The sequence below is a fragment of the Anopheles cruzii genome, chromosome 2 (genome assembly GCF_943734635.1).
Source record: "Anopheles cruzii chromosome 2, idAnoCruzAS_RS32_06, whole genome shotgun sequence".
Lineage (NCBI taxonomy): Eukaryota > Metazoa > Arthropoda > Insecta > Diptera > Culicidae > Anopheles > Anopheles cruzii.
This window is the reverse complement of record NC_069144.1, coordinates 61501209-61573297: the sequence shown is the minus strand read 5'-3', so window position 1 is coordinate 61573297 and position 72089 is coordinate 61501209. Positions and strand designations below refer to the sequence as shown.

The following is a 72089-nucleotide window of genomic DNA, read 5'->3' as shown; positions in this document are numbered from 1 at the left end:
ATTTTTCATCGTTCCGTAATCGTCCTATTAGGACGGCGTAATCCACCGTCACTGTCACTGCGCCATTTTTGGCGCCACTGGCCTGCCACTTTCCACGCGATCGATCAAACTTGCCGAAAGATTGAGCAATTAATCAGTTATTGCATTTACATTGGTTTGCGGCAGAAGTTATTGAGAAAGACTAATTCAGAGCATGCCTGTGCCACAAACGATGTTTATTCTCGTTAAAGCTCACCCGTCTCAATGATTTAAAACAAACTATATGCACCACTTTCCACACGACTTGTCCAGAGTCACTGTTTGCATTGTTGCTTGGGCGATCCAATTTCAGCGAGCGCCGTCGGCAAACAAAAATGATTGCATTGTTGGCGCCGATGTAGGCGTAAAATATGAGTAGTACGATGCATCTGGCCGACGGTTTTTTATGTTTTCAAATTTTCTACTCCAACAGCGATGACGATCCTGGTGTGGACTTGTGCATCGGATCGCTTTCGCTTACCCAACTCGTGCTTTTAGAGTTACATAGTTGCCGTGTGCCATTCGCCACTAGGAGCGAGGACAAAATACAATCTGGCACGTGATGAGCATTGAATGATGTTCACGTGATCCCCTTTTTTGTTTTGCGTTGACGAAACAAGTTTTCCAATCATTCACGCGCACTGTCCCGTTCGTCCAAAGGTCGTTTTGTGCTGGCAGCAGAATTTATGACGTGAAATATAGCAAAACACAGTGACAGCCGGGTCGGTCATAACATCGCTTCAGCAACAACGATTGTTTTTAAAGTAGAAGCAGAAAAAAGGGAATGAAGCAACATAAGCTAGTTAAGGATGGTCGAAGTTTTCCCTTTTGTTGACTATGAATGATAACAATATACGAACACTGTTCATGCATAATTGGTGTTTATTTTCTATTGTCGCTCAAAATTACATATTGATTCAGTTTGTTTCGTGCTGCATAAGAGGAAACGTTTGTTATTTGGAGGCCCGCCCAAATATTGTCCTGCGCGTTGCTGTAGACACTAATGCAAATGGATGGTGCCCACAAATTTTAATTATTCGCTTCGAATCTGCACGACCCCACCACCGGTTCCGAAGTGCATCCAACGGGCGCCGTGCGGATTCCATATTAAATCACTGCCAGTGCTTAGAGGACAATGCCAAATGGATGGTTCCGAAACGTGGGCCAGTAACACATCGAGCTAATGCGTCAGTCCGGCGTCGAAATAACGTGTTGGGATGAAATTAATATTTCCCATGCCGGTACCGTGGTGTTAGCAGTGGCTGCATTCCATTCTAATAGCCAAATCGTGGCGTAACTATGCGTCACGATGAAATTCGATTAACAGAAATGTGCTCAAGTGCACGAAATCTGCGGATCGAACGAAGCGGTTCGTACGATGAGCCTGTTCGCTGCAAATTAAATTTTCATCGGTTCTTGTAAAACGTCCCGTTTTATTAATGGCAAGAATGTATTCGATAATACGGGTAATTCGTTTGTTCGGTCCTCAGCCTAGCGGACCGTGTTTTTGGCGGGCTGGCTTTATGCGATAATTGATAGTTGTTAAGGTATCCACCGTCATCGTTTCATAATTTTACGTACCGATTGTGGTAAACTATCGAGAGCCGATGAGTTTTGTTGGTTGGTTCTCTAAACTATAATTTAAATGGTTAGTTCTAAGTTACAGATTATGAATATTTAATTCAATTTGCATGCCATGTTTGATTTATTTGTTTTCGATTATTTTACACAAAAATGAGCTTAGAGTTAAACTATTGCATTTGTTAAAAAACGGCTTGAGTGTGTAGGCAGCGACTTATTTGCATACACTCTTGTTTAGTCCCAAATTCTACTCAACAAACTGCAGAAATTCTATTCCGTTTCGTTCGGGTGCTGCAGCCGAAAGAAGTCTAGCTCAAGTTCTACGTTGCAAGTTCTGCGTTGGAAAGCGTAAACCCTGTTCACAGCGCGCGACTTTTTCCTAAGAAGTGAGTGCAAGCGCTTGGCTAACGGTAACGGGTACTGCGAATCCCAGGATTCATCATAACTTCCGTATCAGGCGCACTCCATTCATCGCAGTGAATGCTGAAAGCGATTAAATAGAATTTTCCACACCAAAGCACAGCAGCTTTTCGGAAGTTATAAGCCCGCAGCGTAGGAGACAGTTTGCCAGGCCAAATATAGTTATACGAGGCGCAAAGAAGATTGGCTTTCACGAGGAGGGTTAAGCAAATAAGCACTCCAGCGAATAAAAAACCGAAAACCAATCTGTGGGAGAGGAAGCATAAAATAAACAGGCAAAAATTCTTTAACTTTACTTCCTAAAAACATATAAAAAGAAAACGGTGGAAAAGACCGTGGTTCGTGGTTTAGTAAAGCATTACGTTGACATCTGATTGCTAAGGGGGCAAAGTGTCCACAAAAAAGCGAAGCAAATCAGCAAAGCGCTTCACTTCGCAAAGAATTTACCTCCACAGAGCACTTCATCAGTGATTTCCGGTGAAAAATTTCACCAATTTCTGTGCACCGCAACGTAGACAAACGGAAATGCCGTGACCGAGGTGTGACAAGGGGTGAGCAGCGCAGAGCAGCGAAGTGGTTTGAGCTCCCCGATTGCGGGTACGAGATTGGAACCCCTTAAGCAGGACAAATTGGCTGTGTGAAAAGTAAGCTACCCCTCCTGTGGCCATCTCCTCCCTCCTGTGGTCTACATCATCGATGATAAACTTTTCCAATTCTTCAAAATGATTCGTTTCGCGGCCCCCGCCAAGATGTTGGGGGCATCGGGAGCAAGGAGGCAGTCAAGTATCACCACGGCAACGGTGACCATGCTGCTAATAAATCGATCGAAGGATTACGAACGGGAGGGGTGGGTGAGGCCACTTTTTGTCAGCAAACCTCTCTTCCCGCGGTTCTGATGACCAACTTTAAGTCGTCATGGTGAGAGCAAATGGTTTCGAGCCAAATTTCGGACTGCCTCCGAGGCCTTATCGCACCAGTAGAAGTCTCGGCCGACCGTTTTGCAGGACGAACTTTCAAGACGGCCTCCCGGACAGTTCTGGATTCCTCCTGGGAGAAGTCAAGAGTTTCAAAGAATTTCGCAGAAGGAAGAAAATACTTCAAGGACTTCCAATTGTAGCACTTGGGGACCCCGTTGCTGCTGGCCAGACTGGCATTTCTCGCTCCCTCGCCCCTGTATACAAACTGTCAACGGGGATGCGGTGGATGCTGTGGTCTCCGTGGGTCCCAGGCATGATAAATTTATTTCCGCTACCCAACTGTGAAGGACCAGGAACATTAACTTTAGTCGACCGTTTGACATACAAAAGCAGTTGGAGTTTGTTTCACTTTTTGCTACGTTCGTTTTCCGGCGGACGGTGCTGGTCGTCGGATCGGTCATCTTTGATCGGTGGCCTAGCCTGGGCCACCAGGCTACCCCGGAAGTGTGTTCAACCTAGGGCGTTGGTTCATTTGCGTCGCAATCATCGAGTCAAAGTCGAAAGGCCAAGAAGTCGGTGCGAACCCGCTGTATGATTTGTGATGATTTGCCTCCAGTACCTGCCAAAGCAGTTATGCTGGCCGTGAGACGACGTCGCCAAATGTCTGGCCTGGTCTCCCATCCGACGACCAGCACTGGGAACTTTCAAACGAATCTAGTCCGATCTCTAGACTGACAACGACAATGATCATCGAAGGCAAGTACGAGCGGCCAAATATTTTCCATGCTTTCTGCAAAACAACCATTACTTTTCTAGCCATCCAGTGGATACGATGCACTCTACCTTCCTGGTTCCTGGCCGGACGAGTACATCACGGCTACCAGACTTTTATTTTCGACTCCCAAACCGGATGCTGCTACATACCGTATGTAGGGCGGCAGTGAAGCATAATCTTTATTGTGTTACGACGTGATAATCCGGCGACTTTTCGGATCTAATGCTTTCGCCGAACGGTGCCACGGTCAGATTCGGCTCTCTAGACTATTTTTGGCGACGGAGAAATTGGGTTCGACCATGTGCAGTACGTTAGGAGACGATGCCCTGTTGCGTTACCACGGTGAAAGCTTGGCGAAGGTCTTTTGGTTCGTCTTGTTCGCCATAAACAGGACTCGGGGCCAGACGGTTGGACCGTGTGATTTATGATGGAGAATAATCTTCGGTTGAAGCCGTTAAATTGCCTTCTGAGTTGTACCTTGTGTTGTTAGATATATTTTTTTGCTGCGGCCGCTTTAACATCGAGCCTCGTCGTACACGACCCGTGGCCGGCCATCGTTGGGTTTTGTCAATATTTTCCCATCGACATCCTTGTGACCTAGCACCAAGAGCGAAAGCTACAAAAAGTAAATTATCTTTCAGTGTTCCGTGCGGCTTGTCTGCACTCGCGGTCTTGTAATGGATCAATGTGCGACGTTGCGATATGACGCATTATCAGCATCCGTTCCACACCCTTTGGGTGGTGTGTGGTGGTCTCAGCCAGCCAATATGGTATTTTATGGCTTGATGTGGCAGAAAATAGGATTTCATTTTGTTTAAGGTTTACGGTAGCACAACTTAGGATTAAGAATTTTAACTGTTTATGTACGTGGTTGCGTTATATGCCAAAAATACGTTTCTTTTTTCGTATGAAGCGAGAGCATGGATGTGTATTCATGTTTAAATGAAATGAGTTTTTGCTGGAAAATCTCGTGTTTAGTTCTAAACGAAGGCGCGCCGAAAACACATTACACATTTCCAGACCCAAGCAGATAAGCTGAAATTTATTTTCTACCCAAAACCAAAACCCCGTGACCTGTTCATTGCTATGCTAAGTTGGGACATGAAGTACGTTCATCACGCCAATTGATTGTAGCAAATCCGAAGGTAATTCTGCTCACGTTTTCCAACTTACGCGGGAGCCCCAACAACTGAGCCTCGGAAAGGGGGCCAAATGAATATGATTTATTAGCGCTTCCTGACGCCCGTTTTGTTCGTGTTGGATCGCACATGAAATGCACATGCAGCTCGTGGCCCCGATGGAAAAAACATTGGCAAACAAACCTATCTCCACCGCTCTGCTGTGTGCAGCGCAGTGTAGACACGGGTCTCTATCGTGTTGTAGTTGGTGTGAAAGTAATCTCCTTTTACTACGAAAACGGTGCGCTGGTGCCAGCTCAAGAAGATGATGCGCTGCATCCACGTTGTGGTAGAAATTAAATTTGCATCAACCAGTAACGGCAACGGGCATCATGTGCCAGGCAGCGCTCGTTGAGCAAGTTTGAGAAATATGTGGCGCCCCGGAGTATGGCAGATGGATGTGAACTTTGGTCGGCGCGTTAAAGTTAGCGCCATCGCACCGCGTTTTGTTTCGTTCGAGTGGCCTGCACGGGCCTGAAAGGCGATGATGGCTGCAGAGCAGATAGGTGAGTCCGTGGCAAAGCTGAAACGATTAATATTTGAAAAACTTTGTAAATTGTAATTTAAATTGGATGTTTGGAAATGTGGGACATGATGACTTAATAGGTTCCTTATTTTCTATGTTGTTCTATTATGTTTGGGTTTTTTACATTTTGAACGATACTTGTAACATGTAAGTAATAAAAATCAGGCTTGGTACACTTTCTGTGTGCATCGCCCTGTGCTCTACGAAAGCCTATCGTAATCCACGTGGATAATAAATGCATTAATCATGTTGATTCATAGCGCCAAAGCTGTGACGGATGCTTCGAACATAAGCGCAGATTTCTTGAAGTTTAACTCCCTCCGGAAACGAGACTTTGTTCGCAATCTCTCGACACCTTCGAATTGCGCCTTTAATGTTTGGGAAGGTATGCCAGCTCCATGTCAGGCCGTAGTTACGATCCGGTTCATTGTGCGGGCCTTCGATAATTATAAATTTATCGGTATCAAGTCGTCGACAGTGCTGTAACGATAATCGCACAGCCAATGGGTGGCCGTGCTAACCGTTGGCCATCAGCTGCTTAACCGCTGGCGTAGCTTTTGTAGGATTCGAAAATTGTATTATAAATTAGCGGACGGATTGACATGAGTTATGGTCTAGGGATAATTATTTTCGTCGGCGTATTATTAACGAACGGCTTGATGCTGCGCTCTGCCTGGGTGTTCGCTAGACGGCATAGATGATTTACAACAGACTGGAAGGTTTATCACGAATATACCAAGGATGAATCTTATTATGAATGGTTGATTTTATTTTCGATAGCAGCCAGGCTGCTCTGGACAGCTAGGCTGTTTAAGTATAAAATAGCAATAACTTTTGGTATCTTATTTCGTGACGTATTCTGCACGGTGGCAAACATCTATTGTATTGACGGTATTTAATGGTTATTTTTATATCTGTACACAACTGTTGCTTGGGGAGCATATTGGGATTCAATGTTTGGGTAACATAATACCTTTACTGGGACACTTGTTTATAAACTTTAAGATAGCCAGTCTTCAAATTTTTATCTATGACATCGATAAAGGAATACCAATTGTTGCTGTCAACGGGCTTAGCCAAATCTCTCGAATGACAAAATAAACAAAAACATAACTGTAAAAGTATCGAAGTTCATGAACATATGGAAGAGGAGTTTAAAAAAGTGATCTCCAAAACAAAAATGCGTGCATACAAGGATTGTAATAAAATATCTTTATGTTGTTGGTGTCTGGTTCCAGGGGAGGCAAAACCTGAAAAACCGTACACGGTAATCCGAACATCATAATTGGTGACAATTTGAAAGATGAAGTCATCCATTTTTTGTCAATCAACGCATACCAATTCCATACCTCTATTAACAAAAATTCAAGCACTAGTAATGAATGGTATGCTGCACGGTGAACATTCAAAATAGGAAGACTTAATCAGAATTTAATGAAATGGTAACGAATTTCACGCTGCATCGTGAAAGAAAAATGGTCGCGAGAAAGAATGGACCAAATGAAACTAATTTTTGCGCCGAGCATTTGTTCATTCTTTTTCGAACTCTGGTACGCTTCTATAGGTTTCCTCAAAAGTAAAAAGTTTTGCTGAAACACCCTATTTCGTGCATTGTTAAATGCTTGGTTTTCGATAAGCTTGATAAGGAAAGAGTTATGGGAATAAATAATACTTTCAATAGTCAATTTAGTAGCGAACGAATCAGAGACAAATAAAATCGATAGAAAATGGTTGCCAATTTTATTGATGCGAAATAGTGGCACCGTCTTTTGTGAAGCGCCTAATCCAACCGGGCGCTGCGTTATAGTGGATGAGTTAATTAAAACGTAAACTGAGACCGGCAAAGTTTTAAAAGGGACCGAAAGCTGGCCGTTTTCGACCCGAATTGGTCGGTTACACATTTCTTCAAATTGGCCACCGGCGCGCCGAGGCCAGTTGGTTTCGGTGGAGCGTAGCTAATTTAATTTTGCCCATTGAATTTCTCAGCGCCCATTTGCATAGCAAAATTCGGCCGTAAAGTATCGCTTACCTGCTCATTAAGTCCATTAATGAAGCGGCCGATCGAACCGCGCGGTGGTGGGCCACGGTGGCAGAATGGCATCGGGAAGACATCTTTGCGCAAAGGGTGCAGCAGCGACGGGTCGCAATCCTTTTATTTTCCAGACGAGCTGTTGTTTGTTTTGGCACTTTTCTTGTGCCGCCTGATTGAAAGTTCTGAGAATTCATTCAACAATGTCCTTTATTGTCCATTTGAAGCTACAAAAATCTGTAAACGGAAACAATCTCGTGGCGTTGGTGCTGTTCTACGTCAAGCTGAAAAAGGTCGAAGGTAATTAGCAATTTAATAGTCACTTTGTTCTGTCGCCCGTTTGCAAACGATTTTGCGGGGTTCGAGATCGGTGGCGTATCTTGAAGTTTTGTCTTAAAGCACCATAAAAACTCTATATTGGTTTACCGCATGGTTAGTCATTGTAAATATCACTCTCCGTTGATCTACAGCAATAGGCGAACTGGTTAAGATGAACGGCTTGTCGGAATGCGTCTCTCGTTGAAGTTGTGCTCGTATGTTACTGGCCCGCCAGGGCATAAGAGAACCTTATGTCTGGGGTGGCACTAGGTCTGCCTCATTCATCGGAAGGCTTCTGCAGTGAATCTTTTCTTTACTCACCAGGCGGTAACTGCCGGCAGATAAAGAGAAGCAAGTTTGGGCGTGATTTAGATGGGTTGTCAGAATGTTAAATTTCATGTACCATTTTAAGTCGTCACTTTCTGCTCCACGAAGTTTCCCACGCTAGGTGGCCACAGCCAACGTTTCCGCAGTGTTTGGTTAGTTTTCTGGGCCGTGTTTAGCTGGCGGACACCGTGAGCGGCCAGCTGGTGATGAAAGGTGCTGGATAAAATTGAATTTATTTCTTGTTACATTACATTGCCGTCTTTATCCCAGACGGACGATAGGCAAATCTCCGGCTCCGGCTGCTCCGCTACTGGGCGACGAGCGAAACTTCCTTTTCGACGAAGTTGCGCACAGCAAAGTTTCTGTTGGCGCAAGAGTAGCGTTCCTTTCTTTTTCTTTTCTCGTTTGTTTATTTTCGGTATCTTGTCAGCTTTCTGTGGCCGCCGTTCCCGCCTGCGGATCCCAGCGCTTGTGTCTGATCTGATGGAATTTACTGCCTAAAGACTATCTCCTGTTCCCGCCTTCGGTGTTCTGGTTGGAACTGGAAGATATCAAAGTTAAAGGCGACCGAGAGAAAAGATGTGGCGCAGAAATGGGACGCAGGTTTGAAGAAGGCCAGTTCCGCGGGCAGTGGTGCAAACTTTTGGCAAACCGGGCCGGAGCGTAACGGAAATGGAACGAACGTGGTAAGCTTATGATACTAGTGGTATTAGAAATCAATCAAACCCTCCGATGATCGGTCCCATCGGTCCGGGAGATCGTTGAACGCCTTCGAGATTAGTTTGGTTCGGGTCGTTTTGGGACCAGTCGAAAGAATCCATTTCGACCGAAAGCAGGACTCGGCTGCAAGACGTAACTTGGCCAAAGAGCATGTGGGTTCGGAGAGGTGTCTTGTGTTAATAAAAAGGCTAACGGCTGCGAAGGCTGTCGATGGTGGCAACCGAAAAAAGGATCCTGTTTATCGAAGTTTTCTCGGCTTGTAGCAGGACATCAGGCCGGCAAGTTCGGAAAGAAAGTTTATCGATACCGAAAGGACCCTAGAGAGTTTGGCGGGGAAAGGGGATAAATCTTGCATCGATCCATCCTGCCCATCCGACGGCTATTCAACGATTGTGCCACACGTTCATTACAACTGCCACACGCTTTTGATCACTTTCTTATGTTTATTTAGTCTCCCCTGTCTCCACCTGGGGCCCTCTAATGGTCGTTACGTTTGAGAGCGTTTCTGATGTAATCGGTGCCCGAGTTACAATTAACCTTTTCTTTCGTTGTTGTCAAAGAGTTTTGGAAGTTTGCGATTCCAATTGGAGTAGGGTGATTCCCTTGAATAGATATTGGACTTGGCCCGAGACAACTCTGTTTGAACTTTGAAAAATGTTCTTTCTTTTGTGAATGTTTTTAAGAAATATTATTCTTGTTTAAATTACATCCAGGGCAAATATTGTTCACGTTCAATTCACTGGATGACAAGGACTGCGCCATGGGGTTGAAATTCACATGGGCGATCCTAAAAACTTTTTTCGTGGCCGGTCGTCTTGTTTATAAATGAACCAAAAGTTTCTTTTCAATTCTGAACGGGGATCCCTAACGCTACAAATTCCGGATGGGTATTCGATTCCCGAATTCCAGTAAAACACATAACCATAACAAAATACGGGTAACGGATCGACCATTATTCGGTTGGCATACATATTTTCCTTAAGGATCTTATTACCGGCTAAAAGTTGGGACAGTTGTACATTGTTACGATGGCAATCCGGATTGCGTAGTGACCCTGAATGCTGTCACATACTCTTTCTCTTTTGGGAAATGCTTAGGACATACCGCTGCCAAGGGATTTTTATGCAAATTTCACAAAAGTGGTAGTAAAGAAAACGGAAAACATTCATGTCAACAAATTGTTTCCCATAGTGTAGCCAATCAGATCTATAAGCTGTATTGAAAGTGGCCCAAAAATAATACATTATTTACTTCTATCCTTTTTTGTATCACTATCCTTTGGAGAAAATTCGACACATAAAGGGTCGGAAAGTTGGTTTAGTATTTTTGGAACATCATTGTATACTTCACTTTGTTCTTCCTTTATTTTTTGCAACTTAGCGAATGCTTGAAAGTCTCCACAAGCAGTAACTAAGGAAATTGACCACCTTACCACTAATGCCCATCTTACCAGCCACACAAAAATAGATCGTTTTTCGAATATGTCTTGAGTTCCGTTTGCGGCAGAGATAAAAGATTACGAACGGACAGATACAATTTGACTGTACCTGGAATTTCGAACAAATTCGGTCGGTCCGGGATCCTTGATTCTTGGAACAGAGAGTTCCAAAGAAACAATCAAATCAAACACAAATTAAATATAACGTTTTGCGCGCGAAGAATTGATTGTTTTACAAAGTTTGCAACCAAAATGGAGGAGCGCCCACGGAAATGCAAATGAAACAAAAAGTTCTTCTGTTGTTCTTCGGGTTGTACTTGTGTTATCTTTCCGCCACGACAACAAAAAAGAATGAAAAACCGTCGACAGTAACGCAGAGTGTAGAAAGGCGTTGTAATTTGGTTAGAAAAAAATGTTCCAAAGAAGTCCGACCGTTACTGATTCAAAATGCGCCCGAATCGAACAAGATGCGCCCGGAGCTATAAATTAAATTTAACAAAATTGTTTGCTCCTCCACCAACGGCCGCCATTGTGTGGGGCTCCCGAGGAAACGGTTTTCGCGGAGTTTGCGACGACGACGACGCCCCGTGCAATGCAGTTTACCGTAAATGAATTATGAGTAAACTTCCTGAGTGCGAAGCGTTCCAGCGGGCATACGAAACGTTTGCTTTTTACCGACAATGGTGTATGAATGATTAATGGTTGCTGATGGACACGAGCCACTCGCTGCGGAACCTAACCTTCCTGCCAGAGATGTGTCATTTATCTTGTCATTTTCTATAAACCCACCGTTGTCGGGGACGTAGTGGCCGCACCGGCCTCACTAGCTTCTAACGGTTTGAACACCCGACCCAGGCTGCGACGAACATATGATGTCAAAGAGTCTATTGCTGTGAACAAGAACGAAGAAAATCGGTTCGAGTCGATATTGTGTCATAAGCACACACAGCTCGCAGCCGAAGGTGCTTTAAGATTTAAACTGTTCCCATCCTGACCACTGCGGGGTGGTGTTTGGTTTTGGCATTGTTTACGTAAACTTTTTCGAAACTGTTGATGCCGATGAGCAACACGTCGGGACAGTGTTGACGGAAGTCCCGTACCGGTCCTGTAGACCATGTGATCATTCCGAACACAAGTTAGGTAAATTTTAGGAAAGGCTGCTTCCAAAGTGCCACACATGAGCAAGTGACTATGGCTTATGGTGACACTGGCGTCCAGTTTCAAATTCTCTTGGAACAGTGCACTCTTATAAAACTTTTCAGATCTCCCAGGTTTTCCTCGGAGCCTCGTAGTGTAAATATTGCTGCAAATGGTTTGCGGAGCGTGCGCTATGTTGCCTTAAAGTAGTCTTAAAGTTGCGATGCGGTACTTTGGCAAAATATGGCGTTCGTCGTCGAGTCGTAAACCAGTCGCGTTACAGGAGCTTCCACGGGGCTTTGGAGATTTTAGTGACACTTTCAACAGACTGCACCCGTTAACCTATTTAGCGGGCGCATGAAAGCTCCCTAATGTGTAATATTTTCTTAATGATGTCAGTTTCTATTAGATTTACGGTGCGGTGCTGTGGTGCCGATGCATCGGATTCAATTTTCCGGTGCATTACGTTGCGCTCCGGGGACATCGGTAATGGTAGATGCATTGTGGTAGCTCACCCTCTTTCAGAGTATCCAAAGATGTTTGGACTGGAAAGAGAATCTAAAAAATAAAAGAGTAAAGAACCTGCAAAAAAGCATTTAATGTTGAATCTTTTCAAAGAATTCGGTTAATGGAGTACCCTTTTAAGACCGTTTTACTTAAACGTTGTCTATTTGCCACTGATCTTCAACCTACCGTCAACCGAACAGAACACTGCTTTCGTTTCTCGGGAAAAAGACTTTCGGAAATCTCATTAATTGCTTTGGAAGTAAACGGCTGTGAGTGAGAGAATGGTTCAGTTCATCCGATCCCTTTTACGCAAACAAACACAAATAATAGACGGTAATCCCAAATCGGAGACTGATAATCGGTAGCTTGGAAGGCGATAAGTCTTCACGGCACGAAAAAGCTATTTTGAGATGGATAGAATTATTCATTTTATTAACCCTTCGCGATGACTAATTCGATTGCAATGGCGAGCGTGAGATAAAAGGATCCGAATGAAAGTTTCGCAAACTCTTTTATCTCACTTCGCACACCGTCGACCGTTTGCTCGAAAACAGCGTTGTTATGAAAATGGCAAGAAAAACGTGCAACGCGCGATCAAAACGCCAACTGTACCGAAAGAATTGCCGTTACCGAGCCGTGTTTCGGCGGAAGAAATGTTTACCACTCCGAGCACTGTTGCTTCTGTTTGATGAGCGAAGGGCGAGAAAGAAAGTAGACGATTGCGGGGTTAAAGGATTCCGCGATTCGCTACAATGCGTCAAATCGCCCAAAGAATATAAACCGGACCCTACGGGGGAGTAACGGAGCCATTTTTGTTTTTTGCTTCAAAGTTTTTGCCCCGGTCATTGATTTATTTAGATTTTATGCTTTTTCCGCCAGTCGGACAGCCGAGGCGGAACGATGGATTAACACTAGTCTCAACCGAACCGCGTCTGGCCGGAAAAGGAAATAAAACGAGTAAATAAAACGAATAACTCCGACGGTTTCGCTACGGAACAACACAACACACAACAACTGGCCCCTTTGGAAGGACCTGGGCCGTAAGGAAGAAAGGGAGGGCGAAAAAATGTTACTTAGCACCTATCTCGACCAACGACCGTTGAGTGTTGTTTCCGACTATGAATTATGGAATGTGCATAATGTTGCGCGAAAGCTGTTTTTGAATATAAATCCCCTATTGATACTTCTTTCGCAAGCGATAGACAGCGGGATGATTGATTCATGAGCCGTGGCTTATAGTACGCACTTTGGCTAGGCCACGATTCTTTTCGCTTGTTATTCGTTCGCTGACATGAGTAAAACTTCGGATGGCGCTTCTTTCTTTGTTCATACGCTTTGTAAGATGATGATGTCCACAGCAAAAAAACCTTCAAAATTACCATTTTATTGGACGACATGTAAGAGATTCATCGAAGCAAGCTATATTAAAATTGTCGTTTGTTTCTTATAAGCGTTTATGGTAACGTGGTAGTATTGCAAATATTTTCTGACACGTTCAAAAAGTGAATGGTCGTTTTGACGGGTTCTGTTGAAATACATTACACAAACTGGAATTCTCGTCAAATACTGTAGAACAAAGCATCGAAGCAGATTATTCGTTCGTTGATGTCTTATACTAGATTTGCTTCCAGCATCTGTCGTGAAATTTCTTTCTCTCATCATTCGAAACCAATGTTGTTTGGGCTGCTTTACTGTTACGTTACGCCAGCTGAACCGCTTTCGGAGACCGGAGTCCGGAGAAGAAGCAGACGATGCGCTCCTTCGCACAAAACCATACTGTCCTATGGTAGACTTTCAATTTTATGAAGATTCTTGAGCTTAAGTGAGCTCTGCAGGGAAAAGTTTAATTTATTCAGTACCATGTACCATGGAGGAAATAATGATTCGGAGTTCGGATTTCCTTTCGGGAAATTCCTATTTTTTGCCCCATCGACGACAACCTTTCGCATTCGTTATCAGGCCATTGCCTTTGGCAGATGAACGAAACCGGTGCTAGCTAAGCGCGGGAGCTTTGCAAAATCCGGAGAACATTTGGACGATGATTTGCTGCTTGCACTCGATTGCGTTTGAAAGGGGGCATCGGGGAAAACTGCAATGAGGTAGAAATAGTATCAATCATAACCCTTTATTAGAAAGTTAATAAACGGCGCAGAGAAAACATGCCCCGAGGACCTTCAATTTCATTACAAAATGGTTCCATTTCGTTGGTTAGATTATCCACGTAACCAATCACACTGTCTAAGGGCGAGTGTTGGCCCGCTCGTGACATGTTTGCAGATACTCGTGGTTTAAAACCCATCCCAGGTACATAAGGTACACCAGTTGCGCGAACAAACGTAACGACAAACATTCGGTTTTAGAGCCGGTCGGTAATCGCGTAGTTCACCCGCAACATGCAACAGGCCTCGGGAAACATGCCCCGAAATCACCACGACCATCAGTATCGGGGCGGTTGGGCAGTAAATTTTCTATTTCGTACAATTTCTCCAAAGCCGACGGGGCTACAACCGTAAGCGGCCATAAAATCAAGGATGCTTCGCCGGCGCAGAGTAGTATAATGTGGCAATTTGGCTCCCGGCTTCAGACGATAATCCCGTTTTATGAGTCCCGCAAGCCGCGTCGAGAGACCCCGGCCAGGGGTGTGAAATGTGTTGCCAATGGTGTTGTGCAATTTTACGAGCAGCGAAGGTATCGATAAGCGTCAAATTCGATGAGCAAACTACATTTTTCATCGTGTTTGCGGTAACATTCTGTAGCATATTATTTCGACCGGTGACGGTGTAAGCAGGTCCCCGTGTGAGCCGAAGACAAGTGATCAAGTACCTTGGCGCCGGCCGGCCGGCACACACTTACTGGGAAGCCTCAGTATTTGCGCAATGATGAAACAGCAGCTCACATAAAAGTTTTATCACGGTATTCTGGTCGGTTTAGAATAAATCCTTAGCTTCATTCCTAGCGGGTCATTGATAAATTGCATTTTGACACCTTCGAAAATGGTGCAAAAATGTTCACAAAAAGGCGAACGATACCAGCATCAAAAAGGGCCGGTTGAAAATGCTCATTTTAAGCATATTTCATTTGCACGCGGTCCAAGATTGCGACCGTAAATTCGGTAGGTGAGTTAATTTATTCAATTACGACCATAACTCTTATCAATTTAATTAAAAGATAGAACGCATCCAGCGGCTAGTGATTTATGGCGCCGCTGCAGCACATCGACTGAGTCATTCAAAAAATGGTGCAGCAATGGTTATTTCCAACTTAAATTTAATGATAACCTGTTTTCTAAATACATCAAATACATTTTTGTTCCAAAACCCCCATTTGCACATGTCGTAACAGACTTCGTGTATCAAATAGCGATTTGCAGGATTGTGTCTGGTTCGGATTTGCATTAGGTCCGTGAATGCTTTTACACATTTATCCTCAATTTATCGTGCATCATTTGTCCTCAAAATGGCAACGCTCGCAATTGACGACGACTGTCAATTTAGCAAAGCGGGCGAGCGGGTTCCAAGATTCCGAGAAACAAAGAGAACCCACGGAAAACCGGACCACGCGGTTGGCAAATCGTTTTACAATAAAGATAAAAAGTGCGCTCGAAATAAACGGTTTCTTGCGGAGCTTTGGTGCTGCTGCTGTCCGAAACCACCGATTGTTAACCACCGAATTACGAAATCCTGATTGAGACATGTCGATAAATAAATTGTCGCCCTCTCCGCTGCGTCGGATGTTTCCGCCACAGCAGCAGAAGCGGCGGGAGTGAGTGAGTGTAAATTGCGGACAGAATTTATGCTGCCAAGGCCTCAACCCACGTTCAGCCCGGTTTTCGTCGTGGAGCTGGTGTTTACCTTCGCTTTATTTATTGTTCAATTCCCAAGGGGTTTGGTGAAGATTTTTCCCGCTGTCAGCGCCATGGCCAAATCTAAGCGCGATAACTAGCCATCAGCCAACGGACAAACCGTCCTGGGTCAGGATCGTCACTCGGATGACCTCTCCGTTGACCTTCCGGGCACTGGGCAGCGGAAGCGGAACACAGCCTTTTTGTGTGCTAATTTATTGATTGCAAGACACCGAGGACATCAGGGCAAATACATGTCGTTTGTGCCTGTCCGGCCGCACGAGATGTTTATTGTCGTTTTTCGGTCCCCCGTCTTTTGCTTGTTTGCGATGGCTGAGGAATTTTGAGATCTCCTGTCCCAGTGGCCAGTCAGTCGCTTGGGGACTCGCCCTTTTTTATTTGCTGTTTCGCAACCGTTTGCCGCTGATCAAGATTCGGAAAGGTGAATGATCATTTTATCGGAATGTGGTTAGCAAAAGGAACGAAAAAGCACCCGTAATCGGACCAGCGAGCTCGTCCTTTTTATGCCATAATTTAACAGCATTTTAAGAGCGGAGTTGTGCGGATCATCTGACCGAGCTTTATGCCATCTTAAATGGGGTAACAAAAAATCTGATAATATAATTAGAAGGCATTTTATCATGACGGCGCTCCGCGAAAATTTATAGCATGTGTTTTTATCAATGGAACAAAATGATAAAAGAATAATTGCCCACGCGGTCCGAACAAAAAAAAAACGATGCTCTTTTCTTATCCCATTCGACCTTTATTGCGACTCAGCGCACGTTTTGTGACCGCGTGGGAAAGGCAAAAATTACGAATAAATACGCGGGCCAGGTGAGCCGGAGGGTAATCGCCATTTGTCAAATTCGTTCACCCGCGCGGAGGGCTTGAAGGAAACTTTGCGTTCATAATTCAATTCGTCGGCGTAATAACTCAAAATAATGGAAAGCAAAGCTTTTTCTCTCCGTGATTTGTCGCGAGTGGCCGGGGGCAGGCTACGGTTACTTTCGTCACGGTCGAAACCGGGTCGTCTACGGCCGGCGGGCGAAGGCTCGGCTAAGGATCAGCTGTGGATGTGTCACCGATTTTCGGTCACTTTGCGATTTCACTTCATGGCTGTGGTTTTCTGTGTTACGCGTAAGTCCCAAGACGTCACCCGGGCATGCGGTTCTGAATGAGGTCGAATTTTACGGTTCAACAGCCGGTAGCTGTCCGGATGACATTTTCCTCTCATGCCGTACCGCACGCAGCGTAAGTCGTGCGTCTCTTGGCCCAGAATGAGAAAGAGAGGGCATCACTCTACCTGTGGTCCTGTAACGACCCGAAATAGAAAATCATTTATTTTCACGCATCAAGAAAAATGGGGCTTCTTCCTTCCAGGCGGGCGGTCGGCCTTGGTGGTGCGTATCTCCGGTGAGCAATTTATCGTTGGATGGCCATTATTGGACGGCATGAAGGCAGTCCTGGCGATCGGTTGGTTGGCGTAACGGTGCGTTGTAAATCATTTAACCTTGACCTCACGGCTATCTTCGTCCTATGGCGAAGGTCCGATCCGAAGATGATCCGGCGAAGACCAGTTTTGCAGAGATGGGCCACCAGAGTCACGTGCATAACAATTTATTCGCTCGGTATAGTCTATTCGTTAAAGTGAGGTTATAAATAATGTGCTAATGCTGAGTAATAAAAGAGGTGCGGAGACTGGACTAGAGTGGAGCCTGCCAGACTAGCCAATGGACGTAACAAACAGACTAATGTTTTTAAGCTCTTCATTTGTTGTCATTTCAATGACGGTTGCAATCACCCAACTCCGGCAGAAGGTAAGACGGGTGCGATGGTCATTCGTTCCTCAGACAGATGCAATGCATGTATGCTAATCTTTTAGTAAAACATTTTATGCCTCGTTTGGAGTCATCGTTTCTGCATGTTTAAACACAAATTTATTCACCTGAAACAACCCGGATTTGAAGCGGATGCATCTTCTGCAGCTCTGCCAACTCCTCGCTTGAGTTCAAGAGTCCAGTTTCTTCTCTCGACATCATGGCAGTGGGTCGTTTAGTCAACAATTTAAACTGAAAAGTCTCAACTCGTTCGTTTGCCCGAGAAAATCCGTTACACCATTTCTTTCTGGTTTCGCAAAAGCGCAAAGTGGAAGAAGATGAGACGACCAATGGGACGGAGTTTGGTTCTGGATCACGCCTTTTGTAAATACAGGGTACAAAGTTGTATTCACACTTCCAATTAGTCCGGAGCACTTCGGTTGGACTACTTCGATAGTCCGTAGATTTCCGTCTGTGGTCTGTGAAGCAGCTTGCCCAACGATATCAAGTTGCTTGGAGTGTCATTATCCATCTTCGGCTTAATCGTAGCTAAATTTTATGGACAACGTTGTAGGCGGAGACGTCAGGCGCCAGTCAGCAACTTGATCTTATTGTATTTGCTCTGATAGACGGGGAGGCGGTCTTTTCTGCAGGCTGCCGCGTATTTGTTGTACATTATCGTGTGTCTCTCGGCGAGCGTTCTCAGGGCACTACGGATTTGTGCGTTCCTGGAGGAACGACATGGAAGGCCTTCAGGGCCATTAATTTTACCCCTGGTTCCACGGTATAATTAATTGCAAACTGATTCCTCTGTAAGGACCGAGTGTGACAACAAAATGAAAGGACAATGTCTTGGCTGAAATCAGATAACGCAGCGCTGACTTCGCGAAGTTGACATGGCTGACTTTAAACATATACATTTGTTTTAATTTCGATTTTTGCCGCATGTTTACCAATCTGATTGATCCGCTGGAAGTAATCGAATGTTTTTTGTATGCAAATCACGCAATTAAACGTCACTTTTTCAGAAATTCTGCTTTTGTTTCTCGCGAGTGTTCCGTATCTGTATTGTTTGTTGCTCTGTTGCGTTAATGGAACCGGAAGTTGATGAGAGAAGCACTAATTGGCTCGAGGAGCAAGTGACAGCCTTTTTTATGTTGAAAAAATACTCAAAATGTTAATTCTTTCTCCGCCTAAGCATTACTCAGATGTCGAATGTCACCTTATGTTGCATTCGCGGCAAGGCAATGGAACCTCATGAAATATTAATGCTGTCCCGTTCCTAAGAATCGGTAATGGAACGTCTCTGAACGTTCCTCGAGGGAAGTTATTTTACGCTCTTAGGCATACTATCGAATGGTATGAAAGCCGTCAGGTAGAGGACTAATTGGTGGAATAATGTACTGCAAGGTATTGCAGGTACAGGTTGCCGTTTGCTATAAAAATCGGCATTCTGCTCACATTTCTCAGGAATGGTGCTATCTTTATTTTTATTAGACCTTTTGACCTCCTTTCTAAGAGAATGAATGAACGAACGTCAATGCTTGAATGTCACATGAGACAGCATGAAAAGGATACGTAAAAGGTTAAAGAAACAGACCACCAAATAACAACAACATGTATGCCAAACAAAACTCAGATGACGAGGTAGTATAGTGTTTGACTTTTTCACCTTCTCCATGCGGTAAAAAAGCCTTTGTTGATTTTTGCTGCCCCAGACAGAATATGTGCTGAAGCGCTTCAAAGGAGCGAAAACACTCTACAGGCCGATGTCGGGTGCCTCGAACCGGATCAAACATATCCGATCCGCACCGAGCTTCGGTGCGTTTGACTAACAACGATAGGGCGATGGTAGCCCAGCGTTGCGAGTAAATAACAATTTCGTACAGAAATTGTTTTTGAAAACAAATTACACTCGGTTCCCTAGTGGCGTGGCCCTTCTTCGAAAAACTTGAGGCCCGTTTTGCCAGTGAAAATTCCAGTGAGCTGAAGAGTTGCAGGATTAATGCCGGCATTCGTCTCTAGGACACTGTGATAGCCAAGAACAAGTTTTGTTGTCTGTATAATGACGTGTCAGACGTTTGCAGATGACTTATTGATGCGTAACTACAGAATATTTTACAACAGGTACGTCATGCCATCATTTATTCTTAAGTTTTTCGACCGCTTCAATGGATGTTAGAAGTTTAGATGTTGGAATGCCTTGCACCAGTTAGACAGAACAGTCTTATTTATCTAGAACCGTAACTAACACACGGCGTCAAACGCCTACTTTGATCCTCGTTAAGCCAGGTAGAAACTGTCGAAACAAGCAAAACTTTCATCCACTGCCAAAAATATTGTTGTTGCGGCTGTGCTTCTTTGCACAGTAACTATGGTGATTGGACCTTAACGATGTGGTTTGCGGCCAAAAGTGTCAACCGAGGATGGTCTTGGTAGACGAAAAATCCTGTGAAAGCCTGCTGTCAATGAAACTAATCAACTGTGTCCCAATGGCATTGAAGTTTTTTCTGCGCCAGACGAACCGCGTGTCGCAGGCTGGGAAAAGTTGGTTTTCACCATTTAACACCAACTGTTGCCCAACAACCAGATCCTGCCAAACTAACGATGGCGTTGAAGGGTCTTTTTTGCTTCGTGCAAAAGCAACATCGGACGTAAGTCGTGGTGGAGATCGAAAAGTTGTAACAAGTTTTTGTCCATGTTTAACAAGTTTTGGCAATGGTTTGCTTCCGCATTTCGGATGAAGATACACGTGAAAATAATATTTGAATGTTATTGAATGGCTCGTTGCTAAATGCAGATGAAAAACCCAAAATATGCCGTGCGAAAATGTGTTGCTCTGGTTATTTTAATTTGGTGGCCTATTACGATGTTCCATTAGAGCATAAGTTAACAAAACCGTGCACTGGAGGGGCAAATTTTGTTGCCATCCATGCTCTGGTTGCAGGCGGGGAACATGTGACAACGGAAGCGGGGACAAAAGCAAATGTGGTTCAGCCATGCATGAAGCGCAAAGTCAACGCCATAATTTCTTTCGAAAAGTTGGAATCCACTTCACCGGAAGCAGGGTCGCAGAAGACTGTGGGGTGTAGCATTAGAATTTGGCCCGCATTACAATGGAAAATCCTGGAATGCGTGGACGACAACATATTGCAGATCCCGACAATCTCGAGGAACAGGACCCTCCTTGGCAGAAAGCGCCAAGAAAGTTGTATGCGAAACATATATTTCCGTGTTGATCCCTTGTAACGAGTCGGGAAAATAAGGTCGCCCCTGGTCTTTTTTTGTTTCACGTTAGCCGAGTCGGCCGTGTTTTAGAATTTCTTGGGTAGCTTATTTATGGACGAGAGATTCTTTAAAATACTGTATGTGCCAATCGACATTTCCCATTCGCCAACGCGCTGGCAAATGCGTTTGAAAGCAAAGATTCTAAGCCAACACCCTAATGAAGTCCTTCATAGCCAATTCATTACCATTATGGACAGTAGCCTGTAAGCTATTACGACATGCAAATATTTCAGTGAACCCGCATTTTACAAAGGTCCGAGGTCGCGCTTTCGGATTAGCAATGCAAATTATTTGTTCAACGATCTATCTTCTTTAATTATATCTTGACGGTGAATATTATTTGAAGTTTGAAATACTCTAAAAAAAGGTTTGGTTTTGTTTGCGGAGCTCCCGCTTCTTGGAAGCAGGTCGCAGTAAATGGCCTTTCAATAACAGTTCTCCGAAGCGAAGCGTTTCACCACCGGCAGAGTGTGACTTGAACTTTTGCCTCTGGTTGAGTGAATAAGGAGATTTTGGTTGGATTTGATTAAGGTGCCGACGGCAGGTGGAATTAATAAAAGTAATTAAATTAGGTCTTTATCCGAAGCGACAATTTCTTCGGTGATTGTAAACATAATCTGTACCAGGAATCGTCAGCATGCTCAAGGCCAAGGCATGGAAATTGGGAAGAAATGGAATATTTGTTTATTTCATTCAACGCCTAAAGTCGTCCTGCCGATAGCAGATTGTGCTACAAAAAAGTTGAACAACAAGTTTTACCGTACCTTTACGTATGACTAATGCTCCAGTCTTCGTCGATAAACTTGTATAGTGTAATTGTATAAGAACCCAGCACTAAGGAAGATTCAAGCCAATCTTAAAGTTGAGTTCACGAACTTTTCGGCCAGTGATTGTAGTATTTTACTAGTTCCAGGACTGTGATATAAATTTGCAATTGACTTACGGGGAAAGATCATACTGAAACTTTTCGTTCGAGTAAATATTTGAACATAGTTTGCAAAGTTTCAACATCCAGATTGTTGTGATTGCACCACGACGCAGCTTCGGCATCATGTTTACAGTAGCAACCCGGGCGTCTACTGACCGGAAAACGACTGCATTGGGTTTGGTTGAACCAACAGCCATAAATGATGTAACGATGGTAGAAGTCCGTAAGCAACGTGGGAGCGCGTCAAGACGTGACGCCCAAATCGTTGCTCTGCGTCGTCGGCAGAGTAAGCAAATTCAACGGTGAAGCTATTGGTAAATTTAAATGATTACAGCTCACGCCAACGGTGTCAACTCCCTTCAACAAACTCGACCCTAGAGTGGGTTGATGAAAAGGGGCCAAGAACCGTGCAAAAATGCTAACAATAATCAACCACACCGAGAACGTCTTGAAGGAGCGTTGTTCTGGGCGAAAGATATCTCGTTTCATTAATGATTTGCGAAGAAGACGAGGTGCTACACTGCTCGGTGACAATCAATGCCATGCTCGGCGTTTGGAACGTTAAACATTCCGTGAAAATCGAACAAAACCCGACACCATGCTTGTCACTGTTTTCATTTGAATTTTGAACCTGAAGCATGCCATTTACCGTAACCGGTTTTCATGACATTGGTGGCGGGAACAGGGGCTAATCTGCCGCGCTTTCGCTTAAGGAAGTGTTATTTTGTGTCACTCGTCCTGATCGAAACCGAAAAATATTATCGCTGCTTTTCCCAAACAAGACACAGATAACCACAAAATATTTATCACTCATGAATGTATAATTAAATTCTGATGATAAAAACACAAGCTTTACTGTGAAATATTTAACGATAAAAAACCATTCTACTGGGTCTCATTCGGTATTCAGTGCTGATCGCTTCATTATGCGACGCATTTGTGATAAAAAATAAATGATACATAGCCCGTGATTTGCATTACACACTCTCATGGAGCGCAATGGTTTATCATGGCCACAACTTTATAGGGGTGAAATATTAAAACTCATTACTTTCGCAGCAGATCCAGCGGACTCCACGGATTGGCGCCGACTGCGGTTAATCAGCGGCACTGGCATCATCACACTGAGCACGAAATTATTCATTACGGAATGAAGTCATTCCATCATCCATTCGGGAGCTGCCCTGCCCCAAAATCCATGCGTTTTCGGACGTAAACGAATGAGGTACAAATTTAAAATTGGTTGGTTCAAGATAAAAACAAGCTGCGCTGTAACTGTGACTTACGGAACACAGAAGAATGCTATTAGTGGTATTTTCCCGACGAAAATTGAAAATATAATGCCATCCACGGCAATGAAAATAGCGCATTACCACCCTGTCTCCGCATCAGTTCTCCGAGAAAGACTTTCTGACTTTTCACAGAAATGGTGAAGCGATTTGAGTTTTCAAATTGATAAAATATTACTTTTATTCAGTATAATAGTATTCTCTCTACTGGTCTCGCCAGAGGAAGTTGAGAGCGTTTTCTCTGCCTTGGACTCAAACCTTGGACTAGTTTTTACGAGTTTTGGACTTAGCCTACAATCTTCGTGTGATAATATACGCATTTTTTCGACAATTTTTTGTACGCTACATATAGCTACACATAGCTACACGGCTTGCTTACTTAAATATTTGACTGTACAAAACATTAACAGATCGTTCATCGTGTTCGCCAAATGGTTCGCTGGTTTTGCTAGAATAATGCTGCTGCATCTCATTACTGTACACTGTGCTTCGATTTCGCTCGCATGTAAATGATTCCGTGCGAAGCGTTCTGTGGGAAACAAATTAAACTATTTTACGTATAAATGTCTACTTAGTTCACTATCTCACTTTCAATGCTTCATGTGCAATGCGCTGGGATTAAAGGTGGACAATCGCTTGTGCACCTTATGCCGTTTTAAAATATTGAATAACGATTTTCGTTTCGGATACTGACTGAATAAACTACTTCCCAAGCGGAGATTGAGTGCAATATTCGATGGCTTAATATACGCGTGCTTTGGAACAATGGATTCGAAAAGGTTCACGTGTGTCGATTTAAATGTACAGTGATTCAAGGGGCCGAGGAAAGTAATAGCAAGGGTCTTACAGATATGGTCTGAACAAGTAAACCGTGCGTCGTCGTCGAACGGAACCGTAACTAAACCTCACAAAACCTACCACAACCAATGTTTACGTTTGTTTACTCTATTCATTTACCTATTATATTCGAACAATCCAGTCAACGAAGGATCCTCTTAAACTCTCTTCAGACTAGTGCAACGAATCTTTGAGCGCGTATTGAATGGTTCGCTTGTCTGTTTAACAATAGTTTTTACACTCTTACATTGTTTCTTTGTACATTGATGCAACGTTTCGTTCAGTGTCTCTATATACAATAACGATGTCTTTTGATTCTCCTTTTCGTTTCTACTTACGAACGTAGTAACGGTTCCGTGGCGTTGGTGCGCACTTTGACAGTGTTTGACCACTACGTCTTATAATCTAACGTACCTTACCACCGGATGTTTTTTGGGTGAGGTTTCACGATATGTTTGATCAAACTCAGACCTGCTAACGAACGACAGGCACCGGCAACAAATTGTCCACCAGAACTCAAACCAAAAAGCCACAGTCAGACGGCCACAGAGGACTTCCTGTGTGTCTCACCGTAATGGACAACGGAAAGAATCGCTTGCCAAGGGGCTCTCTTGGCCAACGAAACTTGTTCGGGGTGTCCGGGTATTGCCAGGGACCCCCCATTCGACTGGTCTTTGCCTAACGGTTGGCTTTTGGTGGATTCTGTGGAGAATTTGTTGTTTCACAAAAAAGGTGTGCTGAGCAGGAACTGAGGAACTCGGCCTCGGCACCAACTTCAAAAGGAGGCATTAAACAGGAAACTCTCTACACGTTCGAGTCTCGAACGGAAACCAGTTTTCTGAAACGTTGGTTGTTTTGATTAAAAATTCTGGCCAAACACAGTTTTGCCTCTGCTAGGCGCTGTATTACGTCGTTCAATTGCCGTTTTCTGTTGCACACCTGAGCAACACCCGGGTCCTCGAGGCTTGGGCCGTCAATCAATCATGTCCTAATAAGCTGTTCTGCGCAATCGACGCTGCGGTGTAACTTTTATTGTGCAGTGGTTCGTGTGCCTCACCCGTCTCGGACTGGTCATTCGTGCGCAGATAATAGCGATTGGGCACGCCAAACGACTCGCTTCCGTGCCCGTCAACATGAAACAGCGTTGGCCCTTGGCCCGATAGAAAGTCATCAGATAAGCGTAATCGTGTACCCGCGTATCAGATCTGAGCACATGTGTCATGAAACGCGTTCGGTTGAATTTCTTTGTGTTCCAATATTGTACTCATCGACCGCGACCGGTGTTATGGCGCGATAAAAATAGTCCCCCAACCGCGACGGCAATCGGCGTTCCCCGGTAATATGGAAGCAATACATTTTGGGCGATTTTATCATTCCTGCCAAAGGGTGGCCAAGTGACTGAAATGTCATCAGGCGTCTCCATCGTCGATTTTTCCCCGTTGCCTTGTGGCCGACCAGGCGCCTCCATCGTAAGATGGATAAGTTAAATTTAAGTTGAAACACGATAGAAACGTTTCGGTGGCAGAGCTTCCGGTTTGCTGAGGTTTCACCGAACACTGTGCCTTTGTGCACCGAGGAATTGCCCACTCAACATTTGTCCAACTACGCTTTATTAATGTCCAGAAGGAGGTCCAACGGGAACCGCAGAAAAGATCAAAAGAATTACTTGGCTGTACTGCGAATCGTGGCTTCATTCTTGTGACCTGTGTGGGCCAGGGCAAAAGCAAAACTACAACTTCTTTGCGTGAGACAGTTTGCCAAGTAGAGGGCGTTCGTGGGAAGATGTACGCGGAACATGGTGTAACAAGTGTCAAGGGGATAAATGCAACATTCAAACCGCTTGCTGACAGACAAATTTGTCACAACATTTCTCCACCGACTCAGACTCCAGGGAAGGCGTTCGAGCGGAAAGGAAAGAAAATGTGTCAGCTTTATTGACCGAAGCCCGCTGGGGAACATGAGGTGCCCTAAGTAACGCACTCTCTCAGAGAGCAATAAGGAAGCGAGGGCAGGGCCATAAAATGGGGCATTTTATCTTTCTCGGGGAGCGCTACGCACTTTTCGAGCATTAGTAAACAATTTCACTGTCCGGAATGCGGTGCGATTGTTCGATTTCATAAACATCCCAGATTACGGGGGACGGCCCGGGCCTCTGATGGCGCGCGGTCTGCGGGATTTCGTAAAATAAGAGTGTCATATTTCTGTGTTTGCCCACGATGGTGGTGGGTTCCTTGTGTGGAGAAAATTGGAAATAATGTGGCAGGACAGCACTCACATGTTGTTGGCCGGGCCAGGAGCCGATCGCGAGCCAATGTACAAACAACTTTCTGCCTTCTCCATTATGTTGGCCGCGAAGGAGGAGCGTGCCGAGCAGCGTGTGTGGCGGCTGTGTCGCGCACCGTTTCCGGAGAGATAACATCAAGGAAATAGCGTAGCGTCCCTTTTTCCCGTACGTGTTCCCCAGGGTTGAGCGGAGTACATAAATTGATTTTATGACTGCGACGTTTGGCGCGCATCGCGATGTTGATAAGCGTGTTTGTTGTGCTCCAGCAAATGTGGATATGTGACGCAGTTGGGAAGCGATGCACGACAATGGCCGACATTGCTTCAATTATTCAGCCATTCCAGAGTTCCGGAAAATGCTCCTACTTTTCACTGCTCGTGGAGTCTCTCGCGTTCTAACGTCAACGAAAGAACGAAAATCAATCACCCATGGTCGGAACGTAGTAAACTTTTGGTAAGTAATCCGAAACGTTGTCCGCTGTCCCGTCGTGACCGAAAACAACGTAATGACATTACAATTACAACTTTAGGGCGCAAAGAGTGCCATCCATTGTGTTCCCTAATCTGTCGGCGTCCGCGTCAATTTGATTGTAGTGCACTGATTGGACGTCGGACGGATTCCGGGACTCGTTATCGTCGGTGTGTCGTGTAGCGTCAGTCTTCGGCTCACACCGACACCTCCTCGGTATACTTGGAACGATCGTTCAGATCGATGACCAAGCGCTTCTCGGGTGACTTCTTCTTCTTACCACTGCCAGTTCCGCTGGTACTGGCGCTTCCACTTCCACCACCGGCATCAGCGACGGCACCGGCCGTTTCGAGCGTGTTGGCACTGCCACTTCCGCTGCTGCCGTTGCCGTCGCTCGGGTTTAGAGGCGAACCGTCCGGACGCTGTATCCGTTTGCCACCAGATGGCACTGCACCGGTGGCGGTGGTTGCTGTTGGATGCTCTCCGCCAACCGCCGTCGGTGAGCTGAGTGAGGATTCGATCGATTCGGAGACAACTCGGACCCGTGACTGCTCGTCCGTCACCTCCATCCCGCTCACGAGCTGCTCGTCGAAGCTGGCCGATTCGGTGGCCCCGGCCGTGGACTGGCTCGTGGACGAGTCCGCACCGTCCGCGCTCGAGCGCCGATGGTGCCGATGGTTCGGGTGTGGCCCCCGCGACCGGTTCTCGTTCTCCAGGTTCTGCAGCGCCGTCGTGAGTGCCGCTCGCATGAGGAAATTTTCTTGCAAACTATCTATCCGATTGCCGGAGTCGGCGTACAATTTGTTAAACTTTTCTAAGTTCCCCGCCCGGGCGCCGGGCGGTGGGGCGCTGGGCTGCACTGGCCGGGTGGCCCCCGCCCCGGGACCGGGTCGCACCGCCTGATCCGCAGGGGCATGATTATCTAAATTATCACCGGAGCAGGAAGTTTGCCGTTGTCGTCGTTGCTGCTGCTGCTGCTGCTGTTGCTGCGGTGGATGGCAGTGCTGGTGGTTCACGGGCCGGTGGGGCTGATGTGGCGGATTATCACAAGATTCGAACGCTTTTGTACTGAGCTCACTGTAGTCACTGGACGTGCTCGAGACACACTGATGCCGAAGCTGCTGCTGCTGCTGCTGCTGTTGCGGTAGCGGTCCTTGCTGCTGCAGCTGGCCGGCACTCAAAAGACCCGCACTCAGACCGCCGGCACCACTAAACTGACAGCTTAGCACCAGCTCGGAGCCGGGCTGTTTGGCTCGTCGTCGGTCTCGGGCCTCGGCCTCCGACACATCGTTCACTGCACTTATCTTACAATTACAATTAACCGTGCGGCCCGCACTGCCGGCGTTGGAGTAATTTATCACACTATCGTTATGGGGCTGCTCCCGCTGTCGATGAGCGCGTCTCGAAGGGCAGCAGCCACAACCGCAGCAGCGGCACTGGTCGCTGCCGCACCGGTCCTCCTCGGCACCGCCACTGCACATGCACTGCAGCTGCTGGTGGTCCAGCCGAAAGTCACTGCCGTCGATCGATCGGGCTCCGGTGCCCAACTGCCGACCTGCACCGACGTCCTCTGCTTCCGCCAGCTCGTCGTCGGTGATGGTGATTCGCGTCTGCGACGCAACCATGGCTCCGTGGCAAACGCCGGTGCCATTCGGGATGGTTGCGATCGTCCTCGTGTTGGTGCTCTTGTCTAGTCGCTGCACTGTGGGCGATGCACCGGAAGCGTCCGTTGTCGTCCCATCGAGGGCCGGCCTGGTGCCTTCGGTCGGCCCGGCCTGGATGGCCTTCAATGGGCTGGCGGCTCCGAGGGCACCGAGGGCCGGTGGCTTGAGCGTCGAACAGCGACACGCTTCCATCAGACTCGCGACGGTCAAGATGGCGGCACCGCGCTGTGGGATGCGTTCGTACAATCGCTGGAGTTGCGTGTAGAGCTGCTTCAGTTCTTCCGCCGCTTCCGTTTCCGTCAGCCGGCCCTCGTTCACTGCAACGAGACAAGAGAGCGAGAGAGACATACCGGATGTGGTCACTCCTTTACCATTACGCCCGGGCGGGCCCTTTTTTCTTACTCTAAAATGTGCTCGGCCGAAATCTGACGACACCGAAGGGTCAGATAAATTAGACCAAATACGTGCACCAGCCAGCTTACCGGTTAGCACCGTAACTGCGGCTGCGGCTGTTTAAATGCTGTGCTCCGGGTGGGGCAGAAAAACCCACCAACGAGCGCAGTTGAATCAAAAACCTCCTTATCCACGGGCCCACAGAGAGTGCAACATTCTAATTAAAATAAACCAAACGAAAATTTCCTGTTCCTCTTGAGCTCTCCGGGGCGCCGGGACTTATCAAAGATGAAGACCGCACAGACAGAATGGAACGGAAAGCGGTGGACGGGTCCGGTGGTCTTTAGCAGTCTGCTGCTCGTGTGGCAGTCGCACCGCATTTTTTCCACATAATCCGGACCACACCGTGCCACGAAACCGCCGCCCCGTTCACGGTCCAGAGAGCATTGGTGAGCTTTTTGATCGCATTTGCCGTTCCGTTTCGTTCGTTTGTAAATCCGAAAAAAGGACATGGTGGACGAAATAGTTTGCTTTTTAATTTCCTCTCACTGGCCACTGGGCTGCGGTCGTCGGTGGGGTAGTCCGTTCGGCACTACTGGGGTCACCACCACCACCTACCAGGCATTAATATTCATGCACGGATGAAACGTGGCAAAAATCGATCGCAGGGGTTGTGCGGAGCGAAAAAACTCGTCGACTGACCGTCCTCTCGAGATAGGAATTTAAAACAAACGCGTTTAAAGCTTTAAATGCCATGCAGTTCTGAAAAAATAACTCGTATATTTACTAAACAATTCCCTACGAATCTCATCCATCAACCTGTGAGCGGCAATTGACCTCCACAGGGCTCCACGAGGGCCGCGCTCGGTCGCAATGCGCACCAAGCTGAACGATCGATAAGTAATAATTCTTCGCCGAGCTTAATCAACTGGCCACCAGAAAAGGGTCAGAAATCCTCTAAACGTCACTTGGGTGAGCGGTGGCCAGCGCTGCTAACTATGGCGCGCAGGGATAATGAAAATAGCTTCTCGATCATTCGCACCGGGTGCGGAATGCGATAACGATAATTCATCGGAAAATGGATGGGTCCGGGTGCCGGTCGCCGTTCCAAACAAGCGTCTCCATCCATTACTGCATTCATCATCCGCCCCGGGGTCGGGGTCGGCCTCGTTGTCCCCGAAACCTGTTCTAGTGATTCTTGATCACTTGTGGCCGTCCAGCGAGGGCTGCGCCAACATTACATTCGGCCACCGGACCGGAACCTCCTTTCTAGCCTGGGTTTCCAGCTTTGTGCGGGCCACCTCTGTGGCACCCGCCGTTCCCGCTGGCCGCACAACTTCCGCAATGATCTCGAGTGAGGTGATTTATCGAAATTTGCCTCGGACTGGTGTGTAATTGGTTTGCTCGGTTATTTGCTTTACTGTGTGTGGGGAATTGGACTGAAAAAACCACATAAACTCACACACACACACACACACAGTGGCCGGACGACACACCGGCCCGGAACAGGAAACGAACGCGCAGCCAGGAAGCGTTTCCTTTTTGGTCGCTTCTTTTTTTTTTTGGAACTGGTTTTGGCCCATTTCTATCTATCCGTAACCTTTGATTTGCCCGAGAGCCCGAGAACCGGGGAGTTCCTGCCGGGGGTCCTCTCCATCCCCTGATAAATGGTGCAAAAGTTTGCCGGTTTTGTTGCTGCAGTGCCGCTCCCGGAGCGTCCTCAGCTTATGTCAAATAGTTTTCCAAATTGAATTTAATGAAACGAAAACAATCTGGCACCCGCAGGGTGGTGCCTCCGGGGGTGTGTTGGGGTGTGTACATTTTGTGCATACCTCGTACCCCGGGCAGGGAAACGCATCCCTGAGCTCCTGGGACACTGGGAGATCCTCTAACCCCCGGGCAAGGATGCGCTCGGTTTATTTTTCTCATGCCCTAACGCTCTGCAGTGTCCACCCGGCGCCTTCCTGCAGGACTGTGGGCTCCTTTTTTCGATTTGTTCCGTCGACAGGTTCCGATAAATTCTTGTGTGCCCCTGTGTCCCCTGTTTCCCGAACCGGACCCGTTGTCCAGCTTACTTACCGATGTTTGCCCCAAGCTGGGCGGTGGACGTCGTGACGCTGCTCGCATTGGCGAAGGTACGTCCGTGCGAGCGGCTAATAAATTTGGCACCAGATGGCTTGATGCCGAGACCGGTCGGATCGTCCTGATGTTTGCCGCCGCCCCGGAACACCAGGTAAACCTGTAAGTAAAGGTGAACGATCGTGAACGATTTCCTCCACAGTCCGAGTTTGGCGAGAAGTTTTTGAATGCCGAAAATTCCGTCTGCCCGCTAGGATGTGGGCAAGGAACACGGACGGGCGACATCCAATTAAGCATTCCGTCGTCAACTTTCGGCCCGTTTCCGCTCCGGGCGTTCGGGATTGTGAATTCAGCCGGGAGAGCGCAATCTTTAGTGGGAACACATGTAAAATATCATTTTATCGGGAAACTCAATCACAGATGTGGTGGTTTGGCTGGGCCGAAGAGCTATTGGCCTGATTTAATTGAATTGCGGAAAGGATTTGGGTTCAAAAGTGTTGGTCGGAGTTGAGAGCAGCGCATTCAGAACAGACAGAACATTTACTTGATTCTCGTGAATTAAAATATGAGCAATCCCTTTCCCAAATCAGACTTTCGGTTCTCTGTTGTGTGTTCTATTCAAATTAGTGCTTGGAAGCCTGTCAAGGCGATAAACGTCTAATCCCTAGCGCATTAAAAAATCCGTTTCATCATCATATTATGATGGTGGCCCTCTCGGCACTCTCAGCTTAGGCGGAAAAGATTTGAGCTAGATGGAATGCTGGATTCCAAGAAATTTATCGCAACGAAAGATCCTTAGATCTTTCAGTGCACCCGGCGTGTGGCCTTTTTGCCTCCGGATGAGTTTTTTATCATTTGCAGGATAACACTCGACGAACGGTGCATTGCCTCCGCAAACGGATTCTGGGTAGTTTTTGTTGATTTCTGTTTGCGCCATGTCACTAAAGCGCGCCTCTTCAAACGAGCAAGAAATAGAAATAAACGTAAGAATTAAAAACTCCCTTCTGCCAACTTCCATTGCCCGCTTTGCCGCCACTCGGTCCAAAGAGGCAAAAAAACCCCAAAAAATCCGACCATTTAGCGAGGGGATCGTGGCTCTAGAAAAACGACGTTGTTTCGAAAGAAAAAGAGCTCTTGAAGCACCACCAGCAGCAATCAACTTTACCCAAAAGGACATTTATTTGGCTCACCATTCCCGGGACAGGGCACGGGATGGGGATGGGGCAACGAATAACGATTGGGAAATCCCCGGCAATCCAGCATCGAACTCGTTCGGGAACTGTGGCTCACTCGTTGTGGGCCATACAATCCTTACCTTGCTGCCAAAAATCAAAGCCAGCAGCAGCGTAACCGTAAGCTGCGTGTGACAGAAAAATATGATGTACAATAAATCGGGATTAGCGGGCGACTGCAGGAACAACCTGTAATAAAAAGAAAACGGTCGGTGAGCAAACGGCTGCCAGGACACACGGGAACGGGAAAGAACACGGTGGATAGCATAAGAAAAACGGTAATGTAATGCGGGCGCAACGGAACAAAACGGGAATGCTCCATTCCGTTCCAGAGCCGCCACGAAAGGATGCTAGGGAAGAAAGGGCCACATAATGGCCATCAACACTCTCATCATCGGTGTCGTCGCGTCGGTGTGGCATACAGTTCGTGGATGATCTTTATTATTCCCCAAAAACTCTGCTGCATCCCAAGAAGTAGGGCACAGGTTCAGGAGTTTGAAACTTCTCTCGCGGCGAGAATCTTCTTGCGCTGGAGCTTTTCATATTTTAAGTGCCAAAGAAATGACGTCTTCAAACCGCTAGGGGCCAAACGTTACTGTGGCGCACTGATTTCCGAGATGACAAATCTGGCCGGTTGGAGAGTACCCGGTTTGACGCGCTCGTAGCGCAGCACGGGACCCGGGGGAAGATGCAAAATTGTTGAATAGTTTATTGCAGGAGGTCATTAAGCTGCTGGAGCTGCTGGAGAAAAAGTTCCCCGAAGGCCACCGTCGCCGATCCTTCATCCCTGAGCATCCCCTTCTGATGTCTTCTTGAGCGGAGCCGTCAAAATGGCCTTCTGGACGGCCGGGGGGGATTGATTATTCCCATCCGGCCGTGGCCGTCGTGGAGCCGTGGAAAGGCCGACGGGTGGCAGTGGCGATTTATTACCGACAACCGACTTTTTGTGGGGGTTTCTTCTCACCACGAAAGCCTCGTCGGTCGCGACCGACCGACCGACCGACGGACCGGCCAAACTGGCTTGATTTATTTTACACCATGTTTTGTTTCGTTTGGCTTTTTCGTGTGGCGTTTTTTCGCGCCGCTTTTTTCTTCGCTTTCCGCCCTTCCCAACGCATCTTGCGGATGAGTTGGCAGCTGAGTGTTTGTTTCTTGTTTTTGCCCTCCTTGCGGTGTGTCTGTGTCCGAAAAAGTGCGCTTTCCCGGTTCAGGAATGGTGAAAAATGGAAATGGTTAGCTCCGGAAAAACCGACCACTCGCTGGTAGATGGAATCTTTGTTCCTTTACTTTTGGCCTGGCCACTGATGCAGCCAAAGCAGGAAGCATCTCGGATGGTCGGCTGGTTGAGATGGATCGGTTCGCATCTTCTTACGTCAAACCGGTGATGCATGAACCTTTTCAGCGGATCTCCAACAGTTTCACTCTTTGCGATTGGTCCGTTCCGTTGCCAGAAAACCCACGATGACCATTTGACTAGCGTTGAATGGATAGGATTTGTACGCTTTTTTGTCCTGCCAGACGGGACCAACTAGTGGTTATGTAGTGTGGCTCCCAGGTGGGACGTTAGTTCTGCGTAGTGTAGCGTTGAGTGAAGTGATAAGATAAATTGAGCAAAGAGAGCTATTTTGTTGGCATTTTCAATTTATTTTTATCGATTGAAAACTGTTGCCAATGTGCTTTCTTATTTCTACAGATTAGCCCGGCTCAGAGATATACACATTGTAATGGACCTACGGCACTTCTGCACTAATCTGGGCTAATCTCACTGACAAGACCAAAGACCTTCCGAAACCGTTAACTTGGGACAATCCCGGTGCTGTTCTTTTGTGGCTAGTGGGCGCAATCTCGCCCGAGTTTCGCTTAACTCAGGTAATGGTACGCAAAGGAAGCTACATTTTCCAATAAATACGCTCGCCTTGAATATCAATGAAGCGTATTTGCATAGCCCGGAGTGCGGCTGCTCAGGCCAGTGGCCATGTTGACCTGCACTTGAGCGAACCAGGAGTTGCCTTTCGACCATTAACCGACGTGGAGGGCAGATAAGTGCGATTCAGGAGCCAGAGCGGATGGAAGTCTGTTAAGAAACGGACATTAAAAACCCATCATCGGAAGGATCGATGAAAGTGGCAGCCAACCGGCCACCCCTAGGAGCCGGTCGATGATGGGTTGTGGTAATGTTCGCACACTTTCCATCCATAAATCCCACGGATCGGGCCAGTATCAACAAACGATAGGGCCACGGTCCAACGCAAGCGCCTGAAATGCTTAATAAAAACCTCTCCAAAGGCTACGCCCATGATGATGATGAACGCTCGATGATTTTATCCAACTGCGGCATGGCTCGTAAAGCGCCGCCAATATTCGAATCTTATGGGCCATCCATGCGGAGTCGATTCATGGCCATATGTTGCCGACTTAGTACACACTCTCTACAGATTGGATACAAACCAAAAAACGTGTCCCGACCACGTGGAATATTTAACAAAACGGAATATCTCACGTACGGTCAATCGGTGTGTGCAAATTCGCAACTCATTGTAGCAATCTGTTTTGTGTGCTTAACCTGGCGCAAGCAGCGAGGTGGCCAGGTGGCAAAGCAACATGTTTGTCTGGCAAGTGAAGGATTTAAGGATAATAATTTTCATATTCAAACGTTCATTAGTTTGCAATCGATTGCGATCGCCGATAACGACGGGTGCAGTCGGAACGGGGCCGCGCCGCGGTCACTGCTGTGAATATGCTTTTTTCATCACTCTCCGATGCATAATTAAATTCAATATTGGGTAAACTTTTTATGCTTCGCGCTGTTTGGCGTTGGCCGGTTTCAAAGTGCAACTGCTTGAAATATGCATCCGCATTGATTGCACATTTGGAGTGGAACCTGGCCAAATGCGTGGTTCGCTGCCCGTTTACCAACCGCTGCCGCAAATTAATAATCGATCGAGATTTTTTGTGCCCTATGCTTCGGTCCGTGCCCGCCCGTGCCTTTGAAGTGTCGGAGCATTTCCTCTCGGGTTTCGGCAATCGATTTGGAGGGGCACTCTGATTAATTAAATTCGAACCTCTTTGCAAATGGATTGCCAAACTGAGGATGACAAATATTTATTATTAATTATTTCGGCATAGTTTTGGGCAAAATCTGAAGTGCTTTCAGCACTTACGTTTTCGATTCCAAAGAGCAATTATTGTGTTTGGAATAAAAGGTATTACAAAAAAAAGGACCAAACAGCTAAACGTAACGGCAGCTGTAAGTTTGCTTTTTAAAATACATTTCCAGTGAACTCAGGTCCCGCTTATACAGTGCCTTTGCAGTATGTTAATGATCGTGTTCCCGGCTAGTGGCCGATGGCACAGCCACCGAAACGCTGGTACCCAACAACCTAATGAATGGGAGCTGCAAAGCTTTGTGTGAGTAAATCATCCGTGGCGTGCGTTTGTCTGGTAATACTTACATGGACACGTTGAGGAAGCACGTCAGGAGGAATTCGTTGTAGATCGCCATCGAAATGAAGCGGCTTTCGTTGAACTCGGACGGTGCCTTCCGCACCATGATGCAGAGCCGAACGCCCCAGGCCAGGAACAGGACTTCCACTGCGAATACGGGTCGGCCGGTCGGGTCGGTTTGTGTGTGTTTTTTATTTTCGTTTTATGTTTCCCCATATTTCAGCGGTACACCGGAAGTGTATGGTTTGGGCGATGGATTTTGTACCGCCATTGTTGTTAGGTATCGATGTAACGGCGTGCGGCGCACACGATGTAGCAAGAAAAAATGAAATTTTACGGTTTTTGCTTTAATATGTGGTAGGTTCAGTGGATTTTTTCACCCCGGACATCCCGGAAAAAGTATCTCACTTGTGGTGGCGAGAAGAAGGTTTGTTTAGTTTTCATATTTTAGAAGCAAACTTCGAGCGCCGTTTGAGTTACGGTAAATATTTTTTAATCAAACAGGAAAAGTCCCACGAAAGCTTGGGCGCCACGAAGGTTGAGCCCCACAAAATATGGATAGATAAGAAGTTGTTTCAAACAAAAACAACTGTTCTCATCCTGACCCACCAGTGTGTTACCGGCAGCAAAAGTTGGATCCAATTTGTAACGTACGCTGAGGGCCGAAGCTTGGCACTATCCGGCGAGCTTGTGCATACTATAAGGTCCTCCCTCGGAAGGGCGCCCGGAGTAGAGAACAAATTTACTGGCACCTTTCTTTTTCGGTGGCAAGTAAAACATCGTACACCCGTTACTCGAAAATCTCATTCTTCTTGCACAAAAAATGAAAGTTTCATGTTGTGTTGCCAAACAGCACTGCTCTTCTGCACTGTTACGTGGCGCACGGCATGGTAGTTAGTATCATGAAGTTGTTACAAGAAACTAACGGCCGTACGAGGAGCGAAAAGAAACCCGCTTCCGGGATCGACTCTTTGCACCGTGTGCCAGTAATTGAAGCTTAGAGTGCACACGCGGACTTTCTAGCGTGGCATAGCCGAGGCTCGCCACAACGCGTGCAGTTCACCATAGGTTTGTCGGGAAACTAATGACGAAAAGCGGCCACCGTGAACCAAACACCGGGAGGTGGTTCGCCTTCTTGGAGGCGAGTTTTTGTGCCCATGATGAAGTGATTGCACAAAGGTGTGAAAGTTAGTCCATGGCTTTTCCTACGCTGCCGGAAAACGAAGAAACTGCTACAAGTTTGAACCGACTACACGGGCGCAAGCGGGGTTCGTTTGAAATATGCTTTTAATAGTAAACTTTTGGGCCAACGCTCTGGCACTTTTTTATGATATACCACGCAGTCGTGTAATTAAAATAATAATAATTCAAAACACTGCCAGACGAAGGAGGGCGCTGTGAAAACATAAAGTGGATCCCAGGAAATTACTCTCGCAGTTTAATGCTTGTTAAAGGGTTGATACTTCTGGTTTGTTGAAGGGAACTTGCCCGGACTTGCAAGTTCGTTATTATCGCACGTTTTGCGCCTGCACGCAAAATTAATCGTAACTTTCACCATTACATTATGGCCACCCGTCGTCTCAGTCAGTGTCAGTGCACAGTTAGTGCCATTACGGGAAACAACTTCCGCTGGCGCATCCGTGTTGAGGTTGACCACGGTGCCAGCAAAATAAAAACCAAGAAAAACTCTCGCCAAATCCCGATGATTCGCCCGTCGAGCCGCCGGGGCCAATGGGTGGGAAAGCCAATTAAACGGACCAAAACATTTTAATTAATCCAACTCGGTTGACTTGAGCCCCGTGGAAGGACTTGCCCGTTGGGCGTTGCCGACGGCGGATACTTACTCGACGTGAAGGTATGGTCCCACCAGTCGGTTTTGCACAGGAACGCTTTCAGGTTGTCGGCCGTACGGCCCACGATCACGACGGGCGGCGCCACCAAGGTTCGCACCAGAAGTGCGATCCCCACGCAACCGCACAGGACTCCGATCCGCCTCAGTAGATACGCGTCCGTGATTTTGACCGCCTTCGCTGAACGGACGCGAAAAATGACCGATATGCTGCAAATGCCGAACGCCAAAGCGAAAAGAAGCGTTAATTACCCGTCGGCCATTTTTTTTTGTTTTAATTGCAATTTACTGTGCACATTTCTTTCGTTTTCGAAGAAATACGTTCGTTTTGTTCGGAGGATGTTGTCCTGATGCGTTCCGCGAACGTCAACTTACCGCCAGGTTTTCAGCATCAGCGCCCCATAGGTCAGGGAAAATCCGATTTCCCGTAGCCAGATGCGTGCCGTGCAGGAGTAGAGCGATGGCGGCGGATACATCACTACCGACTGGAAGAGAGACAGAAGGATTATTTTTCACGCTTCCAGACAGTGTTGAAAATGCAATCGACCATTTTGTGAAGTGGCGATGCACGGAGCGAAAATGGACAATTATGACAAAAACTGGTTTTCTCTCTTATTTCACAGTTTTTGCACGACGAGGATCGTTCTTGGCAGTTATTTATGCAGATTGCTGTAGGTACAACATGTTGAATTCTTTATTGCCCTGCATGGCGAACCTCTCTCAATTTTCTGGCTATGATGTCGAAGGCTGCGATGACGTTTACGCGATGAGACGGCATAAATGAGAATAATTAGTGATGCTGACAGTATCCGAACGAAGTTAAGACCAGATTTTTTAACGTTTCTAGAGGTAGACATCACAGTTTTGCATCATGACGCTGGTGCTAGCGACTGCAAGGGACACCTGACTGGACACTCAGGAGTGGCAAAGCATCACAATGCTGTGGACTGCGGGCACTGATTTATGTTCACTTTGGCCTCGTATTTGCCGCGCATTTTTGTGTGTACAATGTAATGAAAAAAGCGCACAACGCCAGTCGTGTTTCAGTATTCATGAATTCAAAATCAAATTTAAAGCATCATATTGCATGTGGCCTTTTTTTCGGTTCGTCGTTTACACAGACATAATCTTTTTTAAGAATATTTTCTGGTACCGTTCGCTCTTGATGGAATTCTTGGAGCAAAAGATTTGACAGAGAATTTGGAGAATTTATTACACGCAGCGACTCGGAGCCGGCGGATACAAGGAAAACCTAATCGGCTTGAAACGGAACAAGATTAATGTACCGACGGTACGGATTGCTCCCGCCCAAGCCATGAGGCAGCATACGGTGCCGAAAGGGACAGTTTGCCGCTGAATGCTACAGTCAAATAAGAAACGTATCTGTTCTATTCAACCCGGTCAGCCCCGGGTTGCCGGCGGCAGTAGACTTACCGTGCAATAAATGCAAAACGCACCCAGTGCGATTACGCGCAGCAGCGCCGGACTTGCAGCACGAACAACCTGTGAGATTGTCCAGGAGAGTGGACGAGAGAGACAGCAAGGGGGAAAAAAGCAATGTTAAAGAAGAAAATTACATGTTCCGTTTTTGTGCTCGAAGGAGTTTAATTTCAGGCGAATTTTCGCAAATGATTGCCAGTTTTTACTCGGTAGGAACAAGGGTGGCCAGGCGGTCGCGCCTTGTCTGTTTTTTTTATGGTCAACTATCCGTATAATTTTGAGCCGGCTATGGCCATGCCATTGGTAGACTTTTCAGATGAAATACCCACTTTCAAAGTTAAGTTAAAAGAGTTGTGAAGTTATTCTCGCAAAAAGAGCTAGTTTTTGCGATCCTTGCAAGGTAATTTGGTGTTGCGTGATGGTATTGACACGATTGAGCGTTTCCGATTGTGTCATCATCAGATTGTGTTAATCGTGTTCGAAGAAAAATGTCTGTGTTAAGTGAGAAAAGTACCTCATACCTTAACTTGTTGATATTTGAACGTAAAAACGGCTGCGGGAGGAAGAAGACCAATAACGGCACAGGCCAGCACGAGGATAGAGGTTCGCATCGGCCAGTTTAAGGCCGCTACGCACGGTGACGCATCTTCGCAGGAGTCGCATCCTTCGGCACATTGCAGACACTCGTACGAGTTCGGTATGCTGTACGTGCTGTACTCGTTCTGGAGCCGTAAACGAACGTAATTAATCTTCCGCCCCGAGAGGGCCATTGACAAACCGCAACTTCAGACACTTACCAACATAAGCTTTTCGTACTCTTCCTCCAGCGTGCTGCCATTGAAGTACTTTTGCTCGATGGTCGTATCCGGAAAGTAGTAGCCCTTCCGGCAGATACATCGATACGATCCACGACGGAAGCCTAGACCCGGAATGGGGGTGCACTGTAAAGAAAAAAAAAACACCGGCGAGGATTACTAGTGGACCGTCACCGTCATTAAATTAATTACAACTAATGAAAACAATGAAAATTTATCGCTTTTGGCATCGGCGTTGCCACCATGAGCTGCGCGAAGCAGAAAAAACAATTCCTGCCACTGAGAGGTGCAGCACCTTTGAAATTTTAATGCGCTGGTCATACGTCAACAGGCCGCCCACGTACCCAAAATGTGTTGTTGTTGCGCGTAGAAAAAGGTGAAAAGCTGCCCTTACAGACCACCCGCCCGGCCAAGCTACCGGAATTACTGGGCGCCAAACACGGGCGGTTTTTTCCTCTTCTAAATAAAGCCAACCTTCGCGCCGTTGCACCCTTTTCACGTTTCGGGCGAAAAACAAGAAACAAGTTGAACTTTTCGCCCTCGTACACAGGCCATAAAAATGACGCCGAATACCCGGCGCGGTGAACCATGCTGACGGGTTTTACATAAAAACAGGCAACGTACCAAGATGCCGAAAGAAAAGCGAAACTCTAGAGACAATAGTCCACCGCCGCCGACGTGACGCAAAAGCTGGAACAATTGGCACACAACAATTTTCACGCACCACCACACTCCGGTTGCTGTGGGTTGAACTGAAACTGAAAGTGTACGGACGCGACTTACCTCCGTGGTTCGCTGCTTGCACTTGTCCGTCCCGGCGAAAATGTTTAATGGCTGCGGAGCCCCGGATGGTGAGTTTTTCTGCGAACACTGATCAATGTCGACGCGCCGTAAGTCGATATCTATTCCGGATGTTCCTCTGGAAAAGAAAATGGATCGAAAGGGTGGAAAAATCGTTTATATAGATTTACGAAGTGAAGACAGATAGAAAAGAAATTGGAAAAATATCAACAACGGAATTCTTAGTTTTATCACTAACAGAATGTTTAAAGAGGGCTAGGAACTAGGAAACTGAAAACGATATCAAAGGCAGGCATTTCGTGGTTCTTTGGTTCTTTTCTAAGCTGACGGTCATTGCTTTGTGGGCGAAGTGACACGAGCAATGTTGCGCCCTCCTACGCCCGACCGACAGATTATGTCCTCGATGGGCTCAAATGATTGAGCTACGAACAATCAACCAACGCAGCACCTTACGTGCCGGTTTTGGTTAATAATCCATAAAAAATGCACCCACTCGAGACAGCGACATGCCGACAGCGACTTTCCGGAGGTCGTGAAAGTTTAATCTGATGAAAGCAAAACGATCGATAGGCGGACGCAATAGTGAGTTACGCTGCGTAATCGGAAGCGATGAACCGGATCGAAAGCAGACAAACTGGCAGCCGCGCTGAAAGTAATCCTATTAAGTTGTCGCTCATTGATTTTTAATTGAACATGAAATCGGCTGGCAGGACCATGGTCAGAGGGGAGGACCATCCGGTGTTTGCCATCGCCCACACAGCGAGCCGTTCGACGGCGGCTTAGGACACTGGATGCATTCGGGCAAAGGCCGACAACGACGACAAGCGCGTCCCACGAGACCCCCACTCTCAGCAGGCTTGTTAATAAGTGAAAGTCAAAGTTAGCTCGAACAATCCGTCGAACTTTCTCCGATCGTCCATTTCGGGAAACCTCACGGGACGGCCGGAACGGCTTGGCGATTTTTTCCGCAAACTCATCATTCTTCCTGCTGCCCGTCGATAAGTCGTGATCGACTCGTGATAAGCTCGTGGCGTTCTGCAAAATATTCCACATTTCGATTTCAGACATCGTTGCCTTTTCTTGTTTGCTGCATCGATCCACTTCGGTTCCAGTCTGCGGTTTCGGGCGTTTCTTTTTCAACCCTTGGAACCGTTCGTCGGTGCGTCACCTTAAACGCTGTGTGTCTGAACTCAACTTCGGCTTCGTGGGGCTTACGGGTGGCGAAGTTTTCCGGCAACTCTTCCGGGAACAAACTTTTACATTCTTCGTTTCATCGCCCCACCGATCAACTCTGTTTTGTTTGTGTTCGAAGAAGGGCAGCGCCAGAGTGCAGAAAGGACGCTTCCCGGCGTTTCGAAGTTTCGAGAAGCGGACAGGGCCATTTTTCGCTTCAGTTTGCTGCCGAAAGAAAATGGACTTGACTCCTTTCGAAACCAATCGCTGGGGAGGTTGTAGTTGGCCCAACTTTGCTATACTTGGTCAGCGGAATACAAATTTTCTAACAAAAAAACCTTTTAAATTCTTCGTCGGATTGTTCCTGATTCTGAAGCTGTTTGATTGTGTTAAATTGATTTTAGTTCTTTTAGCAGCCCCGTAACTTATTGTGCCACGAAGATCACTCGACCAACGTGAAGCTTTGTCATTAATCACTCAGCTCGGCGACGATTTTCATCTCCGAACGGCCATGCAATGGCAAAAGTGACGCTTAACGCTGATTGCAATCTTCCAATCCATTCGGGGCGTGTCTATTCGGGGTTTCCTTCCGTGCACGAAACTATTAATTATCGTCCGATAATTGATAGCAAACTCTCGATCGATCGGTACCTTACCGAAAGTAAATTCGTTGTTTGCGATGTTCTTTTTGCATGCATCCTTGCAAACGCTTGAAAGAAAGAGATTGTGCCATCGATAAAGGCTCTGATTAATAGAAGCCACAGTAATTGCTCTCGGCGGAACCCACAGGGTCTGGGGCGGGTTTTTGGGCTGCATGGCATGGTGGACCCATAATTGAAAGTCCGCGTGATATCCGCGTAACAAAGAGGTCTCCTTGAAGCGAGTAGTATTGACAGGCAGTGCTTTCTTCTTGCGAGCGCAGAGCAGGATTTATGATACCCCCGAAGCCCACTGAAGATAAGCGGATTAGGATGCCGATTGTTGTTGCCAGTTTGCACCATTGTTAATTATCGACGTCGAACAAAGGCCACTCATTCTATGGTGGACCACTAAGTTGCTTCAGTGAGGAAAAGTAATGATTCAAAGATCTTGTTGACGCACGTTGAAGACACTTCCAACAATGGAACGAGCTTCGTGGTTTAATAAGATGCCAGGTGCTCACAGGCGATGCGGTAACGCTCTGCGCTGATGGAAAGATCTTATCGAAGAATCGAGATCAAACCACTTCTGGCCAGCACTGGCCCATTTGACTGGACCATTTTGTGTCGCCTCGTCTTGGAAGTGATTCAGTAAAATAGGCCCTATTTTGGTCTATCCATCACGTTTTAAGAGCCAATGCTCGATGAGACCTTTAACACGGTGACGGTCACTCTTGAACGCACTCGAGGGTTGAGAAAAAGTTCCGACAGATCACTGTTCTGCGGCGGCGTCTAGGCTGTGGTTCAATTTAGTGACCAATGATGTAACGATGAGTGATTTACGATACTTGGCGACTTTTGCCTCCCAGTGACGGATGCCTTAGACGTAAATAAGGCCGCCCTTTGGAGGAAAGGAATGTATCCTCGCCCAGGAGAGTTGACACCCGGGGACCGGGCAGTGGACCGCAACAAGTCAGCCATTAACTGGGGGGCTGCGATTCTCGGCAGGTTCGTGTGCAAAAATTACCACAATCAATTTTCACTTGTGTGCCACGGTCTGATAGCCACAAGTGGGCCACTCCTGTGCCGGTGGTCAGCAGCTGTGTGCGGTGAGCATTTGATGAGGACCCTGACTCGTGCAGCCCAACCGGTACGATGGCAGCGATTTTTCTTGCCCACCCCACGTTCCGGATGAGTGGGCATCTAGCGGTTGCTTCTTGTGGCTTTCGTCATCCGAAATTTTGTTATGAAAGCTCGCCGATCTGGGCTGGAGGTTTTGTTTTCTTCCCACTTGCACGAAGCCGGACCGGAGGCTCATTCAATCAAATCCCATTACGGTTTTGCACGTTCCGTCGTCGTGGTGACCACAGCGTTGACGAGGAGGAAATGATAGCCGTGCGGCTGGCCAGCGCAACCGATCCAACCGGTAGCCCTTTTCCGTGTTCCTTACATCTTGCGGCCGGTCTCGCCACAACTGCCAATATCGGCCAGCGTCTGAGGTTAGCTGAGCGAAGCGGCGTCATGTTGGCTTCAGGAATTCGTTTTCCCGTTCGTTCGAGCTCGACCGACTGGAAATCATTTTTGTTCCACTCTTTCGGTCGGCTGAGCCTTGTGCCGACGGAGTTCTGCACGCCCATTGACAATGGCGATTTTTCTTAACCTCACTATCCACCCGGAATCCAATTGGATGCGCGTCGGGGACAGAAACTTCTCTCACTAAGTCCGCACATAATCCCCCTTACGGTGGCGGTATTTTTGCAACCTTCGCCCGCGCTGCTGCCACGGACAACACGGATATACATTGGCATTCCCACAAAACTCGCTGCTCCCCATCGTTCGGCCTGGAAGTTGAAGAATGTGAACAATTATTTGTGGCCGAAAAAAGGATGCCAGCACCACCAATGGCACGTTCTGTGTGTCGAGGCGATCGACACGTGGATGCTGCTTCGCTCGCTCTAGCGCACAGATCGGAAATCGAAAGTTCAGCAATTATGTGCCACAGAACCATTAATAATGCTGTCGATAGATAACGAGCGCGCTCTGAGCGCACCATTGTGTGAGTGGACCATGTTCCGAATTGAGATCGTGCCGCTGCATCGCAATCGCCGGTTTTCTACACTCGATAATTGAGCAGTTTTCATTTCATGTTTTTATTTAAAAAAAACACGCTGCATTCTATTTTCCGACGACGAAATAATCAGCGTGGAGGTTTGGTTTGTTTCGTTGATAGTTTTTGTTATTTAACCACCAAACCGCGTGCCTTGAGCCCGATGGAGGCGCCTGGTGGTTCAGTGGCTGGGCCAATTACTAGTGGCTTCCAATAACGAACCGTGTTGAATGCAAACGTTTTCAAATGTTTAGGGCCGAAGGCGAGTTCTTTTATCATTTTCAATATTGTTAATGTGTCTATCGCTCTCCTCTACCGCCGAGCGGCACAAGCTTAACTTACTTGAAGAAATAGGTTCCATTCTCATAGCCAAAGAATGGAACGGTGTACGTCAGCATCCAGATATTTCCGCCTCCACAATCGTAGTATGGTTTTGACCAGCGTCCGTCTTCGTACTTCACCGACAGGATCTCGTCTGCTTGCCGCTCGGTGTTGTTCGTATACACGTGGAAGGCTGAAGAAGGTAAAGAGCCAATGGCAGAGAAAAGATGGACGGCATTAATAATGAATGTTGAAGAAAAATTAAAAGTTTTCTTCTATTGCTTTCTCCGCATTCAACATATTTTGATTAAATGACTCGTTTACGCTTTGCTGCAATAGGAAGCAATCAAGTGAAAGCCGTCACGTCAGGTTCTTGAAGTGCCAATCCATTTGCTTGAAAGGTTTTTTATTGGCGGTGGATAGAACAAAATGTAATAAATTGGTTCATGAGTTCGTCCGAAACACGTTTTAGATTTTACAATACCTCCAGTTTATTGCAAAACCTACCGAAACCATAAAGTGAAAATTTGGTAGAAATAAAGCAGGAGAAAAGATTCCGAAACTTTACATTAATCAGTCGCGGACACCAGGGACACTAGTTTGCTATTCTTTTTTGTACCTGGCCCGATAGCCTCATTGGAGAAAGTTTTAAATGGAATGCTACAGCTCGTTGAAGAAGATGATCAAATATTAATTCGTCCTGTCCTCGTTTCGTACCTGATGCGAAAAATCGAAAATCGCGTAACATCAAAAGCCTTGCTCCAACTTTCACAAAGTTTCAGCCGGTTTTTGGGCACAGGCGTTTATTAACGAGAAAGGATTGCGCTGTCGAGGAACTTCCGTTAATGTGATTTCATCAGGTGTAGCCTCTCACTTTTTCAATCATTATACAGCGCCCGAGAGAAGCATGTTCCCGGGACGCCTTCGAATTTGCGTCAAAAGGGTAACTTTTTCAAATTCGATGAATAGTCGATGGGCTGGCTGGTGACTCAACCTCGAAATGATTTGGGTTGCGTTCCAGTTTCAGCTTCCCGGTTTGGCTGTATTTGGACGGTATAGTAACGACCTGTACGAGAAGCATTCTGCTTGAATGGTTACGGCGGCTTAGACTGGGTACTGGATTCCCCGGAGATTCGGCGACAGAATTTGCCAAAGCAAACTCACAATAATGGCGACATTTGCCGTACCGTGATCGAAGCTCCGTTCCGGATGATTTCGACAACTGGAGCGCGTTTCCGAATTCGACCTCAAACTAATTGTTGATTCAATTGTATACTTATCGTCACGCTTGTTGCGTTGACCTTTCCGAGGGCCTGCGGATGCTTTAACCTACTCCTTCCGATTTTATGTTTTTTTAGGTGGAGCATTAAGTATTCTGCGTACTGAAGAAAACAAAAGCACCCCAACGATCCCATGTTAGAATCAAGCATTTGATAAACACCACCCGACGGTTCGGAAGCAAGATAATCTTTCATATGTAGTGAGGTATAGGAACTGGACGCACCCGTGTATCGCATATGATCTTCTTGTAATCCGTGACATTACCAGCGGTTTATGTTTCAAAAGCATAATCATCTCCGCGGTTTATCTCCCATATCAGTCAAATTCCAAAACGTTCTCGAGTGCTTGGCGGCCAAACTCAAGCTTTAATATCAGCGTCGTGGCCACGGTTGCGTGGCATGGTAATCTAAATGAAATATTTTTATGAACATTATATGTTGACACCCAAACCCCTTATGACGGTTGTGCCATGCCTTTAGTTTCGCTCATCGTCTTCCACTCGAAGATGTTCCCGTTTTGACATTCGTTTGTTTTTGTTTGTCGGTTTGTTTGCGTTGACTGTCTTGGTCGGTTGTTGTTGTGTGTTCATTTCATAATAAACCGGCACACAATGGGAAAACTGGAAATGGAATCCAAAGGCGGTACCCTAGCCGGCATGGCCGTCGGATTATGCGTTGGCATGATGATGTTGAGCTTGGGCCGCCACCGGCAGCAAACGAAAGGATGCCCTCTGTTTGGACACGGATGCAGACCCGTTGAAGGGTCTTGAAAACCAGCAAAGCGGTTCATCATAAGGCAGGGATGCTTCTCGCTTGTTCTCTACGTTATGCTGTATACTGGGGCCGCCGGAATGGCAAAGGCGGATTGTTTCGACATGAGTTTTTCATTCATTTTCTTTGGCTCTTTACGAGAGTTCTGCCCTTGCGAGTTTGGCTGTAATCGAGTCGGTGGTCCCGAGAAGCGAGCATACATATGTATCCGGGGGATCATTCTTCGCTCGAACGCTGGCCAGCCAGTCTGAGGACACGCCGAACTTTTCTCAAGCCTATCGAACAGAGATACCGACAACCCCGCACGGTACGGTGGTGATAGTGCCGTTGATTGTGATTTCTGCGAACGTCGATGGCGGGCTGGAAAAATATGTTTGTTGACTATGCTGTTAGCACGAAGCACCGTTTATACTTCCTGAGCAAGCACACTGTCTAGAGGCTAGAGCCTCGAGGGCGAAACTGAACCTTCCGAAGGCCTCTGCAGTTCGACGTTTTCTCGCACCGAACCACCGCGGAAGACTCACAGGCGAGAAAATCGTACGAAAGTGAGTTATAATAATCATCCCGTCGTGTATAGAGTGACAGAGAGAAAATTGACATCGTGTCGTGTTAGCCAATCTGCTACTTTACGCCGAACGGAACTTCGAACATGCCCCTGGAGAAATGGGACCGGATCATGTTCGGGTTTGAGTTATCCGGTTTTACGAGCTCACCGGTTTTTGTTTTATTGTTTATGCCACCGTTCGTTGTCGTAAGTCTCTTAGGACTAGGTGCTCGGGTCGAAGGTTTAAAATTTCTTCAAGCTCACATAATGAGGCAGTTTGTCACTTAGCTTAACAGATAAGGGTTTTCGCTGCTCTCGGATCGATTTGCGTGTAACAAACAGGCTTCGCCAACCCAACTTGCATCGTTATGCAAAAACTACATGCAATTGGGACAATTTCTCTGCATTCGTGCCTGGCAACAATTTCCTTTTGATAGGATAAAAACTATAATCTTAAAGCAGCAAAAATGTGCCTGCACTGGAATTGAATTGAGAAAGAAAGCCCATTCTAGCATACGTCGGCAGGTCGGAATCAAAACATAGTTCTGGAGCCCGACCGTTGTTCGCATAAGAAGCAACCGTAACAAGCGTTAGGGTAGCAATCAAATTTCGTTTCTTGCTCGTAAACGAAGGAGCGCCAAATACGTACAATTTTGTCCGAAAGTGTAAAAAGCGGGCGTGGTTCCAAATGCCGTAGATTCTACGAATTCGATTAGTTCAATACAAGGAAAATGCCAACCACTCCGCAGTACCAGTGCTGTCCACGCTCGTTGCTGCGTATCATTATAACAAATCAGGACATTGCGACGCGGCAAAATCTGTGCCTAGCGCGGAAGACCATCGTTTCCGATACACCTCCGTCCGGTCTGTTGCAGCCATTGCGGCTATTGGCAAAATTTACCGCGGCACAAGTGGAAGCAATTAAGTTGCTAGGACTCCAGTCCGCTCGATGCAGGACGTGGTCAATTTGCGATTGTAAAGCGTAGGAGAAAGATTATGTTTGGTCCGAACAAACTTTTGGGACACTTTCCAAAGTTCCTTAGAAACACGCTCTTTCTCATTCACCTTCTGGTTGGTGCCGTTTCTAATTACCGCGTTCGGAGCCAACGATCGGAGCTGATTATGGCGAGCTTGTTTTGTAATTTACCCAAAATAGAAAATACGCGAAGTTTATTAAAATAGGGTTTTCAATTCAGATTTGATGTCAATACCAGTTGTAACGCTGTTTCTACGAAACGGAATCTGCCGTTACACTAATCCTGTTACGATTCTGTGCCAACACGTGATGCGAAATGAGAATGAATGAGATTGGATCTAAATTCATAGAACCGTCGAATTATGCTAATCGGAGCCTCATTGTTCAAAGTAAACTCCAAATCTTTATGCCTCACAAAACTTTACCATATGCCGAAGCTACTGGGTGGATCGTCTGGGACTGTAGGCGCTGGTGCTGGGCCACTTGGTTATAATTTCCCTACAATCCCCGGGGATTTCACACGATGGAAACTAATTGTTTCACACGAAAGCGCCACAATGCCACCGTCTAGCTGTCACGCATGACAAGCTACGTGGGAATTAAATTCCAACGATTAATTATTTCTGTCCCAACTTTCGCTCCTCGATAAGCGTGTTGCCGGAAAAGCCGACCACAAGTACGGCGCCGGCACCGTACAGTGGCAATCCTGTACTGATTCCCGAATCTGATGTCAGCCGGCGGTCGATTCCCGTGGCTTATCTCGCGCTTCCAGGTGTCGTTGCGATGGCTTTTCGACTTACACCGGGCGAAGGCACACATTTTGTACCGACAAACCGGAAGCGCCATGGAATCCTTCCCACGATTCAGCTTATCCGCTTCAGCCTTTTCTTTCACAGTGCGGAACCTGATTGCAACTTTTCGCCATTAGTGCTGGTGAATTTTTGTCCAAAATGAAGACACGCTTCTTTGCCCAATTCGCGCCACGCCAAGCGACGTTTGGATCTGTGCTTCGATCGAGAGTTGTGCTTTTTAGCAGTAATATTACCCACTGGTCCTGGGCTGGAATTAGGTAGATAGCTGTCATAAAAGCGCCAAACTAGCGCCGGGCTGCCGTATAATCCAACCAGCGGGCCTAACGGACCGCTATAGGTTGATTTGTGTGTATCAAACCTAATTCTATTTTGCGCGAGTTTTCGCACGCGATTTCGCGAACACCGAGAACGAGGATGGTTTGCGTGGCGAAGAAAAGTTTTCGAAACAAAAATTGGGTGCAGCTTTGAGCTGGGCGGGTTTACTATAGAGACCGACACGCGGTTTCACTATGCGGCAAAGAAGCAGAGAAAAAAGAAATCGATAAACACCATTTAGCGAGTGGAAGTAATTTAACGACCCACCAATTGCTCACGGAAGGAATAAAATCCGTAGCGAAGCGGAAGTCATACTCCGAACCTCCGGGGGTCGGATTGAATATTTTATCGTCAGACACGGGATGGGCACGGGACCGGGCCGGTTCGGACACTGCGGTAAAATCCGATCGCACGGGAGTAATGTGTTGCTGGGGCTGAGGGAAGCAGATAAAACTGACCGTTCCGTCTTCGCTGGGCTCCCTGGGCCACCGTAGTCCGCCGGAGTGCCGATGGAAGTCGAAGCTTGAAACGGGGAATCCGCAGTGCACTTATGGCGGTCTGCAACAGAATTCGAATAATTTGTCCGCACGTGTTCGACGCTTTACTTTCACGTGGTTTCCAACTTTGAATTATTCATGCGCGTGCGAGATGGGGAGAACCTGCAGTAAGTTTACTTTTACGTTAAAATAATTCGCCAGTAAACGCTACGGAGGCAGAAGGCAGACAAAGTGTAAAATTAATCGCTACTCCATTGTGCTTTTGACATTAAAATAAACGGTTTTATAAACGGCAAGGACGAAACGGAAAGTAACAGCGGGTTGAGGGAAAAGCTGCACTGTACCACGCAGCAAAAGTGACCTCTCAACAATGGCAAAGAATGCTTCGGAGAAAGAAGTCAAATAAAAAACAAGGCCTTGAAGTGTTCTACGTAAGTGAGAATTTTTGGCCATTTTTTTGATGAATGTTGGATCATCACTCGCGAGAAATCTGACTACTCTTCCACATGGAGCTTTGCAGCTGCCACCATCTTGACGAAATCAGAAAAAAACTGTGGGGCAAAAGTGCTAAACTTCCGATCGGAATATTTAATAATGCGGGGTCGGTAATGATTGATGAAACGATCCACGCTGGCATGAATATTCATGTGCAGTCCCTATTGCGCTTGGCGTTGTGGCTCCATTCTTGGATCGAAAAACCAATCGCGAACAAAGGCAAAATTAGCTACACTGTCTTGTGGAAAGAGCTGCCCCAAAAGCTGGGGCTGAGTAGCATCATCCAATTTACTGCCTCTGCCCTCCGGCTGTAGTTAAAACGAAACAAGCCACGGTCGATTGCTGTAATATACACAGCACGAACGGCTCAACTCGTCGAGAGTCCTCCTTGAAGGGAACCCTTTTGAGTGTTAGGCGGCACCATCGTCGCCATCGGCTTGGTTTCGTAAGCTACCCTTCGAGTGCCCTTTTTCTTTTCAAAGAATAATGAGTTAATAGGGAGCTTAGTGGTGCTTTTACGGTTCAGCATTCGGTTTCGGGGCGCTTTTGCCTCTCCGGCAATGCTCAAGACCAGATAAGTTCGGCGGTGGAGACCGTTCCCGATCCTGGCGCTTGTCAGTTCGAGGCTTCACTCATTCCCGGGGGCATAATCAATTTTTGCTGACTTGCGGTTTTCTAGTCAGATCTTTTCGTGTTCCAAAGAACGGTTCATGGCGGCACGCAGGGCCAAAGATGAGGAAAGAAAGGTCTCAACTTCTCCATTACAGGGTGTGTCTCCGTTACTGTAACAAAAGCCGTTCTACAAAGGAACGAAAATTGTTTCTTCGGGCGACCAAAGACCACTCGAGAATTGTGCCATCTAAACGGATGAGCAAACCTCACCGGAAACGGTCCAATAGAAGAAACTGGAACTTGTTGAAATTGCGCATCTTCGCCAGTGGCAGTTGTAGAAAAAACCCTTTTCCAAGAAATCAAAATCTGTCAAATCTTTGACCAGCTGTTTAACAAATTTGCCTCGATTTGTGGGAAGATTCGCTAGGTTAGCCACTTCGCAGGCTATCGTTTTGAGCTATTCGGGAGCTGATTTTTTTATATAGTATCTGCAGGGCTTCTAATTGAGCATCCAGCAGACAATGATCGTTGCTTCCTGACGTACTACGCGTCAACACACACTGACATTGACGCAGTGCATTGTCATCCACAGCTGGTTGGTGTGAAATGAGGATTTCTTATCTCTCCTCTTGGGCCATGAGTGTAAGAATGCCCCGAGGAACGGAACCAAACAATCGTGTCATCGCCCAGAAATGAAACGCTGCTGCCGGCATCTAACAGACATGTCAAGCGAAGAAGTGAACAAGTGACAGCTCGAAGAAAAGATCGTGCGCACCAGAATCTCATGCTCCATCGTCGCCGCTACATGAAATTCGGTGTTGGCCGCCAATACAAAAGAGCGTGCTCTCGGAGAGAATCTTTTTCTACATGCCGCATATGCTGGGTGCTGCAAGAAGCTGCTCCGGGCTGTGAATAAAGCAAAGTAAACCCTATGAGGCGACGAAAATGCGACACGAAGACACTTTACAGCACTACAAAATTGTTCACTCACGCTGAACGTATGATACGGATTGTTTTTGTCCCTAGTGAGCAGACCGAGAATTGGATAGTTTCCGTGTGTTGATTGCCAGTTTTTCTCATTGACCACATCGAGGCCTACACAAAAATCCTACGAAAGAACATTTTAGGAATATTTTTCTGAAAAATTTCCGCAACTTTCTCTACGTCCCTTTTCTTGAATAAATTTGACACGCTTCAACGAACCTGCTGCAGTCTGCTTCCGTATTTTTTTTGCCACACTTCCGTTTGCATTATGAAATGGCAAGGAAGCTTGTCACCAGCAATGCGACGCCTGCACTTATCCGGCAGACATTGCGCTCTTTTACATCATCCGCACCTGCAGACAACATTCGTTCTGTTATAACTTTCAACCATACTGCAGGCTGTTGGACTTCAATCTATGTGCCATAATTCCTTGTAAACGAAGGTACAATTCCTCTTAAGACGCCACCCGGTGGCAGAAGCAGGGCACCTTTAATAAGAAACACTTGCTGACCCTGTTTCTTGCTGAAACAATAGCAGAGCGTTCCGAGGAGGATGAAAACATTCCAAGTAAGTTTCGAAATTGAATTTAGCAAAAATGATGAGGAGAAATGAGTTGTAAAGAAAACAACGAATGGAGAGAAAACAAAAATTAAGCTCACCGACATCTAGCGAACGCAAGCAACCGACGCCATTAGTGGCACCGACTAGACTTGGGAGCCAGGGCCGGTAGATTCCTGTTCAGTGCAAATACCACAGACAAAGAACTTTATCACTTTATAGGATTGCTGCGAAAGTTCGGTGCAGCCCAGGAGCCGCGAGAGGCAGAGCAAGCCCCACCGAAGGATGGTAAGAATGCGTTTTTCGTAACTGGATTGAGCCGAACCAGGACACTCCTAATGGATCCGGGCCGCTAGCGACGGCCTGGCCAAGTGCAATGACGGTGGCAAGGAACATTTGGGACATTATGACCGTCTGGCTGGCAAGAAGTGAATGAAATATACTTACATTTAATGTACTGTTCGTTCCTCGCGATGACCTTCTCGGCGTTTTTGCGAGCCAGAAAAAACCACTCCGAGGTGTTGCCCAAGTAGTGATACTCCAGCGCCAGGTCCTTCACGAGCGACGCGCCCTGGTCCGGGGGCGGTAGCCGGTAGGCGAACGGGCAGAACAGGCCCCGCTTGGCCGGATGCTGGTTCCAGTCGAAACAATTGCCCCCGGCGAAGATGTCGTCGTCAAACTCCACCATCGACAGGACGGACGCGTGCAACAGGTGCTCCGAAGCCTGGACGTCCGCCGACGAGAACTTGAAAATTCTGTGCCCGAATTCATCCAGAATAGAAAGACGAAGAGAAAAGAAAGCAAAGAAAATCTAATTAACTCGGGGCGCCTTTTTTCGCTGACACTGGAGTTTTGTCCAAGCAAAAGCTCGCTCAGACTGGAAATCGAACACGATGGAAAACGAAAAGTTCGAGGTAGTAAAGTTATATGACAGCTCGTAAATGTTTCACCCGCTGGCCTTCGATGGCTGCGCTTGAGAACAGCGACAAGCGACTTCAATCGTGAGCGTAATGTGCAAACACAAGGCAGTATTAGGCCGCCACATCGTAAGAGTCACTTGAAAATGTAAAGAATAAAATATGGCATCTTCAGTGGTTTCATAGTGTTTTTATAATAAATCACACCCGACGACACGATTTATGATAGAATTGACGGTACACGTTAGAGGTCAGGATAAAACTGGCGATTTTCCAAATACAACGGCGACTAAATCACTCCCGACGTGCTAGTTTACAGTTGCCATAGCAATTTAGTCTTCTCGCTCGGTTGCTAAATCCGTCCTGTAGTGCAGTAAATTTAGCTCAACTTAAACCGCAGTCAGGAGGTTCAGCTCACGCTATAAATGCGACGGTACGTTTCCGTAGCAACGGAAACCAAATTAATCACCAACCAAGTGCTTCGCTCAAGCCACGAGAACCGTTGTACACCCCTAACGACAGCTTGCTAAATCAAGAGACTAATTTATTAATATTTCTCGGGAAATGGCGAGATTTAAAAGCACTTCCCGCACAGGTTGGTCAAATTAGAAGTTATTTGCTGTGTAATATCACTTTCGCTGGGCAGCAACGCAGAAGATGAATTTGAGTTTTAAGATGAGGTCCACCGTCCCATGGCGGGGTCCTCGGTCGCGTTGACTCTTTGTGCCGTTAGGACTGAGTCACCGGTGGCTCCTGAATCGCTCTTATCATCATCAGCAGGGAGCAGCAGTAGCATAATGCGGCCGACGGTCCCTTCGAGCAGACCAACCAATTCATTATCTTGAAAGCCACGGATTTCGCCGGGACGCAAAAGGGACCACCGCCGGGGGGCCGACGGGACGAGTCCAGAAACCTGCTCCGTCCACCTTCAGGGCGATAGGCATCTTCGATGATTGATTACCGTATACTTAGCGAATCAATTTGCAACACTCGAGGCGTTTAATCGTCCTGATTCGCAAGCCCACGTCTCTAAAATCTCCACCGGGCCCGACCCGACTGATGGCATCGACGTCTTCTTCGTCATCACCGGCACCGTGGTCGTTCGTTCGCTCCAACGAAAGGTCCCCACGAGGTGTTGGCTTTGGTGGAAATTAGCTCCACCATTAGTAACGCTCCGTTACGAACAATCTTTCTCCAAAAAATCCTTCGCGGGCGTGACATCCTGAGTGCGGCGGCGGCGGCTCCGAAAGCTTCTTTTCATTTTGAAGCCAACACAAGAGTGTGGATGAGTCAAAGTGGTCCCGTTCGCCCCGGCGCCATGCGGTGCCAGTGTCTGCGAGATATTATTTCCATCTTCAGCACCAGACTCAGGTTTTTCGTGTGAAAAAGCGAAGCTCGTGTCACGGTGAAGAGTGCCGGCTTTTCTTCGAACCGATTTCAGGTTTCTGCCTCTTCCATCAAAACAATCCGATTAGTGTATCCTTTGGCAGAAAGCCTTTTTCCGTGCGCATCTTGGCCGCAAGTTTAGGCAGCATACGGGACCGAATGCCACGGTAGGCTAAGTTATGCTTTCAATTTAAGTAAAAGGAATCATTTACCTTATGGCGGTTCGTTGGCCGTCGATCTGCCAATTAACATTGTGCAAATTTACATAACTGCATCTAGGTCGAAAGGGTTTGCAATGGAATTTACGGTAATGTTTATGCTTTCGGGACGCCGCTGAACTTTGCACAATTTAATAAGTGTCGACAGTGGCTCCTTCGCACTGTTTGATCCGAGAGATCAACCTCCGTGAGGGTAAACGGTGCACAACCTACCACTAATCGTGGCCAGACATAGTTTTAATGCTAACAAAGCGTTTGTGGTGAGGGCCGAACAAGCATCCGGAGACAAAAGGACCACTTTATGCTGCACACACTCGTGTAATGTAAACTACAGCAGAATTGCGGTCGAACATGATGCATCAAAAATGGCCACTATAAAAGACGTAAAAAGACAACAATAGACGTCGGTCGGTTGCATGAGCCAATTGTGTATCATATTTAAGAGGAACATTAACCTCGCTAAGGCCCCTCAGAGGACGCCGCATGTGATACGGTCGGCTTCCTGCGACTTACAGATGGTGCCATTGTTCGAATGCCCCCCGCAAAAGGGTCTAGCGTCGGTATTAGCCGCCTAAGTTAAAGTGCGATCTTCTCCTGGAGGTGTGCCCCATCGTGCTGAAGGCTCTCGATGTGCTCTCTCCACGGAAAGAAAATGCGAACGAGGAAAACGCTCAGACATTACGGTACGTGACGCCATTGTGTGGTGGAAATTCACGTTAATTTACGAGAAAGTGTGTCTAAAGCGGTACAAGCACCGGAAGTAACGACACTTTCCGCACATTGTCCTCTTTTACATACCCCAGCCATTGGGACGGAACACAAACGGTACGGTTCTTTTTTCTAGCCTCACCATCAACAACACAAAACAATGCTCCCGATGTGCCGTGGATGGTCAACATACGTACTTGGCGGCTGATGCCGGTAATAAAAGCATAGGATGAGTTATGCGCAACAAGGAAGGTGGAGCTGTTGTTTCGTAACCATAACTCCGGAGCCAGATAAAACGAGACCTCTTTGTTCTTTCGCAACGGGCCGTAAATGTGTTGTCTGGTTTCACGATTTTGTGTCGGACCACAAAATGATTCTTAAAATTCACGACACAGAGTCGAGAGCCTTCTTCTGCGACTCCTTGCCACTTGAACCAAAGTCGAACTGCAAGTATCAAACGCTTCTTCCAAGCCATTTCCTCGTTTAGGCCGGCCCCATGAGCCTCCCATCTTTCGTGGCTCACATGATTTGTACTCATTTGTTGGCTGTTCAGGCATGCCTCAAGGTGCGCCGGTCTTGTGTTGTACAAGGTCATCAATGCTCGGCGGTGCCGGATGTTTCAGCACCCGACTGGAATCTGTACCGCAATTAGGACCATATCAGAGAAGGTCTTTCTTTGTGGTTAGTTTCATCCCTTGTGATCGCTTAAATGCTTTTGAGGCTCCCTACGCTGTCCAAAGAGTGTGTGGTTTCACACCCCAGTCAGCCCCAGACACGATCCGTTTCACCAGGCCATAGTGTAGCTTCCTATTGCTTACGTTTCGGTTGAACTCCCGTAAGTAGGCACACGTTGATGAAAACAAATACCACTTCAGCCCGGTAGCTGACCGTGTTCGGCAGGATCGAGATGCAGCCATGTGTGGAGCAATCTTGTGCGCCTGGAATCGCCTCAGCCGACGAATGTTGGGCAAGATGGGAGAGCACATCATCTTGGCCATTAAGAAAATTGAAACACGGCACGGTCGGCATCGAGACGAGACGGCGGGCCAGGATGGTGTTGGCCGAAGTTAATTAATGGAGGCACTCACAACCAATTAACGTCAGAAGGAATAGCAATTTACCATTTCTTAACCTTACGCTCCCGGCGGCGGAACAGTACGCTTATTATGACGGGCTGTCGAGGGCTGTGTATGATGGTGTAACTAATATGGGGCCCGCGAACAACGCAACACGGTTCCCGGCAAAAGGGCCCCCGTCGAGTCTACCTGACGAGTTCTCAGGACCCGGCACGTCCTTAGGCGTTCGTTTTGAATGAATTTGGCTTTCAATTGGAAGACACGAGGCACCGAAGTTTCGAGGCGAGGCTAAAGAACAAGTTGAAACCCAGGCGAACCATGTGAACGTCAGAAACTTCACACCGGCGGAAACCGGGTTCGAGCACACGCTGCCAGACTATTGACGGTATCCGATCGATGCCGCAGCCCAGCGGAGCGTGCAGAGCAAAACAGGAAGACCGAAATGGAAGTTTCCTTTTGCGGAAGATGCTAAGGCCAGATTAAATGGCACTTGACTTTACTTCTGGTTTCTCAGGCCCGGCGCCATTACAGGTACGGACGGAACGAACAAAGCAGTTCGATTGAGACGGTTTCCGGTCTTTATGTTATGGTCATACTTGAACGGTTAGGCAATTGAGTGTTCCGTGTGCTTGAGCCCGGGAACTGAGGATGGTTTCTTCTTGGCTGAGTGGGATGCTCCCGGCGTCCTCCCACTTCTCGGTTGCGGTACCCGGGTAAGTCTTGCGGAGACCGGGAAGGTGGAGGTAATTCGGAACTGATCGAATCTGACATATTTCAATTACTGGCTAAAATCAAATTTTAAAGAACAAGGAGAGGTCTTCGTTCCACTCCAGTTTCGCACTTGCTCTCTCTCTCTCTCCGGGTCTCCGAGGACAACACGTGCAGACTTCTTGGGAAACTTAATTATTCTGTCGAGTTAAATCTAACACAGCACTTCGGTTTGCCAGTGCGTACACCCTGATTTTCGAAATTGAAATTGAATTGCAGTAAATTGGTTCATCAACGAGCGTCGATCAATTATGGCAATGGATTTTGATTTTGCAGAATGCTAGTCTATTACGGGACCAGACGAGAAAAGCCTGTTCTGGTGAAAGAATTGTAAAAGAACCGTTGAATTGTGGGAAAATTCAATCCATTACATTAACGCAACATCACTCCGGAGCTTCGTGGGAAAAGTTACACACAAAGCGCACTCAGGGCATAAAGTTTTGAAGTGTTCGAATGCATCTGAAGTGTTGCGGAACAACATGTTTACTCAGCTACAATCTCATCTGCTTCCGGACCGGAATCGTGTTTTTTGTGCAGAAACAGTGCAACTTGCTCCTTGCAGATGCAAGCGACACGATGTTGTTGTTTGATCGTGATCCTGACGGATTTCGGCCGGGAAAAGCAATCAGCCCCGAGTGGCCCGACCGCTAGCCGTGTTTAGTAGCCTGTTTTGCGAACGACACCTTGATAGCCTCTGATCCCCGGGAGGTGCAATTTTCCCGCTTTCCGTTTCGTGTCCCTGCGGCGTGTGGTGTGTGGGTTTATAACGAACGAAAACAAACAGCATGACCATCGGACCATGGTTGGGGCCTGTGGACTCACCTGGTCAGCATGTTGGCCCGGTTGACGGCGATGTCGGCCTCGATGCGAAACCGATCCTGGGCGTACCGGTCGACGACGCCCTCGCCCAGGTTGAGGGCCGTTCCCGCGGTGCAGTTCGCACCGAGCAGATGCTGGCTCTCGACGATCTGCAGAAACTGCGTGACCACGTCGCGGCCCTTCATCAGGTTCCGCCGATTGTTGCGGCTCGTCTCGTCCAGCTCGCGCAGGTCGGCCTCCTCCATGTGAAAGATGTTGTTAACGTCCACGTCCACCTCTGCGCCCGAACTCACGTCGACCGACACTACCTCAACGCTGGCTTCCTGCAGCAGGGGATCGTCGTCCTGTGGACGGGTGTCCAGCGTGGCTTCCTCGTCCGTCGGTTCGTCGTACACCGACGCGCGCTCCTGGTCCACGCTGCCGAGTCCAACGTCAGCGACTGACAGCCCATCGTCGTCATTCGGATAATCGCGGACCGACGAACCACTGTCGATCGCCTTTCGGTGACTCCACCTACTGATTTCGCCCGGGGTGTCGATTGCACCGGTGATTGTTCCCGCGCTTCGATGTGATGATAATGGCGGCCTGTCAATAAAGCTACCGGCCCCCGATTGAGACCACACGGCGGCAATCCTAATGTCGCTATTACTGCCACTACTACTACCACTACTACTACCACTGCTAGTGGTTAGGTCGCTGGACGCGATAGCGTTACTCGTCGGCCTAATCGATTCCTCTTCCAACCGATTAGGCCGCTTGTCTGGCTCCCGAAATGGGACGAGCTCAATTTTCACCTCATCGAGATTCTTATGCGACTTCAGGTACGCCAGGCCCTTATCCACCGTGCGCCGAATATTCTCCATTATCTCCTTCTTGATGAGCTTTCCGTGCAACGACGGTTTCGCCGTCGAAGACGGTGGCCTGGCCGAATCTAGCGGCGTGCCTGCACCACGCACCCCGTAGCGAAGGTTCTCGAAGTCACTCACTTCAATCATGCGCTCCAGCTCTTCGGACTCATTAAACTGAATCGTAAGCGTACCCTCGCCACTGGCGGCGCTATCGCCAGGGCCGCCGACGTGCTGACCGCCCGGTGCCGGCTTCCGCGCCGTCTCGTTCGATGTCTGCTCATCCCCGCCGGACCCGCTCCCGCTGCCCCCGACGACGTCGTAGTCGAGAAGGGTGAAGTTGTCGAACACCTGCAGCCCCCACCGGATGTGGTCCTTTTCGCTCGAGTGCCGCACACGCGACCGGCCATGGCGGATGATCAAGTACTCGGAGCTGGAGGCCCAGCCGCTGACGACAGCGGATGCGAGCAGCAGCAGCAGCTGGCGCTGGCATAACATTGTTGGAACTCCTTCTCTCACGCCGCTCGCCGCGAGCCGCGTGCCTCGTAGCTCGGCAGATCCGTTCCCGCTTCCAGCCGGCGGCCACTCATTCAGAGGGTTCGATGGCGAGGCAGGAGGCTAGGTTGTGCCCACTTATCGTCGCCTTTCGTCACACACGCTCATGCGCGCCACTCACAGAGGCCGTTCCGCGACCCGCGAATGTCCTAAATGATTATCAAACAACATGATAACACGCGGCTGAACTGGCACGGGTTAATTGGCCCAGGTGGCTAATCCGGCTGCTTCCTGTTTGGCTAACCAGATTGCATGCTCTACTTTTTGTCGCTCAAGGACATTCAATTACCGGCCGTTCCGACACCACAAGCCAGAGCAGCCCGTCACTTCCGGTACTTCCATATTCACCTTTTGGCACGACCGCGCTCACGGAAGTGTTTTAAGTACTCCTACTAAGGGTATCAATTAATCAAACCCACATCCGGTGGGTCGAGCTTTAAGAGAGAAAGCAAATCCACGGTCGATCGAATTTAAGACCGAATCGATTATTCACCACTTGATGCAGCCTTTAGAAGCAGCAGCCGGCAGCGTGTCGGTTTCGGCTGGCCCTACCGGTCCTATCTGGTGTCACTTTCCAGCTTTCACTTTTCGTTCTTTTTTCACGTTTGAGCACGTTTTTTCGATTTACGGTCCACGATAGCGCCGCGGTTGTGCTGAAAGGGAAAAAGGAAAAGAGAAATGAACGGGCGAGGCCACCATGCTGTGGGACATTAGGGCAAAATGATTTATTTAGCATCAATATCTTGGTTCCGTTGTGACTGGTTTGATTAGGTTTTTTCTTCTCTGCCTCGGGACATCAACTTCCTGCTTGGTGCACGCCCCGTACTTTTTTGTTGGGCATTTATTTTATACCACTTTTCGATCCTTCCGTGAAGCTTTAGAAAAAAAGGAAACCAATAACTGTAACAGCTGGGAACTTTAGAACTTTTTTAACGGTTTCGTAGGTGCTTTGGCTGTTCAATGTCGTCGTCTTCTCTTATTTCTTTGCGCTTCTGCTACTCAAATGATTTTTTTTTTGTAAAAATCCTTCCAATATTGTCAAACCTTCCCGGTGTTTTGACCGGAAATGAGACTTTTCTTGGCATGATCGACTGTTACATAAACTTGAAATGACCGAATACCATGTTCGACGCTCATGCTTTCCGCGAATGATGATTACATTTTCCTGCGAATTTGCACCATTCCGCGGGTGCCGAACGACTCGGAAGAGAAGCCACGAGAACCGAATGCTAGCGTGTTGCACTACGAGTTGCGGACGTAGCAATTGTAAATCTTCACGTTGTCGTCACCCAACGTTGGAGTCTGCAAAAGTGAAGCCCTCACTTCAACAGCAGTTTGAAGTTGTTTTGTGACTTATCGTTGAACGTTATGGGTGAAACATTTACGAAACTCGCATTTCAACTTTAAAGTGCTTTTTCTGTCAAAATTTTCCCTCTTCAAGATTTCGAACATATTTGCACAAACAAAAACCAACAGGCGGACCAATGGTCCTCGAAAAACGGCACTATCATTGTGATTGCATTCAATTACGGCACAGTAAATATGTGTTCCATTACATTACAAACGCCGCTAATGGCGACCATCCATAAATTGAAACAATGCCATGGTTTTTGTTTGCCGCGTGAGCCCCGGAACCGGAACCGGAACGGACACAGACACCGTGGCATGAAGCCAAGGCTTGGGAGTAAGAAAGCCCGGCAAATGTGAAGCTCCAACTCAATCGAGAACTGAACAGCCAGAGGATCCTCCGCCTGCGGGTGCAAACTTATCGATTCCAGTGTAAATAAAAATAGGATTATTGCAGCGGACCGGCGCGCCAGAGAACTGATCCAAATCAAGCTGATGCCACCCGATGGAAAAGCGTTGCCTTCTCGTTCCCGGTGCCGGGCGAAAAGTACCCGGTCCAAAGCGGACAATGGTAAAAGCAAATTCGTGCCACTGCAAGTGCATCGCATCGGAACGGAAACAAACAGGGAAAACGGAAATGGATGGCACAGAGCAACACCATGGGCCACACGGCACAAAGGCGATCCCGGGCGTCGGAAGTAATAATAGAAAAACGATTTTCTCCTCCGTGCCGGCTCCTGGTTGGGTTTTCGCCGTGTTTTCAAACGACGCAAAGGGTTCGCTGTTTTGTTTCGGAAGAAACGGGACCAGCGCTGTCGGAACGGAGCAGACGAAGTAGTTACTACCCATTAGCGATATTGGTGACAACGCAGAAGAAGAAGGTAACTCATTTCACCGAGCGATGGGTAAAAAGGGTTTTATTTGTTGAGATCGATTGAATGTTTTTCCTGGCCGGGCGTAGGTTTGCATTACGCAACGAACAAATATTTGCATTATCGTTCTACCTTACGTGTCTGTCCTTGAACTGTCATGTTCTTTCGCTGCAAAAGATGCCTTCCCTTTCATAAACGATCAATTAACTAAAATCGAACGCATTCCAATCCTGGAAAGAAGTTTTCCCCAAACCATTCAGGGCGTGGAGCTGTGTCGGAGAGAGGTGGGCAAACTATGTTTAACTATTTATCGAATCACTTTCTGTTGGGTTGCCGGCGAATGTGCCGAGACCGAGTTTAAGCGTCCCACGGAACGTCGGAAGCATGTGCTTTCGGCGACGGGCCCACGCCAGCTTGTTCGCATTCCGTGGGAAAAATCACTCCGGTGATGAAATTAATTTTTCCGCTTATCTCAGCTTCTCTTTCTTCCTGTCCCAGACTCAGGACACCCCACTGGGGCCACCGAAAGCTGAAGTTTTATGCTAATGAGGGGAGATTTCAGTTCCAGCGGACATCCGAGCAACCGAATGGCAACAGCACCGACGCCCGCCACCGACGGATGTTTGCCGTGGCCACTCGCCCCACCATGATCCCAACGCCCTCATGATGAACTCATAATGAGCTGCGGGCCCTCGGCGGGACGGTTTGATAACCGGCTGCGGCGAAAGTTTAGTTTCATTAAATTTTAATTATCTTTCTTCGTTGCTTTGGCCGCGCCGGATCCGTTTGGGTGTCGTACTCGAATCTCGGAAAACAATTCGAACATTATTGGACCATCGTCGCCCACGGAAAACCCGAAAACGGAACCGAATATCGTTTCGCCCTCGACCGGGACGTGAAAGACACAATTTATTGGTTCACACTGCAGGAGATGGCACTTTTTTTCGGGAGGCTTACAGGGAGCAAATGAATGTTAGTGGTAAGTCGGTCGGAAACTCTCGGGGAATCCGGAAAAATGTTTCACCCCCAAATCGTGGACGGCGAACGAGCGAATGCCAGCGATGGCGTTGGGTTTCGATTAATAACGGACAAACAGCTACGAGATTGGCTTGGCCCTGTCAACAGTGTTTGCCTAGCGGGGGCTATGCTCTTATGAATATTCTCGAGGACACCGTCTACGGCTTTTGTGCCCTCGGCTGGTGAATACATTAATTGTACATGTTAATAAAAGAAAAAAAGCTCCCTCGAGTTCTAAACATTAGCGCGTATCTGCCATAAAATGATGACGTTGATAATGCGTAGTTCCTCGAAACGTTGCTCGTAACGAACCATCCACGAAACCATCGGCTGCCCGCGGCGATTGAAATCCCTCCGAGAAACCACTTGCCGCGGTTGTTTAACGAGCAGTAGCCATATCCTGCATCTTCGTCAGCGCTCCCCCGCAATCCCCGCTGGCGTTCTTAGCGGACGCTAGTGGAGTCGAGTTAGGCACTCCGGTTAATTCACTTCTGGGTAGTAATAGTTATTTGGGCGCGGACAAACATCCCCGACTCTCAGGGATAAACAACGCCGGGTTCTCTTCCTCTTCCGGCTCTGTGTGGCCTTGGTTCGAAAACCGATTCTCTACGGTCGCACCCAATCTGGACGTGTCTTGTGCCCTCAGGTTCGATTCTGACTAGATCCACATCATGCAACACGCGCATCCCACAGTTCCCGGGTGCTTGTTTGGTCCGCCTTCATGAGATAGTCCGTGCGTCTGGCGTTGTCAGTTTGTCGCTCGCTGACCTGCAGCTGCGGCAGTGTGTGGGTGTGTGTTGGCCATGTTTAGCATAACACGTGCCACATTACAAAGCCGTTTTGCCAACCCAAATCAACCGATTGTTCTGCGCCCGTCGTCAACCGCCGTCGGTCGAGGCGCTGGAGAGCTCTTAAATTAATCCCCCTCCGCATTAGGTACACCACCGCAGGTAACGTTGGTGGTCGGATCGAGGACCAGCTTCTCAGAAGGATTTCTGGGCCTTTCGGCAGGTTCGTGTCGTCAATCAGAATAAACACATTCTTCTGCGGGAGGACGATTGGTAGCCGGAGGCGGCCAAATTAACTTGATAATCTTGTCATAATGTTTCACACACGCTCCGCTCGTAAAGCTGCGCTAAACCTCTCTCAGATCCCACGCTCGGTGCGCTGGATTAAGAAAAGATAATTTCCGTCAGCCCGGAATGCCTACGCAAGCTGGCGCATTCGGCAAGTGTGTTGATGTTCATTGATTGACTCATGGCGATGGGGCAGGAAAGTCATACTAACTCACCATGGTGCAAGGGAAATTGCTCTTCATGGAAAATTATGTATGGAGTAATGATCGAAGAAAGTTTATTTGAAGGAACTAAAAATAGAAAAAGAAATAGAATTCTTAGTGCCTTGCTAGTCAAAATATCTTTTTCGTTTATCGTACTCCAATCTGAATTCCTTCGTGTGCAGATGAATAACATTAACTTAAGTTGTCTAGTTACCGGACGGGAATTATGCCATCGGACGGCATCGTTGAGATTTGTGACGACGACAAAACATGGCCCTCAGCTATGCGCTAATTTATCGTGCGCTTCCGTGACGGCGTGCAAAATATTCAACGACATTACCGTCCATCTTGCTGTTCCACGAAGCGATGCGCGTAGAAATGCGTGAAGAAGAGGAATTTTGTGACTATTTCGTACACACCTCACACACGTTCGATGCTCGTTTCTGTCCAATGTCGCCTCACACGAGGAAGTTAGATTAAATCTACTAAACTCATTAGACACTTGGCGCCAAGTTTGTGCGCGGCTCGTAATTAAATTATGTCAATTCATGTTGGTTTGCTTTTTTGAACACCTGCACACATTTTAAGAACTGGCGAAGCCACCGGCACGAAGGTAGCCGGCGAACATGGGAAATGATTAGTGCTTTTGGGAAGAGGCAGCAAAGTTTTTGTTTCTCTGAACGCTGTTTGCTTAAGGTATTTTACGCAACGTCAACAAGATCTTTTTGCGACAGGTCTTGGACTAGCGTAAATTTGCTTGACACCTTCACGATGTTTTTACTTTTCTGAGCACCAAGGGAGAAACATGTCATCGTCGTATCGGGTTTACCATGTACACGGCGCGCAGTGGTTGGAGCGGATCCTGAATAAAACATAAAATCTGAGACTGAGGCTTCCCAGGAAAGCGTTGTGCCAGGTGCCAGGACAAACCGCACTCGGTCCGTGTGAACCGATTGGTATTCCTCCACATGCTGGGAATAATCTTTCGCTTTGTGAGACGAAGCATATTTATTCAACTTCGGGCGAGATTTGCAGTCTTTCTCAATATTTTTATGTTGAACTTCGCCACGTTCAGTAAAGGTATACGTTTATCTTCGGTACGAGTAGTTTTTGAAACTGTTGAAAAATGTCCAGGTGCACAATAAATCAAAAGATAAACTGCAGTAAAGATTCGAGGAAGGGCGTCCACCTCAACATGGAACACCAAGCGGCTCCCGGTATATCAGCAACCCACTCAACTGCTCGTGTAACAACCTCCACCGTAGCGCTTATGCCAAACAGCTTTTAATGAATAAACAAGCTAACATCGGCGAGCATCGACCATGTGGCATGCTCCAGGAGGGTTTCCAACCGATGGCTCAGGCAGCGGTGCGGTAATCGTTTTGCGGGGGAAAAACATCGAACTTCGTTTGAAGAGGAGGGCTTCCCCAGCATCCGCTTCGAGAGATAGCGTAACGAATGAAAGCGCTTCGTAATGGTATAATAGTTTCCAGAGAAACTTATCCCGTGCCACTATACCAATTTGGGACAAAAGCTTGCATATGAGTATCAGTATTCATGACAAACCCAGCAAGAGAGAAGGTGGGAAATATGTTTTGCAAACGGGTTACAGCTTTGGGAGTTGTTCTGGAATACAAACACGATTTAAACAATACCTTCAGATAGTTTTTTATGTAACTTTAACGTTCGTCTTCTCTTCACTTTTTATACTCTGTGCTGATTTTTTCCTTTCGGTGGAACGATCAGATCAATCGATCAACTGGCTGACGACCTATTGAAGTTTCTGAAGTCTTATCTGAAGTCTGATCATGCATAACTTTCCTTAAATGCACTAGGATTTAAGCATACTTTGTGAGTACTTCACAAACTCATCGAGGAGTTACGAGATGATTCTTACCCATTGCCCACTCATAGATCTCTTTGAAATTGTCTTTGGTTTGCGAAAATAACAGTTAACATGTCGATCGTCACATCTCAATTCCAATTTCGGAAAGCACCAACACTGTACGACCTCCCCAAGTACGGTACGCTCGCAGCGGCATGCAACGTGACAATATTTGCGGCTGACAACTGCCTATTCCAGCAAAACGGGTCAATGTGGTCGTCAATCCTGATCTGGCCCCGATAGCAAAATAGTCAAAAATGAGTGCGTCACGGAAAAAATAAAAAGCATGGGTCTACGCTACGCTGGGAAGGAATCTCCGTAGATTAGTGGAACATGCATACAAATGGGTGCAAAATTGAAATATCTCCACACATGGTGTGACTTCCCGGGTCCGGACGGATCTGCCAGTCCAGTCCTGCCTAGCCGGACGACCCTGAACGATCGATACTGGCGAAGGGATGACTAACGTTTGGCCCCATCACAATTCGGTCACGCCATCCGCCCCATGAGCATGATGTGAAAGCAAATCCCTAACGAGGAATAATTTTCAACACGTGTTGTCGGCGATGTTGGCCATCTGAATTGCAAAAGACGCTGCGAACCCCGAAAGATACTTCAACGAGGCCGATAACAACGGAGCTTAGGACGGAGTCGATGACACCTTGAAGGCGTTTCGCGGGAATGCTCGACCGGACGGGTGACAGAACCTTCTTGCCTAGCGCCTGGTTTGTGTTTCAGAGAAGATTTATGCTTGAAGTGTAGATGCTCAGAGTGCGACAAGAACTTAGGAAAGGGGACATCGACCATTAAGCTACACCACATCAGCCCCAAAATCCTGCTACCTGATGCTAAGCAGCGACAATTCCGCATGCAAAACATAGTCCTTTGTTGGAAGGTTGGACCGATCTGGAAGATTGTCTCAGGTTTTTGATTTCGTCCATAGAAACTTGTCCCACAATTCGACCGGTCGGTCGGTTTGGACGCAGATGAAACCTCAATCTTTACCGGGACACGGACACATTTTCGAATGGGCTAACGCTGGCTGCTGTTGAATTAAATACCCATCATCCGGCGAGACCGGCACGATGCAAAAACCTTTTCAGGGATCATCGACCAATCGTTTCGACGACGAAATGAAATCTTCTTCGTCCAGTTTCTTACCGTTCGCCTATCGTTTACGCTTCCCAGTGCCCGACGCAACACGTACCAAAATTTCCCTATTCTTCGTCGTCAAACCACAGTGCTTTGATTCGAGATGGCACATTTTTGAGCTGAAAAACTCATTCCACAGACATCTGACCGACACATTTCAAACCAAAAGAGAAAAAGGGCCGATTCGGAGTCGATCGAATGGGAGAAAAAATAAATAAACAAATCGACGTTGGTGAGTTGGAAGAATTAATCCTGCAGCTGAAATCGGTTTGCCGGTTTGTGAGGAATTATTACCAGCGTATCCTACCGGCCTACCGGCTTAACAGTGGCAAACAAGCAGAAGTGAGCCTCAGGAAAAGAAACAACATAACGTTGCATGTGCTGTGGCCAAGTCACTATCGCACGTTCATGGTAGGAATAAAACTCCACCACCAAAAGATCAACAGCCTGCGTCCACGGGACATCGGACGGCGTTCCAGCGTTCGCGTTCGATGCCGTTCGGTGTTCGGGTTTGCAATGACTCGGTATGTGGCCACTGGACGAGGGTGGTCAGTTTTTGATGCCAGTTCGGATATGTTTACCAAGCGAAATTGATTTCTCTGTTCCCATCCTTAGGCCTAACCATCTATTTGGTTTGTTCATCCGTTTGGTTGGCTCGTTTGCCGAGTTGAAGTCGAGGGATCCCGGCCCAGCAGGACTGCAGTGGAAATAGAAAATGAAAACATAAATAAAATAAAGTTCCACGGCGGCTGAAACCCTAATCCATCGACTTCGGCCTAGGGATGTGGGCAAAAAATACTTCCTTGACTGCGTGGATTCATGGGATTTTATTCGATCATTTATTTAAATCAAAGGTTGATTGAAACGACGGCTCCGGGACACGGGCGCACTGTGTACAAGAATAATTTACTCCCAACGAGATCAAATAAACTTCTGCTAAATTTACGGCCGCGTAGTCAGAGGAAATATGAAAGGTCTTTCCGGATCAGGCCGATATTGAATTATATGCTCGAAGAAGAGGAAAAAGGATACAAAAGTAGGACCCAAAAAATAACCGCCCGGGAAGTAACGATTTGCTGCTGCATGATGCTGCGGTAAGAGAGCGGATTTTTATTGGTTCTATCTCCCGGATGTGCGCCAAAAATACCTTCCATGGAGGATTTATTTAGATGAGATCTTATGTTCCGCGAATGATACATCGTTCGCCAGTGGCCAAGGTGTACGCCCCGTAGCCTTCTGGGGAACAGCAATCAGGCAATTATTGAACAATACTTTAGCCGTTCATTTTGATGCCAATTTTTTGCCAACAACACCTTCAGTAATCGTATCAAATTTACATAACTGCTCTACTAATATTGATTTATCAATCATCGATAGCTTTTGGCATTAGTTAGCTGCAAAAATAACCGTAACATCTATCGATCATCTATAATTGGATTGCGTTGTAAACATTTTCTAGGCAAAACTACTCCAACCAGAGTGAACGATAATTAGCGATTTTAATAATTTCAAGAGATACCACACGTCGTACTTCGTACCATTACCATGGCGTACCATTTTCCAACATAATGGTACTTCAGATTGTTATATTTTTTAACTTGCTTCTCTTGCGGTCCATGAATAAAATTATTTGAATCTCTTTTCCATGTATCGCTCTTGTCTCTTGAATCCATGGTATGGCGCTCGAGTCTCTTGCGGGATGATTCGTATCTAGACTAGTGCGCAACTAGTGGTGCGATCGGAGCTCCGTGAGCTTCACGACGCCCCAGCAGCACCACTGATTTATGCTGCAAACCTCGATAATGAACGTAATCAGATTGTCGTGTAGCCAGGTGCCAGGAGACGGTACAAGCTTTTAGGGAAATTGATTGGAATTACCTAGCATTACGGACGAGTGGCTAAAAAGTGACCTCCAATGTTCTCGGTTTCAATGGTATGATGAAATTAAAATCGTATCACCATTCAATTAAAAGTGGCTAAAAAGGAGGACAAAAATGGCGACATAGGGTGAATCACGATAGTAAAACAACAAGAACTTGCTTTAAGCCAAAATTTGTGGCAAACAATTAGTTGCAAATCTCTGTTGTGGCAGTGTTCCGATCCGAACCAATTGGATTTCAACAATATTCCTGATGTGAGTCCAAAACTCCACCAAAACCAGGAAAGAAATCGTTTGAACTATTTTGCGGTACGATGTGCCCTTTCGAGAAATACTTTAAACTGGGACAAAAATAACGAACTTAATAACACCGGCCTCGTTTGCGCAGGGACAACCCGATACTGTGATCAATAGTGCTGATGCTGGTGACAAAAAAGCTTACAAAAAGCAAATGAAAATGGGATTTTCCCTGGGCGTGCTGGCGTTGAATAAAATGGCGAACCTCGGCGTTGGCGTTCTCCCTCGACCAAATTGTTGGTTATTTGCATTTAAAATTCAACCACTCACGATCGACCGCCTCACTCATTGGACCTTAATTCTGCGTATTACTTTACAGCTTTAATTCAGCGTCGTTGCACTTGTTGGCAGTGTTCATAGCACAACAGTTTGATGGTTTTCAATGACAATTTGCTTAAGCCCACGAAGTATTCTTAATTATCGACATCGACAACTTCACGTATAATGCTGCTGAAAAGAAAGTTTTGCTAGAATAGTAGCGGCAACAGCAATACTAATCTATCTATATATATAAAAGAGTACCGCGTTATTGTTATTCCTTTCAGAACTCAAGAACGGCTGAACCGATTTGGCTGAAAATTGGTGTGGAGGTAGCTTAGATCCAAGGGGGTAACATAGGATACTTTTTATAATCCGATCGCGTCACAATGAAGCCACAATACGCACAATGTGTTTTTTTTCATATGCAACGGGACAGACAGAGCACGCAACAGCAAACAATTGTTGGCTTCTCTTTCTCGCTGATGCAAGGTCCCCCCGCCCCCTTTCCCCATCCAAATAAGGTCGCCGCGATCTCTTCCACTGAGGCGGCATCGACAAACGATAGACAGAGAGCGAAACAGCAAGCAATTGTCTCTCTCTTGCGTATGCTTACACTCTCTCTCACGAACGCCGAATAGTTTGGCAAATTGTCAGCGAGTAAGAGAGCTTCCAGTTATTCTCGCGATTGTGAGCAATTGTTTAGCGACAAAGGCCAGAATTCTCGCAGTTCGACAATTCGACGGCTCTCATATCTCCTTTCATCCTTCGCGTCGTAAAAAAATTAACGTGCGTGGAAATAATATTGAATACATTATTTTTAAGCACTTTCTTATTTCGATGAGTAATTTTAATCGTAAAATAGTGAAATTGTACCGTACAATGGTACACTACAATGGTCCATTGTCCGTACCGTGTCCAACCATTGTACCGTACCGTGTTTCATTTGAGATGGGTTCGAATGTTTGGATTTTTGTTTGTTTGGGAAAAGTAATGAAGGGTTAAATTCGTGTCAATTCCAGAAATCCTGATCTTGAGATAAATGAGGAGATACCAGCTAACAATTAGGAATGCCAGCGCCAAATCGTGAACTGAATGACGTATATAATCGAGATGTTTGGCGCATGTTGCGAGATGTTTTGGACGGGCAATGATTTTACTGTCCTGAAATTTCCGCCAAACACTGCCAGTAATTCCAAGATCAGCTGACGAAATGAAGTGCTTCTCTTCTTATTGGACAACGACCGTTGAACGGTTTTAGCCTGCACCAACCAGCGACAATGTTAACCTCTGATACTCTTTCTAAACGTTCGTTTTTACGGGCCGGGTTGTTAGTCCCGCGCCAACCCCCCTGGAACGCCGGAATCGGGAATCGAACCCATGGCCAGCTGCGATACAGGGACGAGCGTTACCGACTGCTCCTATCACCGGGGGCCCATTGCCTCTGGGGCGAAACAGAGTTCGCCGGGCCTGCTAGTCTATATATATAAAATTCCCGTTCTGTCTGTATGTCTCAAGTAAACTCCGAAACTACTGGACCGATTGACTCGAAATTTGGTATACAGGGGTTTTTGGGGCCGGGGAGTGCAATAGTCATGGTTAGAAACCCCTCACCCCCCTCTTTCTTTGCCCTCCCATACAACTAACTGTTAAAAACATCTATTACTCCACAAGTTATGAATCGAATTTCATCAAAACTTGCACAATAGTTGCTGGTCACCTGAGAAAGCATGTGACAAAATTTGGTCCTTGCAGGACGAGAGGAAGGGGGGGTCCCCATACAACCCCAATCCTTAAAATACGTCCTAGGGCAATATGGGTATCGTTTCTTAGGTTTTGGTGGTCTGTAAATCGATTGGTTTCACTTAAAAGCCTTTTCCTTCCTTCTTTCACCTATCACCACCCCTCATTCCATCCATCTTGAAGTAGTGTGATGTTGGGGGGAACTGCGTAGTTTGCGTTTAATTTTTAAAGAAGGTGAGAAAGAGAGGAAGAGAGAGAGATAGAGAGGGAAAGAGAGGAGAAGAGAGAGGGGGAGAGAGAAAGATGGAGAGGGAGAGAGAGAAAGAGAGAGGGAGAGGGAGAGAGAGAGAGAGGGAGAGGGAGAGAGAGAGAGAGAGAGAGAACTAGAGAGAGAGAGATAGAGAGAGATGGAGAGAGGGGGAGAGATAGAGAGAGAGAGAGAAAGAGAGAGAGAGAGAGAGAGAGAGAGAGAAGGAGAGAGAGAGAGAGAGAGATGGATAGAGAGAGAGAGAGAGAGAGAGAGAGAGAGAGATAGCAACGGACTGCTACAGCCTTCTAGATTTCAATTACCGTATTTTTCAATGTATAACGCGCACCCGTGTATAACGCGCACCCATATTTT

The 72089-nt window shown here is 47.1% G+C and overlaps 1 protein-coding gene across 1 annotated transcript; it reads right to left on the bottom strand.

Moving 5' to 3' along the window:
- Positions 1 to 26843: 26843 nt before the first annotated feature.
- Positions 26844 to 59681, bottom strand: LOC128267196 (uncharacterized). Its single transcript, XM_053003986.1, has 14 exons — positions 59041 to 59681; positions 58342 to 58935; positions 52894 to 53201; positions 44624 to 44795; positions 40346 to 40481; positions 39545 to 39688; positions 39269 to 39469; positions 38742 to 38810; positions 37683 to 37792; positions 37303 to 37517; positions 35467 to 35605; positions 32098 to 32203; positions 30783 to 30942; positions 26844 to 28627 (listed from the first exon to the last, which is right to left on the bottom strand). The coding sequence occupies exons 1-14, from the start codon at positions 59679 to 59681 to the stop codon at positions 26844 to 26846; spliced, it is 4779 nt and encodes a 1592-aa protein (XP_052859946.1).
- Positions 59682 to 72089: the final 12408 nt, after the last annotated feature.

What these genes read in the sequence shown, in the direction of transcription:
- LOC128267196 (XM_053003986.1), bottom strand. Translation starts at nt 59,681, where the DNA reads ATGTTATGCCAGCGCCAGCTGCTGCTGCTGCTCGCATCCGCTGTCGTC. An exon ending in GCAAGCAGCGAACCACGGAG is followed by an intron (nt 39,689 to 40,345) that starts GTAAGTCGCGTC and finishes TTTTCTTTACAG; the next exon opens with TGCACCCCCATTCCGGGTCT. An exon ending in TCAAATATCAACAAGTTAAG is followed by an intron (nt 38,811 to 39,268) that starts GTATGAGGTACT and finishes ACAATCTCACAG; the next exon opens with GTTGTTCGTGCTGCAAGTCC.